The 52,510-nt window shown below is 40.8% G+C and overlaps 1 protein-coding gene across 6 annotated transcripts; it reads right to left on the bottom strand.

Annotated features, from left to right (window-relative positions):
* Window positions 1-1,500: 1,500 nt before the first annotated feature.
* On the bottom strand, window positions 1,501-51,378 carry kdm4aa (lysine (K)-specific demethylase 4A, genome duplicate a). 6 transcript variants are annotated; one of them, XM_049588021.1, is made up of 22 exons: window positions 51,234-51,378; window positions 46,140-46,304; window positions 43,054-43,229; window positions 42,810-42,924; window positions 42,471-42,664; window positions 41,057-41,106; window positions 40,635-40,738; window positions 40,293-40,430; window positions 35,255-35,487; window positions 34,075-34,232; window positions 32,673-33,067; window positions 32,296-32,395; window positions 30,408-30,592; window positions 26,908-27,112; window positions 26,513-26,589; window positions 25,717-25,772; window positions 21,042-21,150; window positions 13,604-13,792; window positions 13,254-13,424; window positions 7,294-7,413; window positions 6,179-6,271; window positions 1,501-6,062 (listed from the first exon to the last, which is right to left on the bottom strand). In XM_049588021.1, the coding sequence occupies exons 2-22, from the start codon at window positions 46,275-46,277 to the stop codon at window positions 5,922-5,924; spliced, it is 3,147 nt and encodes a 1,048-aa protein (XP_049443978.1). In that variant the 5' UTR covers window positions 46,278-46,304; window positions 51,234-51,378; the 3' UTR covers window positions 1,501-5,921. The 6 variants fall into 6 exon arrangements, with proteins under 6 accessions (XP_049443978.1, XP_049443980.1, XP_049443979.1 ...); XM_049588023.1 differs by having other exon boundaries at window positions 32,296-32,392; XM_049588022.1 differs by having other exon boundaries at window positions 34,075-34,229.
* Window positions 51,379-52,510: the final 1,132 nt, after the last annotated feature.

Genomic DNA, 52,510 nt, shown 5'->3' with positions numbered 1-52,510 from the left:
CAGTCTGGAAGCTGAGGTCCCACAGGATCTTAGCCCTGTTGTTCTCAATCACCTTCGGTGGTGTGTCCCATTGGGATTTGGGTCCATACTGGGTACAGATGTTCTTGTACACTATCCCAGCCACTTGGTTGTGCCTCTCCATGTACGCTGATCCTGCCTGCATCTTACACCCTGCCACTATGTGCTGGACATCTCAGGGGCATCTTTGCACAGCCTGCACCTTGTGTCTGATCTGCTGTGGTAGACCCTGGCCTCTATGGCCCTTGTGCTCAGGGACTCTTCTTGTGCTGTGATGATAGTGCCTCGATACCGTCTGTCAGTCCAGCATTCTCCAGCCACTGGTAGGTCTTCTTGATATCAGCCACATCATCTATATATGTATCTGTATTATATATATATATTAAATTAAGTGAATAATTTCTTATTTTCTTTGATATTTTGTCATATGGATATGCAATGATGATAGCTGGGAAATATGTATGTTGATGCTTCCTAATGTTTGGTCTCTATTCGATCATGTGACAAGACAATACGATACGGTCGCTAGTTTAGGCACAAAATCTGTCAAGACTGATGAGCTGAGCACATGTGCAAGTCAACTGAACAGTCATGCCTTTTAAACAGAAAAGCGGCGGTAAAAAAAGGATAAGAGAGACCAACAGGAGACAAAAGTGGCAAAGCTCCCCAAATTAGATTTACTTGGAGTTTTTATAAACAGTGGACAGTGTTGTGTGTGCGCCTTGTAACCGGTAACTAGCATGCACTAGGGCCCGTGGTAACTACCTTGTGCCACTCTTCTAGACTCCAAGGGGGTTCCCTAATCTACTACTGCTTCACCACCCTGCTTACAAGATGACATTACAGTGGGGTCTGATCACCTAAGACTACTCACATTTCTCAAACGTATGTGCATGTCCTTTTTTCACTCAGTCTCTCATTGAATTTCCTAAATAACTGTTGCCTTTTACTCCCAAATTTGTTACAAGAGAACATAACATTTGGCTGCTGTCCACCTCAGCCTCCTGAACAGGCAGCAAAAGAGAACAAAGGAAGGCGACTGACTGCCTGCTGTCATGTTCATTTCTGATGTTAATTCAAGAAAAAATAATAATAAGAAGAATTAAGTAAAGATAGTTCATGAGTCAAGTCATTTGATCATTTAAGGATGAGTCTCAGGTCCAGTCTCAAGTCAATGTGTCTATGCAACTTAAGTGCGACTCAAGTTCAAGATGGTCTCATCTTTTTTTCAATGACTTACATTTATAACTGCAGAGTTGATGGCTTATTAAAGCAAAAGTGTTTATTAATAACTTGACAACTTAGCAACCCACCAGTAAGACATTTTTCATACCTTGGCAACCCCAAAAGTTGCTCTTATTAATGGCTTAGTGACTTGTTCAGCTTGTAAGTTAATCACAGCATCTAAAGAGTACTTCATGAGAAAAACTAGTATCAAGAGATATAAATAAGAGCTGAGTAAATGAAGACAGATAACAGCACTCAAGAAAATTCTTTACTGAAACAAATTAATTTTACAAACTGCTTCAATGATAATCTGGAAGTTGAGTTATTTCTCTTCAGGAGGAGACAGCAACAACAGACAGCTCATCTCCTGGGTAAACAAGTAACATCTTAAAATAGACTAGATGACATTTACACTTAACAGGTTTCTGTGAAAATACACATAGAATATATTTTACAAAACAACGCAATAAAATAGAATAGAAAAATCCCCCCTCTCCATGTACAACTCTGTTGATACGTTATGAATAAAATAAATTCATTCTCCACTGGGCTGAGGCAGGTGCTTTGAATTGGCAACGACTAGTTAGAAAACTAGCATTCCTCTTCCTGCAGTCTAATGCCGGAACAGGATCAAGTTCACAGGCAAGTGATGACATGTGAAGGCCACCATGTCCCAGTAACAAGTGCAATGTGATCAATGGGCTTTGCTAAGAGAGAGGGCCGCACAATCCATAAGACATTATATAAACGTACAATTAACATTCTAAAAACAGACTTTTTTAAAAAACAAATTAGCAATGGCAGCACACAACTATTCAAATGTCCTCACAAACTGGACTTAAATAAAATTGCAACGCACAACTTTAAGTAGAGGAGTGAGGAAACAACTGCTTAGACAAAAGCGCATTAAAAATCTGAATGGGTTCTTTAAAATGCATCTAGAAAAAAAATGGAACATACATCAACCTGAACCTCTGCAGTATTACTGCAGACCCATGTCTGTAATGCACAAGTTACTTTCTCAAAGCACCTTAATAAATAGGCTGGTAAAAACAAGTCAATGTGTAAAAGCTAAATTCACTTCTACTAAATAAAACGTAAAGGAATGCAGCTCCTAGTTAAAGAAGAGGCATCATCAGTCATTTCAATGGCATTGCTCCCATTTCAAGAAATGCTTTATCCATGTGTTATTATTTTTGTCTCCATTTGTTACAACCATGTTGGTTGGAATGCTGGGATGAAAAGTGTCTACTACTACTCTGTGTATATGTATGTGAGAATGGAGTGAAAACTTGAATTTCCCCTTCAGGACTGAAGGCCAAAGTGTGAGAAGGTTCTTGACATACTGAAGTTGTAGGGAGGTTCTTTTAAACAACGTGAAAAACTGTTCAGTAAAAACTTTTAAACTGCTCACACAAAGTTTGCAGCAATCTTCTCTTTAGCTCAATATGGCTAAACCCCAGTTTATTTTCACAACATAGAATGTATTGTCTGCTCAATTCATTTGTTGGTCAAACTTATTTTAATAACAAATTATGAAACCAAAATAATCTCAATTCAAAGGCCACCTTCTGGCTTTTTTAAAGCTTCAAACTGCAGTTGAAAGCCCAGATGAAAGCTCTTGAGAGAAACCTGTGAGATAAAATTATTTTGTTGCACTACTCTTCCTAAGGTTACAAATGAATGCCATGCTCAACCAATCCTCATCAAAAATGTAATTGAAATTTGGTAATGTTTTCTTTTTAAACTCTCAATTACCGATACCCACTTCAAAATGCAAACTATACTCAGAAGTTTTTTTTTTTCCTTTCTTTGTTTTTTATATAGGCCAAAATGTGTTCGTAGCACCAAGTAGTGAAAGCTGTCAAGTACCAAAAAGCTGTTAATATCTGGTCAAACTTGTAATCATGTTTGCTTACTCTTTGATGAGGTCGTTGCAGACTACTGAAATTTTAGCCAGTTTAAGGCAAAGTTCTTGTACAGCTATTTGTCTTTAGGCAGCATGTAAGAACTTTGGCTTCTTTATCTTCCATGCACACTTGTGTAAAATCTTTCAAAATTTAAAAGGTTTGCAATTTGTAAAAGATATCAAAAAAAGTATTTATATGGTTATCAGTACAGAAACTCAGCTACTGCTCCTGCACTAGTATAGAAAAACTCTAAGTAGCTTCGTATTGTGAGGTGTTTTTTTTTTCTTGTATATGTACTTGTGCATTATTCCAAGCTATCAGATAATTAATTGATACAAACTTTATGGGCTAATTAAAAGGATAATACCAGTGCAATTTTCTTTTCTGATTTCCACCTGTTAAATCATGTAGATGGATTCTAAAGACTGTGGCTATATCAACTCATGTTAGGAAAAATACCCGCTTCAATGACGTGTATTCTTTAACTTGTGTGGTTTGTAAAGCCAATGAGGTTTTCATCCAGTAAATGGAGCGGATGACTAATGAGATCACTGTTGGGCCTTGCGTAGAGCTCTGCACATCTGGTTCCTTTTTCTGATATACAGGACTTTTTTGTTGAGGTAAGGGCTTGTGTTGGCTTGGTTATATCAAATGCAATTTATTGAGAAACTCCTTGCTATGCAAATCATCTCTGTCCATTTGTTGCAAGTAGATATGCAATGTCATTTGGGAGCAGACAAAGCAAAAGAGGGGAACTGCCCATTGGTTCGACAGCCCATTGGTTCGACATCCCATTGTTCCAACCATATTAAACTCATTGTTCCAAAGTCTGTTCCAAAATCATCATGATGCCCTGTGGTTAAGGTCCGGTTAGGTTTAGGCACAAAAAACACTTGGTTAGGGTCAGGAAAAGATCGTGGTGTGGGTTAAAATGAAAAAGAAAGTGACAAACACATAAGCCATGAGCCTGCTCCACCTCAAGCTGGTCGCGGCGCACCATACACCCGCCGCGAGCCATTCAGCACCGCGGACAGTCGGACTAATGGGATGTCGAACCAATGGTCTGTCGAACCAATGACATGGACCCGCAAAAGAGACAGAGTGTGGCTAGTTTAGCCTGGCAAGCTAATAGTAATCCAGCACTTAAGAAATACACCACTCAGCCAAAAGTAACATGTTAAATGTAACTTGAAATGCTCCTGACCTGTTGCCCTGGTGTGGTGTCTGGCTCCGGAGCATTTGTTGAGGATCCTTTGAGTCCTGTGGTTTGTGAGATGGTTTACCAGCACGTCCCATGGATGCTTGAATAGATTGGAATCTGGGGACTTTGGAGGCCAGGTCAACATCTTGAGCTTTTTGTCATGTTCCTCGGGCCATTCCTGAACAATTTTTATGGTGTGGCACAGCATATTGTTCTGTTGGGGGAGCACTTCCATCAGAGAGTGCCATTACCATCAAGTGGCATCCACATGTATGCCAGGACCCAAGGTTTCCCAGCAGAACACTGCATTGTAACATGATGATCACCTGTGGTGTTAATGTTTTGGCTGATTGATGTATACACGGTTAGGGTCCTGATATATTCTGTAATATTGTAGGCCTGTCTTGGAAAGCGGTCCTATGTCAATATCTAGTTTTAAGGACTTAATTATTCTAATTTACATGCTCAAATGGTGCGCATTCCTAAATAAAGTTGTGTTGAGTCAAAGTAGCATGGTGGAACTCTAGTCTAGCCTCTTCAGAATATGGCAGGTATGAGGGGTAACATCTTTAGACCTGAAATGTCAAAAAGTCAATTAGTCAGTCAAAAGAAAATTAATCATTTCAGTCATTTTTTTAAGCAAAAATAGCAAATATTTACTGGTTGTAGTTTCTCCAATGTGAAACTAAATAAAAATTGAATAATAATACACAACATAAATATGTTCATTTCAGGTCAGGGAAATTGCGATGAGCATTTTTCATCCATTTCTCACACTGCATAGGCAAAATAATATCGTAGATAAAAAAAACTGGCCAATTAATTAAAAATAAAAATAATAATTAGTTGTGCCCAAAACCATTTTTGATAATTTCAGCACAAGTTTAAGGAAATTATACCCTCAAATTAACAATTTGGGCACACAAATTAATTCATAAATCAAAGAATGTGGGGGGACAGGAACTAAAGGACTAACTATAATAAAGCTGGTAATTTTGAAAGACTTATTCCAGGGTGCAATTTAGTAAATTACAAATTCTAAATAAAATAAATCAAAACCTTTACCTCTGAAACTTGTGGGGCTCCATATCATAGACACTAATGGCAGCAGAAAAGGCATATATTACCCTCTAACCTTAAACACTTGTGTGGCAGAGTTAATTTAAATGTATTCAACATTACTGTGGATTAATGTTTAACACCAACATTGTCGTTTTCATGGGTGCCTCACTGTCAAAATGCTCCTTTACTGAACAAATGCCATTTTTGTATTGCTTCCTACTTTTATGTACTGTCAGGACTGGATGTCAGCCTACTGAAAGACTGAAATGAAAAAATACTGCTGTTTCTTTGATCACAGTCAAACAGAGCAAAAATAATTCTTGTTGAATTAACATAGATGGATGAATGAGAAGTAAGAAATCAATAACAGTCCAAAGCGGGTCCTGAAGGAAGTCATCTGGAGCTACACTCTCTCAGTGGCTAGCTGCAATGTTAAGGTACGGTGAGCACAGTTCAGTCTGTCAGTGCTGGTGGTGTGTGGGTGAGCAGACAGGGAGTGAGGGTTACTCCATGATGGCTCTGTATATCACAGGCTCTATGTAGTCTCCTCTGTAACGTGAGTTGATCACTCTCTGTCTCTTCGACTCCTGGATAATCTCTTTCTCTTCAAAGATGCCATCAAATCTCATGTCTGATGCTTTAGACTGCAGAGACAAAAACAAATTTTAGTTCCATGTCTTTCTTTGTTAAATAAACATAGAGAATTAGAAACGCATAAATTGTTGATAAAAGGGTGTGTGTGGCTTTGGGTTGCATTTACCAGTCTGGATTTGACTCTCTTGGGGAGTTCTTCATCCAGAGAGTAGACATCATCTCTCTTGGCTGTTAGCTGTGACCCATCCTCGAATTCCACCTACATTCCGAATGCAGCAAATACAAGAATGACACAGATGCAAGGGTCACAATGACCTTGACCTTTGACCACAAAAATCTAATCAGATCATCATTGAGTCCAAATGAATGTTTGTGCCAAATTTGAAGAAATTCTCTTCTTCAAGGTCACAGCGATCTTGACCTTTGACTCTTAACCACCAAAATGCACGTAGTTCATCCTTAAGTCCAAGTGAACGTTTCTGCAAAATTTGAAGAAATTCCCTCAAGGCGTTCTCGAGATATCATGTTCATAAGGATGGGATGGATGCTTGGACAAACAGACGTACGGACATACAGACATATGGATGGACGGATAACCGTCCGTCCATTTGTCAAGAGGCATAAAAACGTCTCTGCAAAAGGGAAAAAGGCGTAACCTAATTTATCTCTGAGCAATCCTGATTAAACTCAGTGAATACATCCTGCACTAAGTCCTGAATGAACCCACCAAATTTCATTAACATCTGATAAAAGAGTTATCAAAAGGTGGGACTTTAAGAGTGCAATTTTTGAAATGCTAGATACATTGTAATGATGAAACAAGTGTGTGATTGGTCTCTCCTTCCTTTTTGTAGACAAATTAAACCAGCTGTAGAGACTTGGATCAGCTTTGTGAAGCCTGAAACCCACTCATTGCCACTGGTGGCTTTTATTTTGAGCAATTTAGCTGCTTCTTTCTGTTGGCTGAGAAAGGGCATGAATGTGGGGTTGACACTTGTGGCTATATTAAATTTATTTATTTTCTATTGCTGCAGTGTACACCTCCAACACACACATTTACGCAAAAGATCCAATACATAACAACACATTCCATGATCTAAAAGAGTGAGTTTAAAAATCTTACATTACTTGCCCCTTTCTTTTGCTAAAGTTTTTTAAACCAAGTTTTCCGCCATTGTAATTGTATTCTTTACATTACTATTGTTAGCCCATTGCACTATTAATTACTGCGAGGCTGGTATATCACACAAAAAATACACACAAACAGAAAGAAAATCTTACCAGGTACATGTGGATGGCATGCGCTGCCACAAATTTGGCCCCATACACCAGGCCATCTGTCCATCGCACCTGGACCACTTCACCCTGGGCTGGTGGTCCGAACTGAGCACAGTCTCGGCTCTAACAGACACAACACAGAGTTCTAAACAAGCTGAGCAAAGGCATAGATTTTATGAGGCCTGACATGCACATATCATTATATGGATTTAAATATTCACAAGGACACAAACCTTGTTCACCCTTTAACTGAAGGTAAATGTAAATACTGAAGCTTCTTTCGCATAAAGCAGGATTACATGTCTGCATTGAATCGATGTTGTATCTAAAGTGTAGAATCCGTGTAGAAGTGCAAAGTGCAAGTTCCAGCCATGCGGACCTCCTATTTATTTGTGTAAGCTGAAAAACTTTTCCCTCTGTGGAAAAAAGGTTTGATTTACTCTTATTTCACAGATAAGACACAATACAACAAATTTTGAAGACATAAAGCCTCCACAAAAGAGAATCTTAACTCTTGTGTGTGATTTACCCTGGCAACATATGAGTAGAGAAAAAGTCTGTTAACCACTAGGTTAATTTATGCAATGGGGAATTTCATTGGCTTATACTAATAATGTTAGCATGTTCTATAAATGGGGAAAATGTGTCTAGTATAAGACAATTGTTTTGTGGGTGAACTTTGTGAGTTATACTGTGGTTGAATTTTTTAACATCACCTTTGTTAAATTTTGCTGTTGTGCCTGATGTCATATACCAAAACCACTGACTTACAGTGGTTCTCAACTGGCAGTTTTTGGTTCTATATGTGAGGACAATGTGTCTATTATAAAACAATTGTTTTATTTGTGTACCTTGTGAGTCATAATGGAACCGAATTTTGTACTTTTGTTTAATATTGTTGCTATTAAGCTGTGTTTTGTGTGTGTTTTAGGTGTGTCAGTTAAATCGATCAAACTTTACTGCACTTCACAGAAACTCAACACAGTGACACAGAAACCCCACCACCAACTAGTGTTTTGGAGGTGGCGCTGCAGAGCTACACAGACACATTACTACACAGATACAAATGCTCACAACAGTGTAGGCCATTTGTGTCACATGGTGAAGTACACACTGAACATTTCCACAGCACTAATTCTTTCAGTAAAACTAGAATTACTGCCTCGCAGTTGTATGCCTCTGTGCACCAGTCAAGCTTCTCTTACAGTTTACATCCATGTCTGTGTAAACATGGACACTTCACACACATCCTACCCCCTGACATCATAGAAGATCTATACAATCAGCACAGTTTCAAGGTGGACACCCAAGATTAGAGTCATCAGTTCAGTATCTGGCCAGATGTCTCCCCTTCTGTTCCTGTGATTTGACATTGAATAATGGCCAGAAAAGTGTTTTGAAGGTATCTACATAAAGGTGACATGACACTGTCATAACTATGACATGACACTGTCATGAACTTGTCATAAACATTATGTAAATGTCATAAACGTTTATGACTGCTATCATTAAGTGTCATTGAGCTTTCGTAATGACAAGTTGACAGTATTTGGGTTGTCTTGATTATGACAACTTGACATTAATTAAAGTGACATTACCAGAAGTTGTCTTTGTCATGGCAAGTTGACATTAAATTTGTTTGGGATGTCCTCATGATGTCAACTTGACATTAACCAGGATGACATTACCAGACCAGAAGATGTCTTTGTCATGACAAGTTGACATTCCAAAAAATGCACCTCTTTTTGTGTTTATGACAAGGTGACATGATTATTATAATTAGATGTCCAAGGTTACAGACCAATTCTCACACTCGGTCAGATAGATGTCTGGCAGGATACGACACAAAACTGTCATGACCAGTGTTCGGGGTAACACGTTACAAAGTAAATTAACAAAGTAATGTGTTACTGTAATCAGATTACATTTGTCTGTAATGCAGTAATGTAACGCATTACTGTTGATAACTTGTAGGATACAATGCAAAACTGGCTGTCATGACCAGTGTTGGGGTAACGCGTTACAAAGTAAAGTTACAAAGTAACGTGTTATTGACCTCACTCACGTGACCTGACTGTGACTCTGGCGCGAAAAATGGCAGAGCCACATTAGACGTCCTTTGAGAGGTGGAGATATGCACACTACTTCGAAATTTGTTGCACGAAAGGACGAGAATGTGACGGTGAAGTGTAAACTATGCCCAGGCCATAAACAACTCTCAACTGCTGCAAACACGTCATCAAATCTCTCCAAGCACCTGCACAGGCAACATGCTAACATAAAGCTAGTAGCTAAAGACCTGCGGAACCTGAGTGACGCTGGAGATAAGCCAACACCAACCAAGCAGCCAAGGCTTGCAAAAGGTATCAACAAAAGCAGAGATAAATAGGCTTGTAGCAGCATACATTGTGGAGGAAATGTTGCCTGTTTCAACAGTGGAATTGCCATTTTTCCAAAACATACTGAGCAAAACACAGGTAACGAGGAGCAGATGGCCGCGATCAGACAGGAAAACTTTTGCAAGCTACCTGGATCAATGTTATGTGAAGATGGAAACTGAGCTAAAGAAAACATTTGAGAGCTTAGACTATGTGTCAGCTTTGGCAGTCTCCTGCCAACGTTGGAGATTTTGACGTCAAAGACACTGGCACTGCAAAACAATGAGCAGGATGTACGTATGCCACAGATCTCCACCTCCAGCAGTCATTGACTATTTGAAGTCGGGGTCAGAGATGGAGATTCAGACCCGTTTCCCCACAATAAAGACTATTTGTATGAAATTCAACACAGCAACACCCTCTAGTGCACCGGTGGAGAGGCTCTTTAGCCTGGGCAGTGTTGTGCTGACTCCGAGGAGGAACAGGTTGTCTAACAAACAATTTTAGAGACTCTTCCTCATGAGGTATAACCTTCTTTGGTATGCATGTCCAGTAAGAGGGAAAAATGTGCTGTAAAGCCCTAGTTTGGTGAGTGAGCTAAAGTGAGTTGAGTGTGTTTGGCCAGTTAAATGCACAGTTCAAATTACATTTTATATGCAATGTTGTTTTCCATTGAAGTCTCATCATCATCTGATATGATGATGAAGGCCAGTGTCTTATTTTATTTATTGATATTATTTTGAACATTCGCACAGTTGAAGCAGAGCCACGAGCCGATTCGCCAACGTCTGTGCATTTATCCCTCACTGCGCCTGCGCGAAGACATAGATCACCATGGCAACGCGTCGGTGGACTGTAAATATGGAGGGCAGGTTGGTTGAGCTGTGCCTGTCCGACGTTTTTTCTTCCACCTACCACGACCGCTATCAACGAGAGAAACGCTGGCAGGAGATAGCCAATATTCTTCAGCTGCCTGGTAAGTTTTTTCTGCTCTCATTTTCAAGCAAGCGCAACAAACATACAAGCTAGCGCGCTAGACGAGGTACAACACACACACACACACAGAGGGTGCACCCGGCTGTAGCTGGCTTACCTCCAACTCTCGTTGTGAAATGGACAAACCATACTGTCCACGTCTCTCAAGCCATCTGCGAGTCCATATGTGCCAACGCCTCTTCTTTTTGGACGTTTTGGCATACAGTATAGCGCAAATCATCAAAGCAAACCGCTTGTCCTGCTTCGTTGACAACAACAGCACTTCCGGAACAAATCAGAGCTTTCAAATTTATCTTTATTGACAGCTGTCAATGGGCAGGAGAGTCAACAGGGGCCGACGAGCCGTTTTCACTCGTACAGTGTGAGCTCTCTGATTGTGCTTGATGATTGGAATGTACAGTGTGAGCACATAAATCGTGAGCTTTGGCCGCACATCGCAGACGATTCACTCCATGGTGATCTATGTCTTTGCGCAGGCGCAGTGAGGGATAAATGCACAGACGTTGCCGGCCGACCAAAATTTCTGACATGTCAGAAATTCATCCGAGTGTCCGACTTATGTGATTTATGTGTCCGACCGTGGTTCTGGAACAGATGATCCCTCCCCCGTACACCGCACGGCAAAAGACGTCTCAAAAATCAGGTCTAATCTGGCCAAAAATCATACAGTGTATGCTGGGCTTAATTGGCAATTAAGTTATGGTGCATCCCAGGTGATGTGATGGAGTAATCCAAAAGTAATGTAACTAGTAGTGTAACTAATTACTTTCAGCAGTGAGTAATTAAGTAAAGTAAGGCATCAATCTTAAAAAAAAAAAAAAGTTACTAGTAATCAGTGTTGGGGGTTGTTACTCAACTAGATATCTCATGATATCTTAATGACAAATCAAAATGGTACCACTTTACCTGAGGTCAAATAATTTATTCATTACACTGTCATAATGGTGTCATGACAGCCAGTTTTGTGTCGTATCCTGCCAGACATCTATCTGACCGAGTGTTAGAATCGGTCTGTAACCTTGGATATCTAATTATAATAATTATTATGTCACCTTGTCATACACACAAAAAGAGGTGCTCTTTTTTTTGTTAATGTCAACTTGTCATGACAAAGACATCTTCTGGTAATGTCATCCTGGTTAATGTCAAGTTGTCATAATAAGGACATCCCAACAAATTTAATGTCAACTTGTCAGGACAAAGACAACTTCTGGTAATGTCACTTTAATTAATGTCAAGTTGTCATAATCAAGACAACCCAAATAATGTCAACTTGTCATTACAAAAGTCGAATGACACTTAATGACAGCAGTCATAAACGTTTATGACATGTATAAAGTTTATGATCAGTTCATGACAGTGTCATGTCATAGTTATGACAGTGTCATGTCACCCTTATGTAGATACCTTCAAGTAAAGTGTTACTGAACATTATGATGTTACAGTGAAGCTGACCTTTGGGATGTAAAATGTCCTCGTTTCATTATTTCATCCTATTAGACATTTGTGTGAAGTTTTGTCATAATTAGTTTATAAATACTTGAGTTATGGCAAAACAACATATTTTGTGAGATCACACTGACCTTGACCTTTCATCACAACATTCTAATAAGTTTACTCTTCAGTCCAAGTCAACATTTGTGCCAAATTTGAAGAAATTCCCTCAGGCAGATGGGGTGTATGTATGGACAGACAATCCACTGAGGTAAATAAAGGCAGCCACTTGAGAATTTAGGATATTATCAATACAAAACTACAACATGTGTTTTGTCATGAAAGTCAGTGCTATACAGTACAACAAATTATGTCTCTGATGTAGAGAACAGGACAGAAAATCTCATAGTTGTACATGAGTACTTAGGTGGGCAGTAATGTAAATATAAATGGAAAATCCCTCATAGTGGGTCCAAATTTACCAATTTTACCAAGTTAACTTCTTAATACTTTAAAAAAGAATGTGTCACCCACAAAATGCTAAGTCTTATTTATCCAGCTCTATGCTCAGTACTTCCCAAACACATGCATTTTCATGAAAACATTAAGATTTAAAACGCTTCCTTTTCTAAGCACTCTGCTCTTAGCGTGCCTGAGCTCCTGCATGCATACGAGTTCCACTTCAGCAGAGTTTAAACACATGAATGTGCCCAGGCACGCTACTCTGCCATGCATGGGACTGTTTGTACTGTCATGTTTTGAACTGTAATGTTTTAGCAAAAATGAATTTGTTTGGGGAGTACTGAGTATATACGCATGGATAAATAAGACTTGAATTATACTGAAGAAATTGTATGAGAGTTTGTAAAAGGATGTTTTGATACAGTTTTGCTATTGTTGAACGTGGCCCCTATTTACTTCAATTCATGAAGAGTTTTCTCTGTTTTCTGGATTCTTCATTCACTGTGGAGGCATACAAGCAAAACAATGTTTTCTTCACAGACTTAAGGAAACACACTGTGTGTAACTGTTATACAAATGGTCTTTTTGTGGCTGAAGTATTCCATCATAGGTTTCAGATTCTACATTTTTACTGTGTTTGGTTTTTGGACTTTCTTGTAAATGACATGATAGAGATAAAGCAGTGAAACCTACCACAATGTCTTCAGGAAAGAGATTGTCACTGAAGGAGCCATCATCAAAGTTGACTTCGTAAAACGTCTCTTTAGACAGCTGCACCACATCACACTGGTAGTAGCGGCCATTCTTGTGCTTGCATATCACCTTCTGTCCCACAGTCAGCTCATGCATGACTGCTTTATTGCGCTGTCGAGGAGATTCAGGAAATCTCATTTCCATGACTTACTGATGTTTACACTGCCTCTGTTCCTACAATTTGGGACACTTGAAAATAGAACTGGCTGATAAAAAGTGGAAAAAGGTTTATCTCTAGTTAACAGTCCATACTTAAAGAAGACGTTAACAGATTCTAAAAAGCTCCTTACCTCAATCTGAGTTGGGCCTTTGTGGCGACAGCAGGTAACATGGACCACAAAGGGCCATTCATCTGGCTGCATGAGCACTCCAGCAGCCTGGGCACAGGTGGGGTGGTAGGCAGTGGGACAGCGGCCATGAGAGCATTGCACGCAGCAGCCAGACGCCTTCTTCATCCGCTTCTTACAGTAGTAACATTTCTGTCAGACATTTAAACACAGAAAGCAGGGCTATGAAACTAGCGTGCGTTTGAAATGGCTCAATAAAGATGAAGCTAACAGACGGTGTAATCAGTATTAGTTGGGGTGCTGAAGCCTTTACATCCTTAAGATCATATGACCTTCAGGATTTTACAGTACAGATGGCTGGATAGTCCTTCAGTGTCCATTCTGCCCTCATTTAAAGACATAAAAACCTGGATGAGCACCAATTTCCTGATGTTAAATTCAGACAAAACTGAAGTTATTGTTCTTGGCCCCAAACAACTCAGAGACTCTTTATCTGATGACATAGTTTCTCTAGATGGCATTGCTCTGGCCTCTACCACTACCATAAGAAACCTCGGAGTAACATTTGATCAAGATTTGTCTTTTAATTCTCATTTAAAACAACCCTCACAGACTGCATTTTTCATCTGCGTAATATTGCGAAAATTAGGCCTATCCTGACCCGAAAAGATGCAGAAAAATTGGTTTTGTTACCTCAAGGCTGGATTACTGTAACTCTCTATTATCAGGTAGCTCTAGTAAGTCCTTAAATACTCTCCAGCTAATTCAGAATGCAGCAGCACATGTACTAACAGGAACTAAGAAACAAGATTATATTTCTCCTGTTTTAGCTTCTCTGCACTGGCTCCCTGTAATATCCAGAATTGAATTTAAAATCCTACTGTTAACTTATAAAGCTCTAAATGGTCAAGCTCCGTCATATCTTAGAGAGCTCATAGTGCCTTACTATCCCACCAGAACGCGCGGCTTTGCGCGCTCAGAGAATGCAGGGTTACTCGTGGTCCCTAAAGTCTCCAAAAGTAGATCGGAGCCAGAGCCTTCAGCTATCAGGCTCCTCTCCTGTGGAATCATCTTTCTGTTACGGTCCGGGAGGCAGACACCGTCTCCACGTTGAAGACTAGACTTAAGACCTTCCTCATTGATAAAGCTTATAGTTAGGGCTGGCTCAGGCTTGCCTTGTACCAGTCCCTAGTTAGGCTGACTTAGGCCTAGTCTGCCGGAGGACCCCCTATAATACACCGGGCACCTTCTCTCCTTCTCTCTCTCTCTCTCTCTCTCCCTCTCTGTCTCTCTCTCTCTCTTTTTCTGTCTCATTGTGTCATATGGATTACTGTTAATTTATTATGCTGATCTGTTCTGTACGACATCTATTGCACGTCTGTCCGTTTTGGAAGAGGGATCCCTCCTCAGTTGCGCCTTCCTGAGGTTTCTACCGTTTTTTCCCCTGTTAAAGGGTTTTTTGGGGGAGTTTTTCCTTATCCGCTGTGAGGGTCCAAAGGACAGAGGGATGTCGTATGCTGTAAAGCCCTGTGAGGCAAATTGTGATTTGTGATATTGGGCTTTATAAATAAAATTGATTGATTGCTTGATTTTTAGTTCTGTGGGCTGCAGCACTACTGAGACGACCATGCTTTGGACAGAAATATACTGCAAATGGGGCCTCACCTGCAGAGAGAACCAGTTCTTTATTTGAAACTAGAATTACGACCCCGTGGCCTCGGTGCATCAGTCAAGTTCCTCTTAGGGTTATATTCACGTTTATGAAAACATGGATGTTTCACACACATTTCCCCCCCACAGCACAGATGATCTACACAATCAGCACAGTTTCAAGGTGTCACCAATTCAGTACCTGACCAAATGTCACCCCTTTTGTTCCTGAGATATGACATTGAATAATGGCCAGAAAAGTGTTTTACGCAGAACATTATGATGTCACAGTGAAGTTGGCCTTTGACCTTATGGATATAAACTGTCATCACTTCATTTAATGACCACAAAATCTGAATAGTTTATTCTTAAGTCCAAGTGGATGTTTGTGTCAAATAAAAAGACATTCCCTGAAAGGTGTTCTTGAAATAACACGTTCACAAAAAAATAGAGAGATGCAGGGTCATAGTGACCTTGACCTTTGACCACCAAAAACTAATCAGTTTTATATTGAATACAAGAGGACATTTGTGCCAAATCTGAAGAAATTCTCTTGAGGTGCTCTTGAGATATTGTGGGACAGACGTACGTATGTAAAAAAAAAAATGCCTCCAGTCACGGCTATTGCCGGTGTGGAGGCATAATGAATGCTCAAACATTGAACTAATGTGCACAAGTCCTTCACAGGAGGATAATCCACAACATGCTTTGTTTAGCAATAGTTTGGCAAAAAAAGATTAAAGTTAAAGATTAAAGTTCCACTGATTGTCACACACCTGAGTGTGTAAAATTTGTTCTCCACATTTGACCCATCCCCTGAGGGAGCGGGGAGCAGCAGCGGTGCCGCGCTCGGGAAAAAAAAAAAGCTGTAAAAGCTATATTTTGACTTTAATGAGCCCACAACTGGATAAAACACACTTGGACAATTCTGCATAAGGATTTTCAGAAAGTTTTTTGGATTGTTTTGTAATTTTTTTTGCTCTCTTAAACCAGCCTCCATCTGTTTGCACTGATATGCTGTTGTTTTTCTAGGGCTGTAGTCTCCTGGTTGACTGGTCGATTATTTGGTCGATATGCTCTCGTCCGACCAAATTCTCATTGGTCGAATAATCGCTTACTTTCATAAGGAGAAAAGTGCTACATCAATAGCTTTCCAGGATTAATCCATTATTTCCTGCAGCGAGACGGATAGGCTAAGTTACCTGTGAAAATGGGGGTGTTTTAAAAAAAACCCTTTGTTTACACAACGTTGAACTTGCCCACCCTAACACGTAATTTATAGTTCTGTGTTGAATCGACGCGTAGGTTACAGCGTAGGCTCTGCATTGATTTGGAGCCTACGCCGTAGCCTAACGTGCACCTCCCCAGAATTGCAACTACGCGTCGCAGTGAAGCTAGTCTTGCTCACCAGACCTTTCTCAAGAAAAGAAAGGTCTGGCTGGGCCGACTCTCACTTTAAGATTGGAGAAAAAAACACCCCGGCCGCTTGTATTTCTTTCAACAATCACAATTGTTCTGGGCGATGCCACAGCAACGCAGCAACGGTGCGCTTGCAAAAATATTGCTGGGGGGAAACAGGTTTTGGTGTAACACGCCCACAAAAATATCGCCTACAGGACGCTAACCATGGCAGAAAAATGGCTACATCCTCGCAAGATCGAACACCACAAAAGTTAGTGAAGGACATGTTGAAAGTTTGAAAACTGCTACACAACCGGAGGTGGTATGGCGGGACTTCAGCGGGTGGCTCGTTCCGCCCAATGAGAGGCTGATCTATGCAGTGAACTTCCGCCCACTCAGACTACAGTGAAGCAGACCTCCTGTCTGGCACTGTATACTGACACCATTTCCCTCAGTGGAAAAGGAGCTTGTATTTACTTTTAGTTCACAGATAAGAAACAATAAATTGTGACAAATTGTGACAGTAAAGCCTCCACTAAAATAGCATTTTAAGTCTTGTGTGTGACTTATCCTTCAGGGATTCACTGGCCACTAGGCTAATCAATATAATGTAAAATACCATAGGCTTGTGCTAATAACGTTAGTATTTTGTATTTGTTCGGAAAATGTGTTTAATACAGGACAGTTGTTTTGTCAGTGAACCTTGTGAGTTTTTATGGAGCCAAACTGTGTGCAGTACCTTTGTTAAATGTTGCCATTGTCCCTGGTTTTATAGGACAAGAGGAAAAGATGGCTAGTTGCTAGGCTAATTCATACAATGTAAAATGCCGTAGGCTTATGCTAATAATGTTAGCATGTTGTATTTGTGGGAAAATGTGTCCGGAGTCTGTGAATGCTGCGAGTTGTAGTGAAGCCAATTTATGTACTTGTTTTTCAAACTGTCTCTATTAAGCTATGTTTAATGTGTGTTTTGTGTTTTGAATCAACTAAGCTTTACAGCACTTCACAGAAACCGCCGACTAGTGTTTTGGAGGTGTAACTGTAGAGTGACACAGACACACCACCGCAGAAGTAAAAATGCTCACAATGGCATAGGCGACGTGTGTAGGGTCTATGCACAACCATAAATCTCCTTAAACACTCAGCATCGCGGTAACGCAGACCTCCTGTCTGTTTCTGTATACTGACATTGTTTACCTCAGTGGAAACAAAGCCTGTATTTACTTGTATTTAACAGATAAGAATTGATAAATTGTGAAGACATTTTAAGTCTTGTGTGTGATTTATCCTTTAGGGATTTATACTTTGGGATTTATCCTGGCTTCATATGAATAGAGGAAATCTCCGCTTGTCACTAGGCTTATTTATACAATGTAAAATACCATAGGCTGGCGCTAATAACATCGTAATGTTGTATTTGCTTGGAAAACATGTTTAGTATAAGACAGTTGTTTTGTCGGTGAATGTTGTGAGTTGTAATGGAGCCAATATTTTTTTTTTTCCCACGACTAACCAATTAGTTGAAGATTATGTATGACTTCAGATGACCAAGATTTTCTTTGGTTGACTACAGCCCTACGTTTTTTCAGGTGCTTTGTTGTGCTTAATGCCACTAGATAGAAAACTTTCTCTGGTACCAAAGAGAGCAGAGTGCATTGTACACAGTTTATATCAGTATGGGATGAACTACAGAGTCCCCCTGAAATGAGTCCTAAAACACGGAAACAAGTTAGCATTTTAGCAATCCTGGTTCCCTTGTCTCAAAGTCAGTGGATTTTTTTGAATGCATTTTTGGTTAGATGTCTGAAATAAGGTCTGTGATTCACACAAGCTGAAGAGAAAAATACATAAGTAAATACCCCACTGTGAATTTTGAAGCTTTTATGTCTTAAAAAAGGCAGTTGCTCATAAGTGGCTAAATGAGACTACAGAGCGTCATCATACTGACCACGGCTTTGCAGCCTCATTGTGGTGGTGATGTTAGTCATGTGACTGTAGTGTAGTTTGTTTATAGCCTAACGTTAGCTTTTTACCTCTGGCAATTGCATTTAGACATCAATAATCATAAAAGTGGTGTTCATTTGTGAACATTATCTTGCGTGCGTGTGTAATGTGCAAGTATGTTAAACGCTTATTTGCCAGAGTTTATTTCTGGAATAATCAAAAATCCAATGGAAAAATCCAATAGGCTTTTTGACGGGGGAACCAGGGTTATGCTAACTTCGGCATCGGCCTACAGAAAACCATCACCCCTGGAACACTCTATTCCTTTAAGCTACACTGAAACTCAACACTTCCTGCTCAGATGTTTCACATACAACCCTTCCAGCAGTTCCAAAGACTTAAAGGGATAGTGCACCCAAAATGAAAATTCAGCCATTATCTACTCACCCATATGCCGATGGAGGCCCTGGTGAAGTTTTAGAGTCCTCACATCCTTTGCGGAGATCGGCGAGGGGAGTAGCTAGCACACCTAATGGCAGACGGCGCCCCAGACTAACATCCAAGAACACAAAATTGAATCCACAAATTATTTCCATACTGCTTATCCATAGTGATCCAAGTGTGCTGCAGCCGCGACATAAAAAGTTGTTTCGACAAACGTCATATGAACTCTGTTTTTAGCCTCACTGTAGCCTGTAGCTCTGACTGCTTCTCTGTGCTCCGCGTTCACATGTGCGCGCCTGTGCAAGACCAGCGAAAGAATGAGCTTTGCTCACCCGTGTTTACATCACGTGACACGTGCACCGCAGGGAGAGACAACGGTAACCACAGAGCTAAAAGATCATTTGCACTACGGTCTTTTAGCAAAGGACAGCCCAACATGTCTGAAGACTTTGAAATTGAGGAGGAACAGCATTTCTTTGTTGAGCCGTATTTGTTTGAGCCCGAGTATACGGACGCGGAACTCAGGCTACTGGACGAAGCAGCTGCTGCAGCTTATGAGCCTAACCCTCAGCCAGCCGCAGAATACCGGAGTCGAGCACTGGAAACCTGGTGGTGTAGTTGTTTCAAATGCAAAGCAATGCCAACGGATGAGGAAAGCCTTTGCTGCTCAGACTGGGAATTGGCGATGCCTGCACTTGAGAATCTGGACATCAGTACTGACGAGACTGCTGCTCTTCAGAGATCACCGATCACCCTGAGCGCGCACACGTGAACGCAGAGCACAGAGAAGCAGTCAGAGCTACAGGCTACAGTGAGGCTAAAACAGAGTTCATATGACGTTTTTCGAAACAACTTTTTATGTCGGGGCTGCAGCACACTTGGATCACTACGGATGAGCAGTATGGAGATACTTTGTGGATTCAATTTTGTGTTCTTGGATGTTAGTCTGGGGCGCCGTCTGCCATTAGGTGTGCTGGCCACTCCCCCCGCCGATCTCTGCAAGGGATGTGAGGTGCGATGGAAGTGTACATTACCTTAAATCTATTGTGCAAACCACTAGAGAACAGGTGGTTTTACCCCCCCTGCAATTTTTAGCAATCAGCCTTTATTTGTTCATGCTTGTTTTCCTCTGATACAGCGCATCTGACCGGCGTTCAAGCATCTTTTTAGACGGGCGTTTTCCAGCGTCTTTTTAGATGCCCCTTTTTGTAGACGCTTCTTTTTGAGCGTCAGACGCAAGTAGCACCATTCGTCATTGTCGTCATTGGCCCAGGCAGCCAATCAAATCCTCCTTCCTGTTTTGTTGTGGCAGTTACGGCAGTTACGAGCGACAGACAACACAATACAATCCGAAGACGAGAAATTTATCCTGACAATATTTGATTTTTAAGAATTATACAACACATGCACACCTCAGTACTACGACGATACTGTCGTAGCAGCTAGTTAGCTTTCAGTGGGATATGCGAGGGGGCTGGTGACCTTATTTCATAGTTCACAGTTTTTGTGCTGCATTTTTACGTATGAAAAGTGCTATATAAACAAAGTTGATTTGGATCAACTTGGATTTGGATTTGATAGCTTGATAGTTTCATGTAAGCTAGTACTGTCTCTACTGTCTTTGAGGGAAACACTATATTCAAGGGGAGACAAAGGGAGATGACAGGAGGTGTGTGTGTGTGTGTGTGTGTGTGTGTGTGTGTGTGTGTGTGTGTGTGTGTGTGTTGTGCACGCACCCCCGCTCCACAGGCGCTCCTTGCTGTTTTTTTTTGTCTAGTGCGCATTGAATAAGTGCTTCCAGCGTTTCAAGCGTCTCTGAAGTGTCCGCGTCTCTAGCGTCTCATTTCTGTGTGATCGCCCCCTAAGCCATTATATGAATATCAGCTTTCAATTCGTCTTTCAAGCGTCTTTGAGTATACCGATAAGCGCTATATAATTCCAATGTATTATCATTATTAATCAAGAATGTAACAGTCGCTTATCTATGTAAGTGTGAACTCACCAGTTTAAATCTCTGCAAAGGGATTCCACTTAAATCCACAGGACTTCTTTCAGTGACGTTGACAAAGCGTGCCTCCAGCACAGCTACTGCACACAGCACATGAACCCACCTGCAAAACACACACACACACACACACACACACACACACACACACACACACACACACACAGCTGGTTAAGACTGACATATTGGCTTCATTAAGCAGTAAGCTGCCTGTCCTACAGCTCAAATCTCCTACAGCCATGGATTTGATATTTACTATGTAGTGTTTGGCTTCTTTGTTGCTGGATCTTTTGCTAAAATGTTTCCTAACCTGGCAATGATTGCGCAGAATGTTTTTCACCATCCCGGCATCAAGCACAGCCAGTGAAAGAGACTTTTCCTCCACTGGATTTGTATGGAAGAATGGAGAACCCAGCTCAATGTGAGTCACTGTAGCCTGTGTCGTTTAATCACAGTGCAGGTCGGGTCGCAGAACTTTTATTAACGGGTGCAGGCAGGTGCGGCTTTGACTTAGACATTATGACATGTGATGGGTCAGTTTTGGTACTGAGCTTTACGGGTATGGGCGCATGTGGGTTTTCAAAAATGGTCCCGTATAGGACTTTGTAGTGGGCTACCAAAAGTTTAATTTGTAATTGCAATATTAATAGTTTATATCAATCAATACTTGGCCTCTATGCCTCTATAGGCCTGTCACGATAACAAATTTCGCTGGGCGATTAATTGCGTCAGAAATTATCATATTGCGATAAGTGATAATATTGCGTAATATTGTGCTTTTAAGACCATTTTTATTATTTTTGTAATTTTGCTGTTTTTAGACCATTTTTTAAGCTTATATAATGATAATAAAGGCATAATGATGCAAGTACACCCTTTTAAAGAGACACAAACATTTAGTTAGCAAGAATATTTAGGAATGCAAAAAAAAATTTAATATTTAAATAACACATTAAAAATACCAAAATAAATAAATAAAGACCTTATAAATACAAAAAAATAGACTCTCAGTCTCTCACTCTCAGGTGTGCAGTCATATTCGCTCTTTTTGTTGAGATGGTTTTAGAACAAACCCAGCATACCAGCTTGTCCAGATTACTGGGCTCCCCTCAGTCATTTGGTTTAAATCCAAAACACTCCCATACAGGGGCCGTGGCATTTGGTTTAGGAACAAGTTTCATGTCTTTCTCTTACCCTCAACTCTTTTCTCTCCGCCTCATCTCCCCCTCACGAAGATCATGTGTGTGTGTGTGTGTGTGTAGCCCATAGCCCCGCCTACCCCACAGAGACAAAGACACTCGATGACAAGAGCTTTCCCTCCGTTCATCACGCTAATGAACCAACTCACCTGGCTGCCAGACGATGCACGGCAGTGAACGCTCTTGTCGCCCAGTCTCTTTGGTGGAGAGAGACGAGGAAAACAAACACACATGAATATGGCAATTAATTGCAGCCGGCAAAGTTACCGTCTCCCTTTAAATTTACCGTGCAATTTTATTTAACTTTTATTTAACCATATAAAACCAATTGAGATCAAATCTCTTTTTCAGTGGTGTCCTGGCCAAGAGGCGGGAGTGTTACACGTCGGAGAGCAACAAATAAAGACAAACACACATACAGAACACAGTCATAGGAGATGTGATAAAGAGGAAAGGGACTACCATCAACAAGTACAAGGATTGATCACATAAAAAAACAAAAACAATAAAAGACAGCAGCAGACGATCAAAGCAAACTAAACACCATAGCAGGAGCAAACAGTGGTCAAAAGCTCAGCAGTATTGTGCTTAAAGCTCTCCAAAGAGACTAGAGAGGCCAACTTGAGTCGAGTTTGGAGGTCATTCCATGACCAGGGGCCAAAATAGGACAGACTCCTACGACCAGCCTCAGTCTGCACTGAGGGCACTATGCAACGCAACCAGGTGCTGGATCTGAGGTTGTGGGAGTCTTGAGTCAGGACAAATTCTGATTTAATTTATGAAGGCAAAGTGCTCAACAAGGTCTTATAAATCAAAATATACCAGTGCTGAATCCTGCGCATAGTGAGTGAGGACCAGCCCACTAGAGTGTACAATGCACAATGGTGAGTCCTAAAAGCAGAATCTCAACGCAGCATGATACAGCGGGTCAAGTTTTGCCAAGACAGTTGGGCAAGCACTTTGTCACCATAGTCAAGCTGAGATAAAAATAAGCTCGCTACCAGCCGCTTGCGTGAGGGCAAAAAAAAAACCAGGATTTTAACCTATAAAGAAAACCAACAGTAAACTTAAGTTTCTTTGACAACAAATCAATGTGCTGCTTAAAGTTAAAATTCATGTCCAGCCAGATACCGAGATACTTGTACATGTCAACATACTCAATATTGGTACCATCAAGAGTTAAAATATACCTAGAAGGCTTGGAGAGTGCAGTCTTATTTGGTACGAACAGCATAGCCTTTGTTTTGCTCCCATTCAAAAGCAATTTAAAATCGATAAGCACATGCTGCAGTACAATAAAATCAGATTGTCGATTAGAGATTGCAGCACCAAGGGTAGGAGCACAAGAATACCGGATCGTATCGTCCGCATACATGTGAAAAGATGAGTGCACTGATTGGGCACATAAATTATTCACATATAACAAAAAAAGTAGCGGTCCCAAAATGGAACCTTGCGGTCAATTAACCGACACAACACTGCCACACAAAATAGAGCGCTACTATGCAGTAGTGAATGAATGATGTTTTGCCCTAGTCTGTTAAAGAGGCAACAGATAGGATTCGGGTTTGTTTTAGCTTGGCGCCACCTAGCATCAGCGGTGTTGCTCGCACTGTCGCAAAGACCCAATTGACCGTGGGGATCAGAGATAATCAATAAAATGTAGGCTGTAAAGCCACCAGTATACCTCTATGTATATGTAGAATGAGAAGGTATGTGGACACTATACTAAATAAATGAGTCAAGAGACCGAGGAACAATTATCAGATTTATCTGAAGAAAAAACAAACAGTAATGCAAATAATTATACCACAATGCACAGTACCCGTACAAACAGCTCACAGTAAATTATACCAATATGTACAGTATCAGTTCAAACAACAGCAGACACGTGAGGGATAATGTATAGTGAGCCGGTGACTGTTGAAAAATAACTCCCGACAGGGGAATGGAACCCCGACGCACAGCGGAGTTATTTTTCAACAGTCACCGGCTCACTATACATTCTCACACACACACTACTAAAACATTCAAATGTTACAACTGCCATCAATATTATTAAACTGCTGGCAGAGTGTATTGACAGAGGAGAGGCGTTCACCAGACAAATGGGAGCGAGCACGGGGGGGTGGGGTGGGGGGGCAACGAGGATGTCAGCCGACCAACACTCGCTACCCGGTCCCTGGTTGCGGCAATTTGCGATGCTGGCCAGCTAGGAATGAACTAGCAGCCAGTGCAGTACAGTCCTATGTGGTCTAGCTAACATTTAGCTGTGTTACTTACTGATCCATTAGAAAGAAAGCTAGCTGGGCACCGGTGTTGAAGCCTCTTTGGTCACGGAGCTCCCTCCATCTCTTGAACACCTGACTGAGGTTTACTCTTGTTTTTCCTCTTCTTTTATCACTCTCCTTTTTGTGCATTCTCGCCTCCTCAGACAGATTAGCTCATTTTCTTTTGAGAGGCCGTTTTTCACTTATCTCCAAACTTTGTCCATCTGCCATTGTGCTCCTGACTCAACTATGCCCTGGCCAGTTCCTCATAAGGACCAGCTCCAGTCCCTGATTGGCTGACCGACCAGTTTGGCAATACATGACGCATTTCCTGCCGTAAAGCAGCTTTTTTCCACAAAAATTCATCCCCGGTGGCAGAAGCTTATTGCAAAGTCACTAAGTAACCTATGTAAATGCTGATAGTCTGATTTTACTGTGTATACTACCCTGTACAACCCACATTATTTCCATAATGATATATATATATATAGGCAAAAATGCTGTCTGTTGCTTCTTTAAGTGCAATTTATTTGCACATCCACAAGTAACATTTCAAACTAATGTTCTTCTTCAGACCCAGTCTAAGGAAGTACGTTAGCTTGAAACGTCACTTGTGGATGAGCAAATAAGTTGCACTCAAGGGAGCTAGAGCATGCGGACCTCTCTTCATGTTTTGTATGTGTGTGTGACTACAATGCTTTTTTGTGCTACATTTAAGTAATTAAACCAGTTTAATGTTATTCTGGCGGCACGGTGGTGCAGTGGTTAGCATTATCACCTCACAGCAAGAGGGCTCCTGGTTCAAGTCCAGGGTGGGGTATTCAAACCCTGGGTGGGGGAGCCCCTCTGTGTTGAGTTTGCATGTTCTCCCTGTGTCAGCGTGGGTTTTCCCTGAGTACTCTAGCTGCCTCCCACAATCCAAAGACATGCAGGCTAGGTGTGAATGTGGTGTGAGTGTGAATGGTTGTCTGTCTCTATGTGTCAGCCCTGCAATACTCTGGCGACCTGTCCAGGGTGTACCCCACCTCTCGCCCAATGTCAGCTGGGATAGGCTCCAGCACCCCTGCAACCCCTTACGGATAAGCAGTTACGGAAAATGAATGATGTTATTCTGTTCAAAGATAAAGTACCATTATCAAAGTACAGATGTTCTAAAATAGCTACATGTTCTTAACCTTTCCTGAGGACTCTGGAACAACTTACTTATTATTGTTGGCTTTCTGCAAGGCTCCACCTCTCAGTGAACACAAACAGCAATTCTGCAAAAAGAACACACATACAAATAACAAAGAGCTAAATCTTTCACTGCTGTAGCTTGTAGTAGTCAACTAAAAGCACCTTTATTTGCAGCCATTACCAAAACAAACAGCCATCTCATGATCATGTTGGGCAAGCTGTAGACTGTATAAAAAAGATGGACAACATGACAGCTTCCCAAAAGTGAAGCCAAAAGATCTTGATCACCCCCGGTGGCTGGCTGCAGTATAAACCCCGCCCCTCCTTGTTAGTGGATGGGACATGGGCCAAACTAAAAACTCAAAGTGCACATCAAATAAATTTTTCCTAAAGATGGTTTCTGTCATTTCAGGTAGTTCTTATCACTTTGCTTTATGTTCAAGAATTCATTTTTATTTTAAGTTTGGTCATAATTAGTTTATTTAATTTATATATCGGATAAAGATGGGGTTTGATGTTTTAATGTAAAGCTGTGTGTGCCAGTTAGTGTGCTCATGATCAATGGCTCTGCTGTAAAAAGGGAGTTTGCAACCAAACCCACAGCCACTCTTTTATTAACTGTTTGCCAGATGAAGGTGTAGTTACAGAAATGTCACAGTAAATTTTTCTTTTTGCAAGTTAGACAGTGTGAGGAAGTTTGTCTGCAAATTGTGACCATCAAAAAGAATGATTTTAAGCCTAAGCCAATTGATTACCAAGAGGACTCCAATTAAACAAGAACATGCACTATGTAGAGTAAATCTACCCTGGAGTGTTCACTGACCTCCTTCATGGCGTTGGCCTTGCAGCGTGCACATTTCCACTCGTTGCTCACAGTGGCTGGATCCACACCATAACAGCCTGAATATACAAACACAAAGATACAGTCTGACTCACAGGTGTAGTAGCTGAGAGAGTCATTATTCTATCATTATGAAGGTCTATTAGCATGTGCTGCCATCCACAGACAGTGTTTAGTCAATGCAGTTTTAAGTGGTTGTGTTCGGCCATCAAATGTTGCAGTTCTACAGTAACACATTTCTGTGCCAACGACACGAGAAATTTGGGGGAATGAAAACTGGTTGACAGCATTTGTGTAAAAACACTTTGATCATGAGCACACAGGCTGTGTTACATATCTGCAGCAAATAATCTCAGTTCAAATGCGTGTGTACTGACTGGTGTGAACCCGGATGCTGCACTGAGAGCAGCTGATGAGGAGGCTGGTTCCATCTTCCTCTAGATGAGGGGTGACGGGCTGCTCCTCACACTCAGAGTCCTCCTCCGTGGTGGTGGTGAAACACATCTCTGGGATAAGAGGTTTGGTCCGCATCCGTCCACCATTAAGTATGACAGGAGCGTCTACACTGTTCCCACATTCAGTCTGACAGCAGGCAGAAACATGGAGCTTACAACACAAGCAGTGTAACAAGTAATATCCTGAATATGGACTTTTCTGAAAAGTGCAACTTCTCTCCATCAACAACTACTGGGTCACAGGACAGGTATGTTTGTACTTCAACGTGTTGTACTCAAAGCTTTATTTACTAAATGACAGTGTTCGCTTACATTCTACTAAATCCACGTTACCATCCTCCATAATCTCTGATGGTACGTCTGTACATAGTGCCTGTAGCAAAATCTGATGCCCTTAAATACTAAATGAAAGATCTCCAGCACTGTAATGTAACTATTGTGCCTTCTTTAATACGTACACAAATATTTATGGAAAATGCCACAATAATGTCAGCCTCTGAGCCTCAGTAATAAAAATGTGAAGTTTTTAAACAAACACTTGTGTGCTTTTAAGGGTTAGTTCGCGATTTCTTAAGTGGGGTGGTATGTGTTACTTATATATGGTCAGCGTATTACCTTCAAAAGATGAGGCGGCATGCCCCGATTTTGGAATAGCAGGCAGGAGTCCCACCAGGGAAACTCAGCATTACATTGCTGTGGATGGGGGTTGATATCAAAATGTATTTTAGCCACCTTAAAAGAGGCCCACCTGGGGCGTCAGTAGCACAATGGATAGTGCCGGCGCCCCATGTACAGAGGCATTGCCTCGCTGCAGCGGCCGCAGATTCGAATCCGGCTCGCGGCCCTTTACTGCATGTCAGTTCCCACTCTCTCTGTCTCCCCATTTCACTCTCTGTCCTGTCATTAAAGGCAAATAAAGCCCACAAAAATAATCTTAAGTCTTTATCTGTCTAAGTGGACGCTATATTGACAATTTTTCTCACTGCTTTACCTCACCGTCAGAGAGCCCTTTTCTTTAATGCTACATTTTCTCAATCCTACAACGTCCATTCTACTGTGCCAACGCTGCCATACACTGTATTACCCCACAGCTCAGCTGTTTGGGTCAGACTGTCAGCAGTTTATGGAAGACACGACAAAAACTAGTCAAAATGAGTGACTATGACAACGAAATGCCGTTCACTGAGGAGACAAGAAAAGTCCTATATGAACCAGAGTATACAGAAGAAGAACTTCTGCAGAGTGAGACTGAATGGGCCAAGAGTGAAAGACGAGCAACGTCTGTGGAAACTGGAGTCCAAGAAGGAGCACAAATTACCTGGTGGTGCAGATGTGTTAACTGTAAATGATGCAGATGGATCCAAGGAGCTACTGATGACACATTGGAAAAGGCGTACCAGACCAGAAGGACCTAATAACGAGTTGTCTTAGTACGTTTTTGGCTCTCAGTACATGTTATTGAATAAAACCAAAGTTTCATAGGCTGTTACCTTATCAACGTATTAGTGTTAGCCATTTATAGAGGCAAGCCAAGCTGAAATAACAGAGAGAGGAGAATTGGTGTCCAATTGCGTGCAACTAGCCATAGCTGTGAAGAAAATGTCAATTAATGTAATACGGTGAAATGTATGTGGTGAGCGGAGCTTCTCTTTGTTCAAACAGCCTGGCAAAACACAAGCACACACCATGTTTGAAATACTGGTATCTAAAAAAGTAAAGTTTCTTTAACATCTGATCTCGCAAAAGCACTTTCTGACCCAAACAGCTGTGCTGAGGAGTAATACAGTGTGCGGCAGCTGTGGCGCAGTAATACAGAAGTTTCACAAAAGAAAAAGGCTGTCTGATGGCGAGGTAAAGCGGTGAAAAAATCCTCAATATAGCATCCACGTAGACTTTTTTCGTTTTTTAGGTGGGCCTCTTTTAAGGTGGCTTAAATACATTTTGATATCAACCCCATCCACAGCAATGTAATGCTGAGCTTCCCTGGTGGGACTCTTGCCTGCTATTCCAAACTGGGGGCGCACCAACTGTCATCCACTGATGGCAATACACTCACTATATACTTTAAGTTCCTCATACGCCCCCACTTCAAAAATCTTGAAATAACCGTTGAAGGAGACCAGCAGGTAGACAAAAAATTAATTTGTGTGCACATGTGGATAATCATGCTTTGAATTAATATTTTGTGTGTATTTAGAGAATATAATGTTAAATAATGTTTAATACTGAACTCCAAAATGTAATCTTGATCTTGGAAACAACAGTTGACAATCTCACCAAAAAGTTCACTTACTCACTTGACCTGAAGCCAGGGTCTGAAATTAACACCCACCAAGAGCCAAATGCAGGCAGATTTTCTGTTTGGCGAGCAAATCTTAAAGGGTTATCTGCGAGCATTTTAGTGTCATTCATGGTCACGCTGCTTCCGTCCTCTGCTATTTGTCTGTGTCACAGACAAGCTTGACACTTACAGCAACAGTGACTTTATGGTGCATTCAGGTGCACTTTGTAAACTCTGAAATCTCCCTTGCTTTGTACAGCTAAGTGTGTGGCTGACTACCATGGTGCATTCAAGTGCAACTTGTAAACTCTTTACCTGAATGGCTATGAAGATTGTTTATAACAGGGGAATTTCTTTTTTTTTTTTTCTTCTTCTTGTTTTCCTCTTTTGAAATACATCCAACATTACTTTTTTGTTCTTTCACTACAGCATTTTTAATAATTAGATGCTAAAATCACAACAACATCTCTTTCATTTCTGTATGGGCAGACTCTTAAAATTATATTTAAAAATCAAATAAATAAATAAATACATACTTAAATTGTATCCAATATGCCTTCATTTTGGCCCTAAAATATGCATGTTTGAAATAAACTAAGCACTTCACATCACTTGCCGCATGTCTGCTACCTGCTACCGTTATTTTGGCTGGCAGAAAATATGCTTGGCCAGTTTTCATCGATGAGTTTGGTTGGCTGTTCAGTCAAAAAGTTAATTTTGGACAGTGCCTGGAGCATTAGATCAAATCACATGGTCTGCATCCTCAGATCAAGTTTGCTTAATTTCAGTGAAAATGGACATGCAGTTTTAACATAACGTTTAAGGAATATATCACAACACAGCATTGTTCCCCCATCTAAAAATCTAAACAAAACTGCATTAATGTCAACTGCATTATTTAAATGAAACAGTCTACAGAATGACACCAGGTTACTTTGCACTGTCGGCTCATGCTGATGGTGTTTGGATAGTATATCAACAACTTATATTTTTTAATAAAAATGTATAGTTCTCAAACTGAGATCACGGTGATGCTGTTGTCAGGGTTATGCAAAATAATAGTGATACACTGAGCACTATTTTGTCATTTCTGTGTATGAATTACTTTTTTCTTTCCATGTGTGCTGTGCTACAGATATACCTGACGGTATGTGTGGAAGAGGATGCAGATGGAGCAATATGGAGATTTGGATCCCATGCGCTGATTGTAATCCCTCTCTTTTTTCAGGTTGGGAGGTCTACTCTGCCACAGGTGAGCCAGGGGTTTAGCCCAGCTCTCCCCTTCCAGACCACCCTCCTCCAATGTGTGGACCTCCTCTGGGGCCTCTGAGGGACAAAAAAGGCACAAAAGCAAAGTCAGTACACACAATCAGATCAAATAACAACTACAAGGATGGTATTCGCTAAAGGGACAAAGCTAATTAATAGGGCTGCCATCTGACAGTCAGAGATTAAAATCACCAGTCGGAGAACCCCCAGTTGACTGAGATTCTTCAAGTTAAGATGTCTTTTTTTTGTTTGTTTGTTTGTTTTGGTCAGTGTGGAGTGTGCACCTGGGAACATTTTCAGTACCCTGATTAAGGGCTTATTTATGCTCAACATTAGATACAGAGATGGATGCAGCCTTGTGTCCATACTCTGCATTCCTTTTGTCAGCATTTGTGTGCATTTTCTAAGAGTTTACGGATACAGATGAAACGGAGCAGTACCACTGGAGATCCTGGAGCCAATTTAAGTGAGATACAACTAAAGGAGATGACAAAGACATTTAAATAATGGCAGAACAGAACACAGTGGTGATATAGTATAATATATAGTAATATAAAGTGAAACAGTAAAAAGAATTATCTGTCCACATGTTGAGATCTCTTTAATGGCCACACAAACCTCGGTTTGCGAGAACAATTTTACAACCTCCTCCACCATCACCTCGCTTGTTTGTTGTTGTGTAAAACTTTTGACTCAACCCTCTAGTGCCATCTATTGGCTGTATCTATGCCAACATAAGAGACGCATGGAAGTATAGGACAGCCATGTTTACAACCTTTAAATTGGCTGTATCCATTCTCATACATAAAAGGGAGTAGAAATGATTCTTAAGCTGCAGGGTGAGCACTCCTCGTTTTCTGCTGCATTCCAGTAGAGGCAGCTGCAGACCCAGAACCAGGGTGAGTCTGACTGTGACAGAGGCAGCTGCCCACAGGAAGAGAGGCTTTGCCTGTCAGGCTCTGGGGTAGGCCTGGGGCGATCAGCTATCAAATCGTATACTGGCAATTGGAGGGTTGCCAGGCGATTTGCTGGACATCAAGGCGATTTTGAAAAAAAAAAAAACAACGCGAAACGCAAAACGCAAAAACGACGCTCTACTGTGCATTAAGAGATGTTTTTTGGGGAAATACATGACTGTCAGAGAAGCCCTGTTTACAAACAGACCTACAATCCATCTCCTCTCCTCTCCTCTCTCTCTTTTCAGCAGAGGGTGCCCTGTCAGCCCTGCGCTGACAGTGACAGGCCGCATCTCTTTGATCCGAAGTGACACAGCCTGTTTGCTCATCCTTCAGGGTCGTTCAATAGAGTAAATGCTAATAAATATTGTTTTAATGTATAACTATTGAAATGTTCACAAGGGCTTTCATAAATTCCTACAATGCTGCGGCACTGCCGCCTTTGCAGGTTAAAAGTTAATGACAGCGACTTGAAGTGAGAAGGAGCAATATCTGTTTGATATCTAGTGTCAGCAAAAGCGTTGTGGCCCATTTCCTAACCGTCGTTAGCATAGGTAGCATGCATTAGCTTGGAGGGCTAACTTGGCTTGTTTACTATATTATGTGAACGTCGCTGTTATCCTGAACATCTTGTCGGACCAGGTCAAACCCAAACTCTATATGGAAACTAGAATTATGGTTGTATGCCTCCCCACACCAGTGACATTTCTTACAGTTTACATCCATGTACATGTAAACATCGGTGCTTAATTTTGGTTTGGGGGTGGACTGTCTCTGTAAGTCGTTATAGTTGATGTGACAGACCTTCATCACTCATGCCATCCTTTATGAGCGGATGGTGGCCTGGCAGCTGCCCTAGGTCACTCTCTGGCTCTCCATCTCCAGCCACCTCTTCTGCCACCTGCTGGAGAAACGCATCTTCGGTTAGTATCAGCATCCAGGCTGGACAGTCTTTTGATAGACCATACCTCAGTTCAATGCGTCTGACTGAAATCTAAAGTATATCTGAGCATCCTCGAAAGTCACACCAAGCCAAAAACTACATGAAGGCAGTGAGTTGATCACTGTAGCGGATTCAAGTCTCTAATTATTACATATAGATTTTATAAAGCATACTGAATCAATGGTTAGAAACACGTGAGGTATAGTATCAAGTGTGTTTAACATCTGTGTCCACTCACTGCTTTGCTAACATGTCTGCTCTCCGTCTTATTGTCACTGGCCTCACTCTTCTTCTCCTCCTTGGGCGGGGCTTCTCCCTCTCCGTAGTCTCCTTTGGCATAGCTGTGAACATGCAGGACATCTGTGGGGCTCAGCGTCCTCTGAAATAGTTTGTGTGGTGGGCTGCAGCTGCTGCCCAGCGGAGGCTCCTCACTGCCACCTGCCTCCTCAGAGCACAGAGCCACCACCTGGCTCTCAAAAGGCTCGGGAGGACACACATCGGAAACACTGTTTTTCTCTTTTTTTGGCGTGCTCTGTCGGCTGCCAGTTTTCTTAGTGCTGGCTTTGGTCTGGGCTTTAGTCTGCTGCTTAGTGTCTTTCTCCTTCTTGGGCTCTGTCTTGACTTTCACTGTGTCTAAAAGAATAATACACCAAATATATACATCAATTAAGGCTCCAAATACCACGTGCATATATGCATGATAGTACACATAAAATCTGGGCTGTGCAAGTGATTCTCAGCTCTACATGCACTACTGCACATGCCATTGAAGTGTTTTGAGTATGGCAGTTATATGTTCTGTTTTTCTAGTCCCGGTCAGTACTGTGGCTGCAGCATTTTTATTAAGTTGGAGCCGTCCTACAGTCTTTTTAGGGAGTCCGGCAAGAAGGGCATTACAATTTCAATTCAATTTTCAATTTTATTTATACAGCCCAATATCACAAATCACAATTTGCCTCACAGGGCTTTACAGCATATGACATCCCTCTGTCCTTATGACCCTCGCAGCGGATAAGGAAAAACTCCCCAAAAAAAACCCTTTAACGGGGAAACAGTAATTACAGTAATCTAGTCTGGAGGAGATGAAAGCATGAACCAGTTTTCAGCGTCTGACTGAGACAGGATGGATCTAACTTTGGAAATGTTATTTTACATGGTTAAATGCTGTCCTTGTGATACTTGGAATATACAGGTGGAAGAATTAGCTGTGTCACAAGATGTAGTCGTCTGTCTGGTTTGTATGCTTGCAGTCCAGTACCTGAAAATCATTTCTTCGGGTGACTGACAAAACAAACAAAGTCAGGCGGGCAGATATGTACTTCCAATTTTGAGATCCATTAAATAGCTGTTACCATGACCAATTTAAGTTTTGATTGTATGTGCAGAACCTATAGGTTCTCAAGTTGTAGGGCCAATTCTATATCCAAAAGATGTAACATCAAAGCGCCAAGGAAAATAGCAGTAAGACCAAAAGAGGCCAGAGCTTTAACTACTTAGAAAAAATGCGCCCATCTTAAAAATACCTTTAAGTACCTTTTAAATACCTTAAAGATCACTTTCCTCTCATATGCTGAAATTATTTTTTCACTTAACACAAAACACAAAAACTGAAACAAAGATCTGTACAAACTGTACAGTACCTTTATCTGTCTTGACAGGGACTTGACTTGGAGACTCCTTACGTGACAGCTTGGCCTTCTTTGGCTCCACCTCCTCAGTCTCCTTAATGGTCACCTCAGGTTTGATGTCTTCAGAGGCTTCAAGCTGACGCTTTGTCCCAGTCTGAGGCTTTGGACTGCTGCATGGGAGACAGTGCAGACATGTCAACAGGACTCAAAGGTAAACACAGTTTCCCATAGACAGCAAAGCAGCAATTCTGAATGAAGTACATGTACCAACAAATCTTTACCATGGAATCTTAAAACTGAAATGACAATACTGAATCACCGTTGTCACTGAGAGCACAGTTATCAGCTCGCGTGTGATTCACAGTATGTTACCTCCTCATCAAAAGCATATCAAAAGACTGCAAAAACTACAGAAAAAAACAATTACTATTACTACCTTGTGGTTGTTTACCTCCGCAAACCCGTCACATTGCACTTACAGTTTACATTCATGTCTGTGAAAACATGGATGCTTCACACACATCTTCCCGCTGACAGCGCAGAAGATCAATACAATCACCACAGTTTCAAGGTAGACACCCAAGTAAAAAGTCACCAATTCAGTATCTGACCAAATGTCTTCACTGTTGTTCCTGAGATATGGCACTGAATAATGGCCAGAGAAGTGTTTTTGAAGAACACTGCGATGTCACAGTGAAGTTGACCTTTAACCTTTAGCATATATAAAGTACATCACTTTATCATTTTATCCTTTTAGGCATTTGTGTGAAATTTTGTCACAATTAGTGTATGAATTCTTGAGTTACGGGTAAAAACATTTTTGTGAGGTCACGGTGAGCTTGACCTTTGACTTTCAACCTCTAAATTCTAATCAGTTCATTCTTGAGTCAAAGTGGACATTTGTGACACATTTGAATACATTCCCTCAAGATGTTCATGAGATATTGCATTCACAAGAATGGGATGAACAGACGGACAATGGACAGACGGACTCATCAACGTAAGTGGAGGCACAAAAAGTGATTCAAATACTTATTTCACAGGGGTTGTGTAGCAAAAATATGCCAGAAATAGTTTAAATACAGCTTTAATTTAGAGAATTTAGGCATTTCATATTTCATAAGCAATTCACATCCATATTAGAGTAACTAGTAAATGCAGAAGATGCGTTAGTAGAGGTATAAATTCAGACCTTTTGTCCTCCTGGGCAGGGGACATTGGCTCCTCAGATACAACTTCAATGGGAGTCTCTTTTGAAGGCTCACTCTTGTCTTCTTTCAGAAACTCTGCAGCCTCTGGTGTGGGTTTAGAGTGGTCGATGGGGGTGTTGTCCTTCCCTGCCTGCCACAGCTTATAACGGTCAGGCTGAAATTTGCGCACAAACACATCCATGGAGATCTTCACCATGTCCTGACGGCACGAACACTGGAAGTAACACACAGATAAACATTTAAGTTTAGGTTTGAGCCATTGTAGTCTGATTAGGGCGAGGAGACATGGACAAAAATTTATATTCTGGTATTTTCAGGCTGAATGGTGGTGCACGATATATATCCCAGTACTTTCTACAAAGCGGGCTACATGTTCAGTTGCAAGATCCATGGCTAAAGTTTTCTGTTATTTTTGCTGCATGTGTTTTTCCACAGCAGGGCAGGTTAAACAGGTTTATCTGTTGGGGGTGAGCTGTTTGCAGAGGTGCAGTAAGGCCTTGTTCAGATTACCACTCCAAATTGGATTTTTAGCATATCCAGATTGTATCAAGCTTGATTTTCTGACAGTCTGGACAGCGAAAAACACATGAGATCCGATTTTTCCAAATCTGATTCAAACCACATACGGAGGTGATTTAAAATGCTATTCTGATTGGATTTTTACAGATCCGTTTCAATCTGAACGTCTCGGTTGCTCAAATAGGATTTCCAAGTGTCTTCTGCGTCACTCGCAGCGCGACATGTACAACAACAACAACAACAACAACAACAACAACATAGATCTGGGGAGATGCTCGTTGCCCAGCAACGCCTGTGGAGTTACAAGTGGAAGAAATAGTGAAGCCACGGGTTAAAAGCATGGAGAAAAACAACAAACCGTGGACGGACGAGGAGATAAAGTGCCTGATAGCTATCTGGGGGGATTCGTCAGTTCAGAAAAAACTGGAAGGTACATACAGAAATAAAGCCATATATCAGGACACGAGTATCTTAATGAAATTCTTCGTGTCATGCCCAGTGTGGATCCTAAATTTGTTCTGGACAGCGTAGCAGAGGAAGACTGCAACATTCAGGAAAGCAATGGTCAGGAAGATGAGGAAGAAAGGCTGGATAGTCCTGGGGATGCTAAGTTCATAATACTAATATGACTTTTCTTAACAAATTACAAAAAAGTAAAAACCCAACAGAACTTCTGCCATGATATAGGCCTATAATGCCATGATGGAGAAAGAGAGCTGGACTGGAGTTTTGATTTCACTCATTGATGACTCCACTAATCATTCCACTACCATTTACATGACATTACATTTACCTTTACTGGAGAAAAGCCGCGAAGTTAAAATTACAAATGACCTTCTGACTGCTTCAGACAAAGGACTCATCTCTGTACTTGTTTTATTAGATCTTAGTGCGGCGTTTGACACTACTGACCATCAAATTCTACTGCACAGACTGGATCACTTAATTGGCCTAAAAGGTTCTGCACTAAGCTGGTTTAAATCTTATTTATCTGATCGTTTTCAGTTTGTTGACGTTCATAATGAATCATCCTTACATACTAAAGTTTGTTTTGGAGTTCCGCAAGGTTCTGTGCTCGGACCAATCCTATTTATTCTACGTATGCTTCCTTTAGGCAACATCATTAGAAATCACTCAAATTTCCATTGTTATGCGGATGATATACAGTTGTATTTATCGATGAAGTCAGAAGAAAGTAATCAATTAACTAAACTCCATAACTGCCTTAAAGACATAAAAACCTGGATGAGCACCAATTTCCTGATGTTAAATTCAGACAAAACTGAAGTTATTGTTCTTGGCCCCAAACAACTCAGAGACTCTTTATCTGATGACATAGTTTCTCTAGATGGCATTGCTCTGGCCTCTACCACTACCGTAAGAAACCTCGGAGTAACATTTGATCAAGATTTGTCTTTTAATTCTCATTTAAAACAAACCTCACAGACTGCATTTTTTCATCTGCGTAATATTGCGAAAATTAGGCCTATCCTGACCTGAAAAGATGCAGAAAAATTGGTTTTGTTACCTCAAGGTTGGATTACTGTAACTCTCTATTATCAGGTAGCTCTAGTAAGTCCTTAAAAACTCTCCAGCTAATTCAGAATGCAGCAGCACATGTACTAACAGGAACTAAGAAACGAGATCATATTTCTCCTGTTTTAGCTTCTCTGCACTGCCTCCCTGTAAAATCCAGAATTGAATTTAAAATCCTACTGTTAACTTATAAAGCTCTAAATGGTCAGGCTCCGGGAGGCAGACACCATCTCCACATTTAAGACTAGACAACTCAGCTTCTTCTCCGGAGCCTTTGTGCTCCACTGTCTCTCAGATTAACTCGTATTGCAGCAGTGCCTGGATAGCGTGACGTATGTGGTTGTGCTGCTGCCGTGGTCCTGCCAGATGCCTCCTGCTGCTGTTGCCATCATTAGTCATTAGTCATACTTCTACTGTTATTATACACATATGATTATTGTCACACATGTATACTGCCAGATATTAATATATACTTTCAACATATTGTACCACAGTAGCCAGAATTATAACTATATTAACTATATCATTACTTTCATTAATGTTGCTGTAAGCTACTGTCATTACCATCTGTCCTGCATCTCTCTCTCTCTCTCTCTCTCTCTCTCTCTCTCTCTCTCTCTCTCTCTCTCTCTCATTGTGTCATACGGATTAACTGTTAATTTATTATGCTGATCTGTTCTGTACAACATCTATTGTACGTCTGTCCGTCCTGGAAGAGGGATCCCTCCTCAGTTGCTCTTCCTGAGGTTTCTAACATTTTTTTTTTTCCCATTAAAAGGAAGAGTTTTTCCTTATCCACTGCAAGAGTCCTAAGGACAGAGGGATGTTGTATGCTGTAAAGCCCTGTGAGGCAAATTGTGATTTGTGATATTGGGCTTTATAAATAAAATTGATTTATTGATTGATTGACATACATACACATATATAATTAAGCTAAAAAAAAAGTTTTCAGTAGGTTGCTTGCTGCTAAAAATGTCTGGCCCATTGACATTTTCTTGTTTTAAAGTCCAGCCCAGTTGAATTTTTAATTGAATAGCCCTGCTGTAGACTAATGAATCTATCGTACATAGTCGTTATATCGCCCAGCCCTAAGGCTGAGCAGTACAAAACAATGCTTTAAGAACAGTTACATTCACTGTTGGGGTTGTTAGTACTCACTTCAGTAATTTAGTTATTCTGGCTTGTATATGAACATTTGTAGTTCGAAGAGGATAATCCTAAGAATGTTGGGAGCCCCTGGCCTTTCCTTCAGAGCAGAGGAGTCAAACTAATTTTAATTCATGGCCACTTACAGCCCAATTTGATCTCAAGTGGGCCGGACCAGTAAAACTATTGCATAACAACCTATAAATAGTTACACCTCCAACTTTTTCCTTTCAGTACAAAGAAGTTCATTCTGAAAACATTAATCCTTTTGAAAAACAGATAATGAACAGCCTAAGATGTTTTAAGAAAAAATAAGTGAAATTTCTGTTTTTCCATTTGAATATAAATTGTCATCACTTCATCGTTTTATCCTATTAGATGTGTGTGAAGTGTGTAAAATTTTGTCAAGACTAGTGTATGAATTCTCGTGTCATGGTCAAAAACATGTTTTTTGAGGTCATATTGACCTTGGACCACCAAATTCTAATTAGTTCATTCTTGAGTCCAAGTCAACATTTGTGCCAAATTTTACGAAACTCCATCAAGGCCTTCTTGTGATATTGCATGTATGAGAATGAGGCAGAGGCAAGATCGCAATGGCCGTAACCTTTGACCTTTAAAATCTAATCAGTTCGTGGCAGAGACAAAGTGGATGTTTGTGCCAAATCTGAAAACATTCCCTCAAGGTGTTTTGAGATATTGCATTCACAAGAATGAGACAGACAAGGTCACAGTGACCTTGACCTTTGACCACCAAAATGTAATCAGTTCATTGTTGAGTCCAAGCAGACACTAATGCCAAATTTGAAGAAATTCCCTCAAGGTGTTTTCACATTCACAAGAATGGGATGGATGAACAGACGTACTGACGGATGGAAAACCCGAAAACACAATGCCACAGCCATGGCTATTGCCGGCAAGGAGGCATAAAAATCAATCCTTACACTACTTTCAAAAAACCAAATTAACTGGATGGGAATAAACAGGATTATTTTAGTCTGATAAAGGCATGTTAGTCTGAATTTTATTAGCCACACTTAAAGAACAAGACCCAGAGCTCAAAGGCAACAATGTAGGGCTGCTCGATTAATCGAATTTTAATCTAGATTATGATTTGGGCTTTCAACGATTACAAAAACAAAATAATCAACATAAAATGATTATGCGCTTCTTGTCAGTTTACTCTTGTTGTCTTGTGTTGCAGATCAAACGCACCCGCAAGCCGCGCATGCGCAATACTGCCCCTTCCCCTCCTCTCCTCTTTTCACTCCACAAGTCAGTCAACTAGGTGAAATTGAATAATATGAGGGGCAGATGATCGCTGAAGATTTCAAAACAGCATGTGGAAAATGGCACAGGAAGAGTGAGCGAGGTTGGTCTGTGTGTGTCCGGGCCGAACTCCACCGTGCACGATACAGAGAGCAGAGGAGAATTGTAAACACGCTACCATGTGGAGAGAGAAATGACATGCCGTCATGTAAATAACTCATCACGCGTGCCGCATAATCATTTGCATAATCGTGATTTCAAAATAATCGTGATTATGATTTTTTCCATAATCGAGCAGCCCTACAACAATGTCTTGTTTTTTTCTTGGTCTGGACTATATAATTAAACTCCAGGTGTGAAAATAGCCTTAGTTTTTTTTTAGTGATTATTGCTTATTGCTTGCAAGATAAGTGTGCTAACAAAATAATGTGACATCATGAGCCACTACCTCTACAAATCTTTAACATTTTTTAGCAAACCACCCCTATACTGATGCAGCTGGAGCATTAGATTTACATTTACAGCTGTTTAAATTATGTGTTTGTGTACCAGTGTTGCCTGTTTGCCATAATCAATCCATCGCTGGGTGGCAAAGTTGGTCGACTCAGCACAGTTGAAGCCATGGTTGAAACCAGCATGATAACCAAATGGGAATGTCACAATGAATTGCCCAGCCTCCTGAGTGACCTGAATATAAAAACAACACAGAGTTAAAAGAGCAGATACACAATGTTTTCAAGTCATAATTATCGTTACTTAATCATTCAATTTAATTTCTGCCTTTTCATTAAACAGTTGCTCTATCATATGTATTGTCAAACCTACAGCACAGACACATATCTGTTTTCTCCACAATGTCATGAGGTCAACACAAAGTAAAAGAAAGGTAACCTTCTCAAATGGTATGCCATATTTTTTCAGGATTAACGGTGAAATTAAAGTCATCTTGTGACGCAGGAAGGCTTCACAGCTCTGAGCATTCCCTGGAAAGAAACCTGGAAATACAGGAAACCATCCACAACATTAGTGCAGATGACCCTCTGATGTTAAACTGTGAAATGGGATATGTGATTATAATTACTTTTACGGCTTTTGATGTACTTTCCATAAAATATAGAGGTTCACTGAAAGCAGTTTTGACTTCTTTTTTAAAACCACAAAGCATAACAAGCTCAAGTGACTTGCAGAGCCCAATAATTAAAAACTGAGTAACAACAAGGTGAATGATCCATTTCTTTAGGACAAATGTGACAAGTGCCTCTTGTAACGCATTAAAATCCATCTATCGAGTTCTGCAAGAACCCATCACATACCCTTGGCAAGTCTTTCCAGTCTTTTCCCATGCTCTGGTGGGACAACGTACCTGAAGATCAACAAAAATACAAGTAAATGAAACACAATGATGGCTATTATTGACAGCAGAGTAAAGGTATTTGCTTGTTCTTGGTAGTCAAGTATTTTGGAGAATAAAGACTAAGTAATAACAACAGAGAAAAATAACTCCTCTCTCAACAATGTCATCATCATCATCAGGGTTACTGTAGTACTTTAAGGTTGGGACCTCAAATACATTCATCAACAATTATCAACTACTACTGCCTTGCGGTTGTATGGGTCCGCACACCAGTTAAGTTGCACTTACAGTTTACATCCACGTCTGTGAAAACATGGATGCTTCACACGCACACACACACACACACACACACACACACACACACCTTCCCCCAGCAGCACAGAAAATCTATACAGTCAGTACAGTTTCAAGGTAGACACTCAAGATTAGAGTCACCAATTCACTATCTGAACAAAGACCAAATGCAGAACATTATGATGTCACAGTGAAGTTGACCTTTGACCTTAAGGATATAAAATATCACCACTTCATTATTCTATCCTAATAAGACATTTCTGTGAAATTTTGTCATAATAAGTGCACACATTCTTCAGGTTTTGCCAAAAACCTGTTTTGTGAGTTCACAGTGACCTTGACCTTGGACATACATCCACCAAATTCTAATCAGTTCACTGTTAATCGAGGTGGCCACTAGTCTCAAATTTAAAGTAGTTCTCTTAAGGCCTTCCTGAGATATCGCATTCACAAGAATGAAACAGATACAAGGTAACAGTGACTTTGACCTTTGACCACCAAATTCTAATCAGATCATGATTAAGTTTAAGTGGATGTTTGTGTTAAATTTGAAGAAATTCCCTCAAGTTGTTCTTAACATATCGCCCTCACAAGAATGACCCAGATGCAAGGTCACAGTGACCTTGACCTTTGATATTCAACCACCAAATTCTAATCAGTACATTGTTAAGTCAAAGTGGATGCTTGTGCCAAATTTGATATAATTCCCTTTAGGCCTTTTTAAGATATTGCATTCACAAAAATGAGATGGATGCAAGGCCAGTGACTTTAAGCTTTGACCACAAAAGCTAATCGGTTTATTGTTGTGTCAACGTGGATGTTCATGCCTGATTTGAAGAAATTTCCTCAAGGGGTTCACAAAAATAGAACAAAAAAAAAAAAAAAAAGAACATAATGCCTCAAGCCACAATTATCGGAGGCATAATAACACAAAGGAATAGTTAAATTAAATAGACAGAGGTTTTCTGGAAGGCACTGAATCTCTGGTGATACAGGAAACAGTGGGATGTAATGTACATCATGTGTAATGAGTAAAAAGGAGTGTGCCCAGCAGTGAAAGGGTGTGTCAGTGACTGTACCAGGACTTTGGCTCTCCAAAGTGCAGGTAGTTGATGCTGTACAGATCCATGTCCTCTGTGTGCCACGCGAAGGCACTCTTCCACATCCCAAAGTAGAGGTAAGGTGTGTTGACTCCTTTGATTTTGATACCGCTCTCGTTCTCCACAGTGTCCAGAATGGTGTTGAGGTGGCCGATGTTCCATTCAGTCACATCCTGTAAAGGGGGATTAACCAGAGGTTCTAAGTCACAGTGACAATGATACTGTAAATATGTTATAGGTGGTAAATGTGGTCTGTTTTAATACAATGAAGAGATGTTAGTTCCATTTGGTGGCATTATCCAACCTATTACCACTCACTGGATCATACAGTGTTCCGCTGACATCAGCCCCATATAGAGGTGGGTTGAAGGTCAGGTTCTTCCAAAACTTCCTCTCCAGCTCGTCAAAATCCACATATCGGGGATTGCAGAATCTACAATGAGAAATCCAACAAAAGAGCTCTTGTATGAGGTCACATACTGTATGAGGTTGTCTGCATTATAATTGTAAAGTCGATGTGTGAAAATCATTTATGGTTCATAATTTGAAAATGTAAACTGACTTATCCAAATTGGAGGTCTTGCGGAACTCGTGGACAGTCATTGGCTTCTTCTGGATGTTGTACTGTGTAAAGAGTCCTGACTGGCCAGTAACGACCTGCTGAATAGGAGCAGGAATTACCAGGTCATCAATATCATCGTATGTCTGTCTAGGTTTCCAGCCATTAGGTGGAATAACCTGCAAGAGAAGTACAAAACAGAAACAGAATGAAAACAGCCTCTCTGTTAAGAAAAAAAAATCACAGAGCAGCAGAGTGATGAATATCACGTTGTTTGAAAATTAGTGCTGCGGAAATGTACACCAATCAGCCACAACATTAAAACAACGACAGTAGTTCCTGTCATTCATGTGTGTGTCACTTGACACATACCACCCTACCAAATACCTGACAGACCAATTACCCCTCCTCATGACAAAAGCACTCCCTAATGGCAGCGGCCCCCAGCAGAACAATGCACCATGCTACACCACAAAAACTGTTCAGGAATAGCCCAAGATATCTGACAAAGAGCTCAAGGCATCAATCCAGCCTTAAAAATCCCCAAGATCCTGATCCCACTGAGGTTTCATGGGATGTGCCAGTACCCCAGAGGTAACCCTGATCCACAGTGGGGCTTCCTTGGATTGGACTTGATTCTGACCTGTCGAGGCATGGACACAAGACCTCTCGAGGGGTGCCCTGTGGCATCTGGCACCAGGGCTTTGGCGGCAGAACCTTTGAGTCTTCTGGGTTGCGAAGTGGGGTACCAGCACGTCCCATGGATGCTTCAATCAATTGGAATCTGGGGTGTTTGGAGGCCAGGTTGACACCTTGAGCTCTTTGTCACACTCTTTGGGTCACTGTTGAACAGTTTTTTAGGTGCGGCATGGTGCATTGTCCTGGTGGGGGGCCACTGCCATCAGGGAGTGTGGCTGCCATAAAGGAGGAGCACTTGGTCCGCAACAGTGTTTGGGTGGGTACACTGCATCAAGTGGCATCCATGCATGCCAGGACCCAGGGTTTCCATATCGTAACAAGATGATCATGTTAATCACTTCACCTGCCAGTGGTTTTAATGTTTTGGCTGATCAGTGTTCACTATCCCGTTTCGCAGTAAAGACAACAGCAATCGAAAATATGGCAAGTATGTGTCTGGAATTAACTACTTAATTATATAATGGATTAAGTGTCATAGAAATGTACACATTGCCAAAGCAACAATGTGTTTTTTCAGACCTAATTGTATTGTGGAGTTTTGCACAGCGGCGACCGGATCTTTGCTCTCAAACCACAAAAAAATGTGATGGCACAACAGTCTCCTTCAGTACATTATTCTACGCTTTCTTTTGATTTTCACATTGGCTAGTCATCCTGTTCAATTTGTCTTCTGATTAAATCAGAACCATTGAAACAAGTTGTAGGAAGCCTCTGCAAGTAATTGGTTGCTGGCAGACACTCTGTGCTGCAATAAAATGGTTAATCAGCAGTGTTGTGCACTGTAGAGCCGATGCGCTGCTGGTTCTGCCGGCCTGAATAGAATATAATGTCTATAGCCTTACTTTTGTGTGTACAGCCTTTATAGACTGAGCTGAGTAGTGATGCGCGGGTCGACCCGTAACCCGCGGGACCTGCAAATGGACCTGCGAGTCGGGCAGCAGTGATCATCTGTTAAATCGGTCTGTAAATGATATTTTGACATTATTGGCTATTACTGTCATGGCATCCGAAGGTACTGATGCGTTGAGCAGGTGACAGACCGCGGCCGTTTTCAAAACACACGTCACGCACTCCAAAAGAAACTTGTTGAAACTTTAAACAATAATTTATTGTACAAAACGGGGGAAACAAACGTTGACAAAAATGGTTCCATAATTCATATTAAATTCAAAAGATAACGAAAAAACAGCTACAGGAATAGTGATAAAGTGGTAAAACTTGGCATTGATCCACAGGCTCAGACGGATGCGCTCAAGTGCGCCATGTGCACAAGCTCTGCTGGTAGGTTATACTATATTTTCACATTTTTAACAAAGCAATTTAAAAGTTTTGATTTTTATTGATAACCTACATCTACCAACAACAAAAAGACTACATTTAGCACCCAAAAAAAAGTAAAAAAAATAAAATAAAAATAATAATAATAATAATAATAATAATAAAAATAAAAAGTATTTTCATAACAAATACCTACCCATAGAAACAAATATTCGAATATCCGAATATCTGGGTACAGCCCTAGTAAAAAGGTGGATATATTGATATCAGTTATCGGCCAGATAAGATGTTATATATCCGCATATTGGACAGTGTTTCCCCGACCATTATACTAGCACCCCCCGAAGGTCAAGTCAATTTTATTTTCTATATAGCGCCAGATCACAACAGCCGTCATTTAAGGTTACTTTTCCTATAACAGGAACAGGACCTAGAACAGGTCTATACCTTGTCCTTTTATTAAACAAACTAAATAGCCTTTTGTTATATATCTTATTTACATGGCGGCATGTCATTTCTGTCTCTACATGGTCGCGCGCTGACAATTCTCCTCTGCTCTCTGTATCACGCATGGCGGAGTTCTGCCCTGATGCGCACACACACAGAGACACATGCGCACATACAGACAGAGACACCTGCGCACACACAGGTAAGCACACTAGAGTATGGCTCGGCCGCATTTTCCTGACCGAACCCGACCTGAGTCCGAGAGAATTATAACCAAGCCCAGCCCAAACCCGACAGACTTTCTGATTTTTAAGTCCGAACCCGACCCAAGCCTGACGCAGTTTGTTACCTGACATAGTTATTGTTATGGACAGTGTGTAAATGACCATCAAAAGACTGCTGTTACGTACAGTCAAACACAGGCACTGTACACACACTCAACTGGAGCAGAGCCTGTGTTGCATTCAGGCGCTGTCACGTTAATAACAAATTCCAGCACTTGAATAGGCAATAGCACAACACAGCAGCGTGCCAATTGGGCCAAACCCGAACCAAACCCCAGCAAAATTTTTGATTTGCACACATAGAACATTTAACAAAAAAAAAAAAATCAGTCAATACACTGCATCATAATAGCCTGACAAAATACAATAGACCCTATTTACTTTTGCCATTCCAGCTTTGTGTGCTCCTTGTGACTCCATATAGGCAATGTACCGACTGAAGTCCTTGAACTCCTCTTTGGAGGGGGTGAACGTCATTATCCTGGAGCTCACGGTTTGGGCTGGCATATCTGTAGTCATCTTGGCTTTGTTACTTTGACCTCAACTCTGATTGATAGAAAACATGGAAATGATTATGAAAACATTTAGTTTACATGTCTGACAGTTACCTACATCTTTGACGGACCACCTCAAACACACCACTGAAGTTGTTCTCCAGCTCAAGGAAAAGTTAAAGGGTAGTATTTCTTGGCCAATTCTGCATTGTCAAACCATTAAAGGTATATAAACAGTATCAGATATCATAGATAGAGCCTCAAATCTGTTAAAGTTCTGTTTGTGAGAACAGAAACAATGTTTTTCCCAACACTATAGTCTAACCCAGGGTTGGCCAACCCACGGCTCGCGAGCCGCATGCGGCTCTTTGCCTATCAGTGTGCGGCTCTTCGATCCATTAATTAAAACCATTGGCGTGCGGCTCTTCCGTCATAAAAAAATCAATTTATTGTTATGAGTGCGTATGGCCCTTTAAGAAATGTAACAGGCTTAAGTGGAGCAAGTGAGAGAGAGAGGAGTGCGCACAGGCAGGTGAGAGGGTGTTGAGTTCGGGAGGAATGCATGACAACAGCGCGGTGGCAATATCGCACAACAAAAAATGTCAGGGAAGAAATGCGTGTCTTTGTGTGTGGAGAGAGTATGAGAGAGGGAGAGACTGTGTGTGGATGTGTGTGGAGTAGTGTTGCACGGTATACTGGTACCAACGGTAGACCGCAGTAGGCTGCTACTTAAACACCACAGTACATGACACGGTGCCACTACTGTGGGATAAGTTTGAAGTCCAATCAAAGGAGGGTGAGTGTCCATGGACTGGCCAATAACAGCCATAGTGCTCCGCAGTGCAAGATAACAGCTTACCGGCGACCGAGAAGCCTGGCTCCAGGTGAATAAATTGGCATCATGACTGCCCAGAAATACCTGAACAGCCGAGCCGTGGCAGCACACAGGTATGTGGTGTGTCAGAGGAGAAACGAGCCGTTCACATTTCTCTCTTTGTGGCAGGTAACGGTCCACAAACCTCATCGCACTTTAGGGACTGTTCTTTACTTATGAAGGGACTGTTCTTTACTTGTCCGGGGAGGAGGGTGGCTCTTTGATTTTTATTTTATTTATTTATTTTATTTTGATCCCCCCTATGTTAATCACTTATTGATGCTGTTTTTGAAGTATGAATAAGTCAATAAGTAATTTATTCCATTGAAATATCATTGATGTATTATAGAAAAGTGATTTATCTTTTTATAAATGACAAAAGGCACATCTGCCTCATTTTTGCTGTGGTATCGTGATACTACTCAGAACCGTGATACTTTCACTGGTATCGTACCATGGGTCCCAATTTTGGTACCGTGACAACACTAATCTGGAGAAAGTATGAGAGTGGGAGAGACAGTGTGGATGTGTGTGGAGAGAGTGGGAGAGGGAGAGACTGTGGGTGTGGAGGGAGGATGGAGAAAGACAGTATGAGAGGGAGAGACTGTGTTTGTGTGTATCTCTATTCATGGTTATTCATTTGTGTGTGAGATAAACAAATCTGGCTTTGAAAACTGGAAATGTATGGATTTTGATTTTATGTCATTTAGTGTTTGTGTGAGAGAGGGAGTGCGTTTGTAAGCACACATGTGTATGATGTGGCTCTTTGTAGTACCACAGTAATTTGTGTGGCTCTTGGTCTCTGAGTGGTTGGCCACCCCTGGTCTAACCTGTCAAGCCTGAACTACAATCCTCATTCTTAATTAAATATAATACAAAGCTGAGATAAGATATTTAAAGTTCAGACTGAAAAAAACTTTGTTTTTTGTAAATATACACTATTTGATACCTTCAGCATGTTTCAAAGAAGTTGAGACAGGAGCAACACAAGACTGAGAAAGTTGTGGAATACTCAAAAGATACCTGGAACATTCCACAGGTAAACAGATTAACTGGTAACAGGTGACAGTATCACGACTGGGTACAGAAGGGGCATTCCCCAAATGCTCAGGTGGTCACAAGGTAGGATGGTCACTTTGTGAAAAACTGCATGAGCAAATAGTTCAGCCCCTGAAGAACAACATTTCTCAAAGCACAACAGCAAAGAATTTAGTGATATCACCATCTACAATCCAAATATCATCGGAAGATTTAAAGAATCTAGAGAAATTGCTACATGTAAGGGGCTAGGCTGAAAACCAACACTGAATGGCTGTGGCTTCGACTGCTCAGACAGCACTGCATTAAAAACCGACATAATTGTACAAAGGATATTACTACATGGCCTCAGAAACATTTTGAAAAACTACTGTGTTGGTCTCTGCATCTACAAATGCAAGTTAAGACTCTACCATGCAAAGTGAAAGCATGGGGTTTTTTTGGGGGGAGTTTTTCCTTATCCGCTGCAAGGGTCCAAAGGACAGAGGGATGTCGTATGCTGTAAAGCCCTGAGGCGAATTGTGATTTGTATTGGGCTTTATAAATAAAATTGATTGATTGATTGATTGATTGATCTATTAACAACATCCAGAAACACTGCCGACTTCTCTGGACCTGAGCTCATCTGAGATGGACTGACACAAAGTGGCGCTACGTGCTTTGTAGTAAGAGTGCAGGTAATAGACCGACCTGCCTGCAGTCTGGTCCTGTCTCTGTCTATGTGTGGCACATTATGAAGCACAAAATACGACAACAGAGACCCCCGACTGTTGAGAAACCTATATCCTATGCCAAGCAAGAACGGGTAAGAATATACACTTTGAAAACGTCAACAATTAGTGTCCTCAGTTCCCAAACATTTACTGAGTGTTGTTAAAAGAAAAGATGATGTCACACAGTGGTAAACATGCTCCTGTCCCAACTTTTTTCGGAATGTGGTGCAGCCATCAAATTCAAAATGAGTGTATATTTATAAAAAACAATCAAGTACACTGCCTGGCCAAAAAAAAAAGTCACCACCAAAAAAAAAAGGTCATACACACTAATATTTCGTTGGACCGCCTTTAGCTTTGATTGCGGCACGCATTCGCTGTGGCATTGTTTCGATAAGCTTCTGCAATGTCACAAGATTTATTTCCATCCAGTGTTGCATTAATTTTTCACCAAGATCTTGCATTGATGATGGTAGAGTCTGACCGCTGCGCAAAGCCTTCTCCAGCACATCCCAAAGATTCTCAATGGGGTTAAGGTCTGGACTCTGTGGTGGCCAATCCATGTGTGAAAATGATGTCTCATGCTCCCTGAACCAGTCTTTCACAATTTGAGCCCGATGAATCCTGGCATTGTCATCTTGGAATATGCCCGTGCAATCAGGGAAGAAAAAATCCATTGATGGAATAACCTGGTCATTCAGTATATTCAGGTAGTCAGCTGACCTCATTCTTTGAGCACATACTGTTGCTGAACCTAGACCTGACCAACTGCAGCAACCCCAGATCATAACACTGCCCCCACAGGCTTGTACAGTAGGCACTAGGCATGATGGGTGCATCACTTCATCTGCCTCTCTTCTTACCCTGATGCGCCCATCACTCTGGAACAGGGTAAATCTGGACTCATCAGACCACATGATCTTCTTCAGAGTCCAATCTTTATGCTCCCTAGCAAACTGAAGCCTTTTTTTCCGGTTAGCCTCACTGATTAGTGGTTTTCTTAAGGCTACACAGCTGTTCAGTCCCAATCCCTTGAGTTCCCTTCGCATTGTGCGTGTGGAAATGCTCTTACTTTCACTATTAAACATAGCCCTGAGTTCTACTGTTGTTTTTCTTCGATTTGATCTCACCAAACGTTTAAGTGATCGCCGCTCATGATCATTGAGGATTTTTTTCCGGCCACATTTCTTCCTCGAAGACGATGGGTCCCCACTATCCTTCCAGTTTTTAATAATGCGTTGGACAGTTCTTAACCCAATTTTAGTAGTTTCTGCAATCTCCTTAGATGTTTTCTCTGCTTGATGCATGCCAATGATTTGACCCTTCTCAAACAGACTAACATCTTTTCCACGACCACGTGATGTGTCTTTCGACATGGTTGTTAAGGAAATGAGAAGCAACTCATTGCACCAGTTGGGGTTAAATAACTTGTTGCCAGCTGAAAGATAATCGTCCATGCAGTAATTATCCAATAGGAGGCTCGTACCTATTTGCTTAGTTAAATCCAGGTGGCGACTTTTTTTTGGCCAGGAAGTGTATATCAGTATGAACATTAAATATCTTGTCTTTGTACTGTATTCAGTTGAATATAGGTCAAAAAAGATTTGGAAATCGTTGTATTCTGTTTTAACATGAGTTTTAAACAATGCCAATTTGTGAAAACAAATTCTATCCAAAGTAATAACCGATGTAATATTACAAAAAAAATGTCAGTCGTTTATTGCATTCACCCAAGTTCCCACTTGGCTACTATGCTACTAAAAACTTAATTTGATTACCTTAGTTGTGTGCTGTGGATTACGTTATTGCTTACCAAGTGAGAGGGTGTTCAACTTTGAGCTAACAGGAAACATACTCTAAACTCTGACATTACGGATACGGACTTCTCTAGCAAAACCCTGACTGTGATTGGCTACAATCCTGACTGACTCTAATGCTTAATCTGTCATTGGGTGAATACCACGTCCGTCACACACCGTGGCCCACTCATAGCGTTGCTCCTCGGAATAATATTTAGCTAGTGCGCTAGCTAACGTGCTAACTGCAAGATAGCTTGCTCTGCGTCTCAGGAATTAAAAGTGTAGTCAACAAAAACCAAACCAATTTAATATTCATGAGTAAACCGCAAGTAACTAGCATTTACAGACAATGCGAGTCGTTATGATAAACCAGATAATAATAACTTGAAAGCAGAGGCAATCGCTAAGTGTACAGTGGACTCAGAGATCTGACAGCTAACCAACTACCGTTAGCAATCATGGCTTGTTGCTGAGCGTCAGTTTCTTGTACCCCAACTTAGAGATACTCCTACTTACCAACAAACTAACCCATTCTGAAGTCTCAAACATTTACTTACACACGCTGAAATGTAGACGAGTTGTTTTCAGTTCAGATTACAGGTAGTAGAGTAGAAATACAGACATCATCAGTGCGGGAGGAAAAAGACAGTCTTCCATTATCCCAGTGACGCATGCCCAGTGTATGTTTGTTTACATGGAGCTCACGGGAGGGGGGGGCTCCCAGCCAATCACAACGTCCTCTGTCACACACACATTCTGCAATGTTATTTACTGTAGGATGAAGTCAGGTACAATTGGACAAATAAGGTTTTACATCTTGTGCTTTATGGATATTAGCAGCCGCACACCAAACGTGTTATTGAACTATTAGTTCTTTACATGACACAGTCATTTTTATTCGTCCTAGGTAAATAGTACGGGCACAGCAAAGATACAAAAAATCCACTAGTCGCAGAACTTCCAAACTAAGCCATGTGGTATGTTCATTTTCTCTTTTTGGTAGTTTGGGTACTGCAGCTAAAGGACTGTTCTTTAGGCTACTTATCAGTAAAATAAATAGATTTTTAAAACGTACCCTTTGAAAAGCCTTGGTTTTTCACTCTTGTCATGCGTGCTTATTAGTTTGTACAGACGCTTTATTTTTGGCGAAATTTTGAATGAAAGGTAGAATGAAGTAATTTGGATGAAATTTCACTATTTTAAGATAAGATTTTTTTTTTTTCCTGACAGAAGCATTTGTTGCACATGATGTGTCCAAGGACTGTTGGATATTTGAAAATACCAAGATATTTTCTGTTTTGACATTTTCTGGCTGTGATAAATGTTGTAATTTTGTGATTTTCGGTTTCGGTTTTCTTTTTAAAATGCCATGGCACATTTTCTTTAAAAATCAGCAGTAAAATAAATACAGAATACATTCATTTTTAAATTTGTGTGCCTCTCCCCTAAGCCAAAATAAAAAGCCTAGTACTTAAAAAATGATTTTTTTAAAAACATTTTTGAGTAGGATTGAATTAAAATAATAAGTGTAATATATGAATGTACACAGACAGGTGACATTTTTTTTTTTATAAAAACCCTGAATAAATATTCATACAGGTCAGGAGGGCTAAGTGAATGGTGTGATGCCTATGATATGATCAATCACATGCTGCTTTCTGTAAATTCTGTTTTGCCATGTGATGGCCTAAATGTCAGTTCAGGCTTTTTTTTTTCTATTTCAAAAGACCAACTTTTCTATTTTTATGGTTTATGGTTTATACAACTATTCACGTACAATTCTTCAACTCTACAGCTATATTTACAAGTTACTTAACAGATTAAGATTTTACTT

The sequence above is a fragment of the Epinephelus fuscoguttatus genome, linkage group LG10 (assembly GCF_011397635.1).
Source record: "Epinephelus fuscoguttatus linkage group LG10, E.fuscoguttatus.final_Chr_v1".
Classification (NCBI taxonomy): Eukaryota; Metazoa; Chordata; class Actinopteri; order Perciformes; family Serranidae; genus Epinephelus; species Epinephelus fuscoguttatus.
This window is presented reverse-complemented; position numbering and strand designations above follow the sequence as displayed.

Excerpts from the sequence above, each read along its gene's own strand:
- kdm4aa (XM_049588021.1), bottom strand. The coding sequence starts at position 46,277 with ATGACTACAGATATGCCAGCCCAAACCGTGAGCTCCAGGATAATGACG. Across the intron at positions 27,113-30,407 it reads TCTTCCACACATACCGTCAG|ACTGAATGTGGGAACAGTGT; the intron begins GTATATCTGTAG and ends GCCTGCTGTCAG. Across the intron at positions 6,063-6,178 it reads AGAGAGTCAAATCCAGACTG|TCTAAAGCATCAGACATGAG; the intron begins GTAAATGCAACC and ends TTGTCTCTGCAG.